General features: G+C 43.3%; 1 protein-coding gene across 1 annotated transcript; it reads left to right on the top strand.

Moving 5' to 3' along the window:
* The first annotated feature begins 18019 nt into the window (after window positions 1-18019).
* Window positions 18020-48328, top strand: LOC127566672 (NACHT, LRR and PYD domains-containing protein 10-like). Its single transcript, XM_052009195.1, has 7 exons — window positions 18020-18075; window positions 27576-27776; window positions 39189-39314; window positions 41786-43469; window positions 47025-47111; window positions 47544-47726; window positions 47928-48328. The coding sequence occupies exons 2-7, from the start codon at window positions 27593-27595 to the stop codon at window positions 48004-48006; spliced, it is 2343 nt and encodes a 780-aa protein (XP_051865155.1). The 5' UTR covers window positions 18020-18075; window positions 27576-27592; the 3' UTR covers window positions 48007-48328.
* Window positions 48329-72089: the final 23761 nt, after the last annotated feature.

The following is a 72089-nucleotide window of genomic DNA, read 5'->3' as shown; positions in this document are numbered from 1 at the left end:
AAAAAGCACAAGTGTGTGACCATCGAAAAATAAAATTAACAGAAAGGAAATATTTTCACGTTAACTTGGCTCGAAAACAATCTGTGAAGATATGATTTGTACTGCGACTCAAAAGGGAATGTTCTGCTGATGCTCTAAATGCTAGAATATGCAGATTATGATTAGGACAACGTACCATGAAGATGAACTCGTTGTTGGTTCCTCCATTCTGGCAGTGTGCACACTATCAAGGAGCCGATCACGAAATAGTCGCAAAAATATTCTCCGAGGTGTGCAGAAGGTTTAAAACAGTGGAGTAAAAGGAAAATTTAGGTTAATTGATTCTCTGACCAGGGTTTCTTGTGCTGCAACATGATCTAGTGACTCTTGAACTCAGTCCCCCGACTAGTGATGGCCAACACGCCATACCCCTTCTGAACAACCCTATCCACTTGCGCGGCAATTTCGATGGATCTATGGACTTGGACCCCAAGATCTCCCAATTCCTCCACACTGCGCAGAGTCCTGTATCCTGCCTTCAAATTCGACTTATGAAGTGAATCACTTCACACTTTTCCGGTTGAACTCCATCTGTCACTTATCATCCCATCTTTGCATCCTATTAATGTCCCGCAGTAACTCTCGACATCCTTCCACACTACCACAGTACAACCAACCTTGGTGTCATCTGCAACCTTACTAACTCACTCTTCCATTTTCCCATCCAAGTCATTTATAAAAATCACAAAGATTGGGCGTGCCAGAACAGATATCTGCGGAACACCACTGGTCACCGACCTCCAGGCAGAATACGCTCCATCTACAACCACCCTCTATCTTCTTTGGGAGGTCTATTCTACGTTTCCCGGTATCCCATGCCTCCAGATCTTCTGAATAAGCCTATCATGTGAAAACTTATCAAACGCCTTCCTACGTTCCATACACACCTCATCCGCTGTTCGACCCTCATCAATGTGCTTTGTCACATCCTCAAAAAATTCAATCAGGTTCTTGAGGCACGACCTCCCCATCACAAAGCCACGCTAACTATAACGAATTAAGACTATGCTCCTCTAAATACTCATAAATCTTTTCCCTAAAGATCTTTTCCAATGATTTGCCCACCATTGAAGTAAGACTCAATGGTCTATAATTCCCAGGGTTATCCCTACCTCCTTCATTGAACAAAGGAACAATATTTGCCACACTCCAATCATCTGTTACTGCTCCTTTGGCCAATGAGAACACAAAGATCATCGCCAAGGGTCAGCAATCTCTTCCCTCCCTTCCCGTAATATCCTGGGATATATCCCGTCCGGCCGGGGACTTAACCAATGCTACTGTTTTTCAAAAGTTCCAGCATGTCCTTCTTCTTAACTTCGACATTTGTAGCTTATAAACCTGCTTTACGCTGTCCTCACAAACGTAAAGATGTCTATAACAGGTGAATAATGAAGCAAACTATTCATTGTTACGACTCGAGGGACGTTTCCTCATCTATCCCTAATCTGTTCCATGTTCACTCCAGTCATCCTCCTGTTTTTGATAGACATGTAGAACGCCTTAGATGACAAGAATTCAGAGGGATATGGGCCAAATGTTGGTAAATGGGATCAGCTTGAATATACGTCTTGAACGGCATGGAGAGTTAATAGCCGAAGGGACATTTTCCGTGTTATACAACTCTATGACTCTCTCTCACCTTGCGTGTAGCCGTGTTTTACTCTCTCTGTCCCTGTGTGTGTCAGTGATTCTCTCCCTCATCGAATCAAAAAGCAATACGGTACGGATAAAAGACCTTCCGACTAAACAGTCCATGCCGAACACGGTGCCCATCCAGTTAATTCCAATTTCCTGCGTTCGGCATGTACTCACCACCCTCTGCGTGAAAAAAGTTTCCCCAGGTCCCAGTTAAATCGTTCCCCTTTCACTCTGAACCTGCGTACCCAAGGTTTGAACTACCCTACCCTGATAGACAGGCACATGCATGACAAGAGTTTCGAGGTATATAGGCCAAGTGCTGGGAAATGGGATCAGCTTAAATATACATCTTGTTCGGCATTGGCAAGTGTGGGACGAAGGGCAATTTCTCTGCTGTACAGCTCTATGAATGCCTTGGACAGGAACATCAGTGTTTATCCGGGTGGAAAATTTATTCGTTATTTGGAATCGAGCTTCTTTGCCAGAGAAGTTTCGGAATGCATTAATCTTTTGAAAGGAAATCATGGGTCTGGTTGAGCGAAACGGAAGACACGATTCTTCACAACTGCTTCTTGAATCTATGTTTGAGTCTGCACTTTGGGGGTGCAGAATAATGTGGAACACACTTGTTAACCCGGGAACAATGGATGAAAATCTGGTGACATTGTTTACACACGTAGTCGGACGAGGTGAGGTTGCGAAAAAACATGTGAACTAAATGTCACTTTATGAAATTAACTAAAATTAATATGATAAATAACTGTGCAATCTTATCGCTAACAGGTTCCAATGCACAGACAATATCAACGTTGAAAGATCTGAATTCAGTAGGAGCCAATCTGTTAGATGTTATGTGCCCAGATATGACGGTCAAATCATCGTCTCCGCAGTCGGCTTACGTACCTGCTGGAGAGTATATGCAGCCAGATTCAGTGTCTGTATAATTAAATTGATAGTCCACAAAGATGGAACAAAGGCGAGAAATAGATAATTATTCGGTTTTAGAAAAAAAAAACTCACAAAAATCTGAGAATGACTTTCTGAGGAAGATCAAAGCAAGCTTCAATTTCATACAAAAAAGAGTGGATGTCGGTTTTCGAATCGCGCTTACGTCAATACTTTATTCGCAGGGCATTCTCTCAGGATACAGTCTGATCAAATTGCCAACGATTAATGGCAAACTGACTCATGAATTGTTGATTATATTATTTAATTTCACGGTTTTGTTCTGGGATCGGTTCTGGTACCTCTACTTTCCGTGATATTTATTAATGACTTAGATGAGGGGTTGGAAGGGTGTGTTAGCAAGTTTTCAAATGACACAAAGATCGGTGATGTTGTGTATATTTTGGAGGGTTGTCCCAGCTTACAGAGGGACATTGATAGGATGCAGAGCTTGGCAGATAAATTGGCAAATGGAGTTCAATTCGGAGAAGTGTGAGGTGGTACACTTAGGAAGGACAAACTCCAAGGCGGAGTACAAGGTTAATGGCTGGATTCTGGCTAGTGTGGAGGAGCAGAGGGATCTGGGGATTCATATCCACAGATAACTGGAAGTTGCCTCACAGGTGGATAGGGTAGTTAAGAAAGCTTAAGGGATGTTAGTTTTCATAAGTCGTGGGATCGAGTTTAAGAGCCGTGAAGTAATGAAACAACTTTACAAAACTCTGGTTAGACCACACTCAGACTACTGGTCGCCTCATTTTAGGAAGGATGCGGATGGGGTTGAAAAGGGTGCAGAGGAGATTTACCAGGATGCTGCCTGGATCAGAGAGTATGGATTGTGAGGAGAGACTAGAGGAGCTCGGGTAAAGTGTAAAGTGTAAGGAGCTGCAAGGTGTAAAGGCATAGAGAGATTTCACTCTAGGATTGTACAACACAGAAAAGAAACACCTCGTCTCTGAACGTTACTGCCGACATATTTTATTTTCTTCGCTAATCCCACTTTACCACTTTCAGAATGTATCCTTCTATGCACTGGCCGTTTACGCAGCTGATTATTGCCTTCTGACTCCATAACCTTCCCTGCAGCTCCTTCTGCATACCAACCACTATCCATGTAGACAACAGCTTGCACTTCGTCTCCTTAAGAACTTACTCAACTTTTCTTAGATTTGTCCATGTTGTCTTTTTGACATGCATGCAAATATTGTGTCTATCGCTGCCATCTATGCCTCTCATAACCTTATCTACTTCTGTTAGGTAAATGCTCGTAAATAGTGCAGAGCCAAACATTGAGGAAAAAATTGTCTGGATGCCCGAAACAACCCTTGTTCTGCAGAAACTAATGCTCTGTGTACCTGGAATGGCCCTGTTCCATCCTCGGTTTGTGAGTTCATCCCGATTATGCTCCACAATGTTTTCTGTGGTGTTGTCAGTGTCGGATGCAATGTTTTTGTAACCTCTGCGAGGACAATTCCGCAGTATTCAACTGAATACCCTATAACATCCAGGAATCATTACCAATAAGAATCTAATCATGGCGAAAATAGGAGACAAAAATAACTTCCACTGTCCCATTGTTGCCATATCTGTGAATAGTGCAAAATGCAAAACAAAAATAACATTTTTAATGCTAGAATTGCGTCTCATAACGTGGAACAATACGATAACCTATCTCCCTGGATGTGCAATGCATCGATACGGACATCTCCGGTACTCATTTGTAACTACTGAGATCATTAGAACTTCGCATGACATGTCGCAAAGGAAGGGTTACTGGAGGATTTATACGCTTTGTTTCTTCAGTGCCCTGAGCAATTGATCGCAGCACACAAGGGAAGCACTCGATTTCACGTGCTTTCAAATCGATCATGTTCATTTGGTCTCGTAATATAGAATTCTTACACTGAAATTTGCATTCCGTGGATTGTCTTATGTTTTAGCGCGTCGTCAAACGATCGAGGTGATAGCTGCTCGGTTCCTCTGCTGAAAGATGTTGATTTATACAAGGAGATACATTTTCACGATTTACTTTCCAAGAGCAGTCAAGCAAGCTCTCAGAAAATGAATAAATTTGGCCCTGGTAAACCATTTCTTATAAAAATGCATTCTAGGGATTGTGTTATTTGATGACACAGCTGGAGATGGTCCTTAAATCGCTGATTTACAGCGGAACAAAAGTGTCAGCTGAAATATTTAATTACCGCGTCTCCTACTTCATTTGCACAGTATATTGTCAAGTTCTGGGAGTGTCCTTTTCTCGCATTTACTGGCAGACTCAAATTACTACAATTTTCCTCCAAAGATTAATTTCTCTTGCTTTTTTGCCAATTAATTAATGTCATACTTGCAAGCTGATAATGACATCATCCCTTCGACAATCCTACTCCGACATAGAAGCACAAAGTACTGCGGTGCGAGTTCAACTATTGAGTCCGCGGTCACCAACAACGACCCATGAATCATTAATCCTAGTAATCGCCGCACTTTCCTCTCAGTGTAAAATTCCAGAACCTGTCTGTGCTTTCTTATCAGATGAAATCTAAGTTTTCAGGGCACATCACATTCGTAAGTTTTCTTCTTATATCTCTCCCGTGTCCGAGAAATTTCCTGCCTCGTTTTCCATTGAACGAGTTCTGTCGGCTTTTAGAATAGAACGTGCACTTCATGATGTCGTCCCGATTCCTGCCAATTAATTCTCAATCCACTCCCACTCTGACCTCGCTGTCTTTGTGCCCCACCTTCTTGCAAAGAGACCCAATGACTCGGTGAATAATTTATGACAGTGAACGTTTTAGCCCTTGGGACTCAACACGTAATCCAACAAGTTCAGGAAGTTAGAATTTCCAGTTTGTCTCAGTCTGGCCACCTTTGGTAAAGAGTTCTTATTCAAATTGAACTTTTCGGATACTACCTTATCTTCTGTGTATTTCAAGCATTTTCTTTTTACTTTGCAGTATTTATCTTGTTTCAATATATTTATGTGTTGATTTCTGTCTCTGTCCGACCTTTAATTGGTATGCGTAAATGTTCACGTCGGGATAATCAAAGTCTTTATATTATAAACATTCTGTACTAATTATTATCTTGAACCTTGTCCACACCTAAATTTGTTGTTAGTTTGTTCATTTTCGGTTCAACTGTTAAGTTAAAATTTAGTTCAAGGACTATCAGGTGGGGCTTACTCTTACGACAATTTCGCAATTGATACCACTCGAAATAATTGAACATGTTACAGCACAGGAACAGGCCTTTCGGCCCACGACCATGATTCCAAACTCAATTAATTCCAGATGTGTACAAATGATCCACATCCCTCTATTCCCTGCCCGTTCATCTGCCTGACAAAATACATTTAAAATGCCAACATCATATGTGCTTCCAACAGCCCCACCCGGCAGCATCCCCTCCAATATATGACTGACTTTTCCGCCCGGTGAATGAGTCTCTGACGGTCGACCTTTTTTATGCTTTTCATCATTTTATATCCTTCTATTAGGTCGCCCCTCGCTCCTCTGAGCTGCCGTTTCCCACCACCTTCCCTCCTCTGAGTCCTCCACCCCACTCCCCATTATGAACTTGCTCCTGACCCCAGGTCCAAAACACGCCGTGGCTTTACGATATCCTCTGATCCTACCCACCCCCCTCGATGCAGATTTTCTCACCTTCCTACCTGTGCTCCAGCACCCCAACAAGTTCTGCCCGCCATGAGCACTTCTTCTGTTCTCTATGCCATTGTTAATATTTCTTTGGTAACGAATCCTTAATGACTTACACTGATGACCTTCTCCACTGTGCCAAACACCTCTCTTCATCTCAGGCAGCCTCTTCTGGCCGTTAACCCTCTCGGTGTCATTTGTAACCCACAGACGACATCAAACGTCTTGACTCGTCTTCTCCCCCAAAACTCCAAACAGACTTCCTCCGAACGCACTACCCTCCGCTCTCTCCGGACCAATCCCAATATCAGCATCAAACCCGTAGACAAGAGCGGTGCTGTTGTAGTCTGGCGGACTGACCTCTACCTTGAAGAGGCCAGACAGCAGACCTAGGACACTTCCTCATATCTGCCCCTGGACCAAGAAAGCACCGACAATATTCTGTTTCCCGGACATCAAATATCTCATCACCTCCGAGAATCTCGCCCAGCCTCCAACCTGATTGTTCTCCAGAGTCGCAATACCGGTTTCTCCCTCCTACCCATGATACAGGAACAAGATAGCCCTGGAAGGCGCAGTGTTTCTACCTGTTCCTGCCTCACGGAACTCGTCTACTCCGATCTCGAAACCATCTTTTCCGCACTGGTCCTGTCCCTTCCCACGTACATACCTGAGACCACACATGCTCTCCGCCACTTCGATAACTTTAAGTTCCCTGGCCCCTCCTCCTCATTTTCACCATGGACGGTTAATGCCTTTACATTTCTTTTCCCCAACCGGAAGGACTTATGGCTCTCCCCTTCTTCCTGTAACACAGATCCAACGAATCTCCCCTCCGCCACCACCGACCTCTGTCTGGTAGAGCTAGTGTTAACACTCAAAAACTATTTTGCCTCCTCCCAACTTCTGCATTTCAGAGGTGCAGTCAGCAGCACTTCAATTAGCACAAGTTTTGCCTGGTTGTTTTATGTTGGCGACGTGGAACAGTTCATGTTCCAAACCTACCCGGGAACCACTCGTCAACTTTTTCTCCGCTGCATTGACGACTGAATTGGTGCTGCATCCAGTGCCCTCGCGGAACGCGTGAATTTTATCAAGTTTGCTGCCAACTTCCACCCCGTCCTCAAATTCACTTAGTCCATCTACGACATCACTCTCCCCTTTCTTTATCTCCCTGCCTCCATCTCAGTGCAGATAAGGGGGTGAGATGCAGGATGGCTGCCGGTGAGGAGTGGAGTTCCACTGGGGTCTCAACTGAGAAACTGATGTCAGTGTGGCCACATTTGCAGACGATACCAAGTTAGGTGGAGGGACAGGTAGTGTTGCGAAGGCAGGAAATCTGCAGAAGGATCTGGACAGGTTAGAAGAGTGAGAGAGGATGTGTCAGATGCAATACAGCGCAGTGAAGTCTATGTTTATGCATTTCGTTAGGAAGTATAAAGCTGTTGATTTTATTATAAACGTGGAAAATTCATAAATAGGAGGGTCAAAGGGACTTGTTTGTCAAATTTCTGGATTCCTTTAAGGTCAATTTGCAGGTTCAGTTGGGAGTAGAGAAGTCAACTGTAATGTTAACATTCATTTCGAGAGGACTAAAACATAAAAGTAAGGATGGCCTGAGGAGTCTTTATAAGGTATTGGTCAGACGGCATTTGGAATGTTGTCTTTGCGAAGGAAATGAATAAAAGTGTTCCGCAGGCCCTGTAGAGTGCACAGAGAAGGGTTACAAGAACGATCCCAGCAATGAAAGGCTCAAACTATGAGGAGCGTTTGATGTCTCCGGCCTGTACTCGATGGAGTTCAGGAGGATGAGGGGGGATTGAAAGCTCAACCTTGCGATCTACCCTTCCGTCCAACCTACCATGCGGGGCCTTGTAAAAGGCCTTGCTGAAGTCCATACACACAACGCATAAAGCCTGTCCTTGTCAATCCGCTTGGTTGCATTTTATTTTTTAAAAAATCTAATTCATGAGACAAGAATTCCCACATACAAAATCATGCTGAAGATTCGGAATCAGTCGTTGCCTATCTGAATGTTAGTAAATCGTTTCCCTCAGATTTTCTTTCCATCACTGATGTAACTCTCACTGACCTATAGACCACTGATTTCTCCATGCATCCCTCTTATTTAATGTCACGGCATTAGCTGTCCTCCAGTCTTCCGGAAACTCTGGCGAATGAAGATAGAAAAGTATCAGCCAAGGGTCCAAAAATGTCCTCCGTTATTTCCCTTATCATTCTCGGATATTTTCTGGGTTATATTCCCTGTCCGTCTAATACTGAGAAATATCCATGACGACTTTATCCTCATGTGGTCCAACCGGCACCAACTTTCAACAATCCTTGGACCTGAATGCCAGGAAACCTCTGTTTCTCAGTCACCCCTGGGGATTTAGCATTCATTGTGTATGCAATATGCAATCCCATGTACCATTGCTCTGAACATCTTGTTCTGAATCACATACAGTCTTATTGTGATCAAATCGTTCCGGCAAGTTTGTTCGACGCAAAATAATTCATTGCATGTACGGTGAAAGAATAGTTAATTTTAAAATAGATACATGTTGTTTCATGGAGTGACCTTGATTTCATTGCATATTATTAACTGGAATGTGTTTGTGATCAGATACCGAAGGACAAAGGTCGCTGCGAGTCTATTGCGATCAAATAACACAATGATGGTCAAAGTACTTTTCCTAAGAAAACAGTTAAATGTGAGGACTATTATTTAATTCTGAAGTCTGTCTGCTTTTTATCTTATTTCCTAACACACCACATTTACATTCGTATTAGTTTCGGCATGGCACCTTTTAGAAAAGCAGTCTTGAACCCTTTCTCTCAGTTGGAGAATTTACTTTGCAGGGCTGGAATGAAGTGCTCTTGGATCACTCCCTAGTTAATGTTTAATGGCGGAGATAAGATTGTCTTCGATATGTCAGCAATGTTCTGAACCTTGAGCCTATAGCTCCTGTTTAACTTTCTGCTGGGGGGGGGGTAGATTAAGATATACTAGTTACTTAATCTTAACTCACCTTCCCAGATTTTGGCCCATGGCATTTCAGATCACTGGTCTTCTACGGGCCATATGGGGAGCATTTATGTGAGGATATGAGGATTTCTGCCTGCACTGACCTTCCGTGGTTTGAGTTCTAATCCTCCGCCGCTTGAGGGACAAGAGTTCAACTCCCCTCTCCATTTCTCTTGTCAATTAAAGTAAATCTATTCCCCCAGCTATCGAACTCTCTGCGTTTGTTCACCCGCTCAGAACTCCTGCCATATACTTAATCACGTCAGTTCAATCTCACCTGCCTCATTTGTGCCGAAGAAAACAGCCCAGACCTGCCAATCGCTCTGCATAATTATCGTCTGAGATTCAGATCTATACAACACAGCAGCGGGCATTCCGGCCCAGAACTTCCATGCCGAATATTTTCCTTCTCCGCATTAATCCGTTCTGCCCACATCAGGACCGTATCTGTCAATGCCTTGCCAATTTCAGTGTCTGTCTAAATGCTTCTTAGACATAATAATTGCATTTCATTCCACCATGTCCTGCGGCAGCGCGTTCCTGTCATGAACTACTCTCTGTGTAACAAAGAAACTATCCTCAGATACACTATACATTTGCTTCATCTCATCTTTAACAAATACGCTTTTGCTTTTCTAATAACCCTAACTTGTGGGGAAACAATTTTTGCCCTGTGCCCTGGTTCTGCCCTTCATAATATTCATGCGTTCTCCCGCAGCCTGGTCTGCTTGAACGAAAACAAGCCCAGCCTGTACAATCTCATAGAACCACGGAACAATGGAGCACAATACAGGACCATCGGCCCACAATGTCGTGCCGACCTTAATACCCCGCCTAAGACTATCTAAGCCCTTCCTACCACATACCTAAAATAGAGTGATTTAAAATAAATTCCTCCATATACTCATCCAGCAATGTCTTAAAATTGACCAATGTACCTGCCTCCAACACCGCCCCAGGCAGCGCATTCCACGCCCCAACCACAGCCTGGGTAAAATATCTTGGTCTGATATCTCCCTTGAGCTTTCCACCCATTATTTTAAAGCCATGTGCTCTTGTATTGAGCACTGGTACCCTGGGAAAGAGGCGCTGTCTGTCTACTCTATTTATTCATCTTAATATTTTGTACACCTTTGTCATGTCTCCTCTACTCCTTCTTCTCTCCAAAGAGGAAAGCCCCAGCTCCCTTAGTCTCTCCTCATAATGCATACTCTCTAAACCCGGCAGCATCCTGGTAAATCTCCTCATCACCCTTTCCAACGCTTTTATATCCTTCCTATAATGAAGCGACCAGAACTGGATACAGTGCTCGAAGTGTGGTCTAACCAGAATTTTGTAGAGTTGCATCATTACCTGGCGATTCTTAAACTCGATCTCACGATTTATGAATGAAAACATCCCCTAACATCCCATAAACATCCCATACACTGTCCACCTGTGAGGCGACTCTCAGGGATCTGCGGGTACGAACCCCGAGATCCATATGATCCTCCACACTGCCCAGAATCCTGCCATTAACTTTGTACTCCGCCTTGGAATTTGTCCTTCCAAAGTGTAACACCTCACACTTCTACGGATTGAACTCCATCTGCCACCTCTCAACTCAGCTCTGCATCCTATCAATGTCCCACTGCAATCTTCGACAATGCTCTACACTATCCACAACACTACCGATCTTTATGTCGTCTGCAAACTTGCTAACCAACCCATCTACTCCCTCATCTAAGTCATTAATAAAAATCACGAAAAGTAGAGGTCCCAGAACCGAACCTTTTCGACATCGCTAGTCACAACCCTCCAATATAAATCCACTCCCTCCACCACAACCCTCTACTTTCTGCAAGCAAGCCAATTCTGAATCCAGACGACCAAGCCTCCATGGATCCCTTGGCCTCTGATCTTCTGAAGAAGCCTGCCATGTCGAACCCTGTCAAATGCCTTTTTTAAAATCCATGTAGACCACATCTACTGCACTACCTTCATCAATCTGCTTGGTCACCTCCTCAAAGAACATTGTCAGGCTTGTGAGACACGATCTGCCATTCACAGAGTCATGTTGGCTGGCCCCTAACAGATCATGATTCTCTAAATGATCGTAGATCCTGTCTCTAAGAATCGTTTCCTACAGCTTGCCCTCCACAGCAGTAAGGCACACTGGTCCATCATTGCCTGGGCTATCCCTACTTCTTTTTCTGAATAAGGGAACAGCTTTATCACCCTCCAATCCTCAGCTACCATTCCCGTGGACAACGAGGACTCAAAGGTCCTAGCCAAAGGTTCAGCAATCTCCTCCCTCGCCTCTCGGAGCAACCTGGGGAATATTCTGTCAGGATATGAGGACCTATCTGTTCTAATATTTTCTAACAGCTCCAACACATCCTATCTCTTGATATCAACATGCTCTAGAACATTAACCTTTCCAACACTGTCCTCAGCGTCATCCAAACCCGTCTCCTCGGTGAATACTGAAGATAAGTATTCATTGAGGACTTCACCCACTTCCACAGCTTCCAGGCACATCTACCCTGCTTTGTCTGTAATAGGTCCTACCTTTACTCTCATCATCCTTCTGCTCCTCGCATGTGAAAAATGCCTTGGGGTTTCTCTTAACCCTACGCGCCAAGGCAGTTTCATGTCCCCTTCTTGCTCTCCCCAGCCCCTTCTTAAGTTCCTTCCTTGCTACCCTATATTCCTTAAGAGGCCTATCCGATTCTTGCTGCGAGCACCTTATGGATGCTGCCTTCTAAAACCCTCCTAACTAGATGTTCCACTTCTCTTGTCACCCGTGGTTCCATCAACCTATTATTCTTTCTCTGCCTCACCGGGACAAATTTATCCCTCACATCCTGCAAGAAATCCCTGAACTACGACCACATCTCCATCGTACATTTCTCTTCAAAAATGTGATCTCAGTTTACACTCGCAAGTTCTAGCCATATAGCCTGATAATTTGCCCTTCCCCAATTAAATATCTTCCCGTCCTTTTAGCTCCTATCCTTGTCCATGATAATGCTGAAGGCTAAGGAGCGGTGGTCACTGTCTCCCAAAGGGTCACCCACTGAGAGATCTGTCACCTGACCCGGTTCATTACCTCATACTAGATCTCAAATGGCATTCACTCTAGTTGCCCTGTCAATATACTGTGACAGGAATCTGTCCTTCACACAATTTACAAATTCTGTCCCCTCTGAAACTTTGGTACTAAGCAGGCGCCAATCAATATTTGGGAAGTTGAAATCTCCCATGAAAACAACCCTGTTATTTTTGCACCTTTCCAAATTCTGCCTCCCAATCTGCTCCTCAGTAACCTCGCTGCTACCAGGGGGCCTATAGAATACTTCCAGCAGAGTAACTTCTCCTTTCGTATTCCTAACCTCCATCCATAATGACTCTAGATAGGATACGGCTCCATTATCCGCTCGTTCTGCAGCTGTAATACTATCCCTAACCAGTAACGCCACCCCTCCTCCACTTCGCCTCCCCCATCCTTTTCAAAACACTGAAATACGGGAATATTCAGTATCCATTCCTGTCCTCGTGACAGGCAAGTCTCTGCAGCGCCACGATATATTTGTTCCATGTATTTATCCAAGCGCTCAGTATATCACCCTTATTCCTGATTCTTCTTGCATTTAAGTAAATGCACTTTAGCCCATCCACCTTTCTACTTTTATACTTTATACTCTGCTCCTCCTTCATCAAATCCTCTCTGTATGTTAGATCTTACTTTACTTCATGCACTTCTTCCTTTGGTTCCCCTCCCCCTCGAAAACTGGTTTAAACCCTACCGAACCACACTAGCAAACCTGCCTGCAAGGATATTGCCTCCCTCGAGTTCAGGTGTAACTCATCCACTTTACAGGCCCCACCTTCCCCAGAAGAGATCCCAATGATCCAAACATATCAACTCATCACTGAAGCCCTCCGGTGGAAGCAAAATCGAGTCCACAGGCAATTGCACTCTCTCGAGGGCAGTTGGCCAGCCATATAACGCCAGAATAAATAGAATTGTCAGCCAGCATCCCTGCATAATTGCACGCAATATTCTAGCTGTAATGCTGTTTTTGGGCTTATACAATTCTATCACTGCTATTTACTCCACTTCTCAGCCAATGCAAGCAAATGTACCGTTCGCTTCCTCACCTATTGTACATTACCCACTTGTTCTGCAGCATTCAGCCTTATTTGGTGTGCACACAGATACACAACTATCCAACTTCACTTATGGCTATCGTGCTATATACGAATTATTCTGTCACTTCATTTTTCACTGCAAATACACAATGTCAACACCTCCAGGTCTTATCCCATTTGTCAATCCATGTCCGTCTGATCTGATCATTACAACCGGATGTAATTTTGTACCTCGTCACAAATATATTCTTTTTTTTTTACTTTTATTGCGGTATATACTCAATCGTAAATCAGATTTGTTGTAGGTGGAACAATGTCTCAGATCTAACCACTGTTAAACCCAGCAGCAATGAAACCTTCATTTAGAGTTCATCTTTTTCGTGGAGGCTTCATTAGTGATATTTTATTCATATTATCATATCTTCCCTTGAATCTCTGTGACTTTTACATTCTAGATTCACCTGCTAGGTATCACATGACTCCTAGAAACCTAGAGTGTTGTACCGTAGGTAGAAGAGATTCTGCAGCTGATGCAATATGTAGAAACACGCAGGAAATGCGACAGAAAATCAGCAGTTCAGGCAGCATCTACTGAGGGACGTAAACAGTCAACGTTAAGGGTTCATCAGCACTGGAAAGGACGAGAGCAGAAGCCACAATAAGAGGGTCGGAAGAGGTGGAGGAGCACAAAATGGTAGGTGATAGGTGAGTCCAGGTGAGAGGGGGAAGGTAAGTGAGTGAGGGCCGGGGATGAACGATAGAATGGTAGGAAGCTGAGAGGTGATAGATAGAAGAGGCAAAAGAGTGAAGAAGAAGGAATCCGATAGGAGAGGAAGTAGACCATGAAATAAACGGAAGGAGGTTGGGAATAGATGGACAGAACATGCGGGCAGGGGGTTGGGTTGGAGAGAAGTAGTGAGTGGACCACAGGAATGAGGGGAAACAAAAGGGGGAAGAGAAAAGGAGGAAATCGTGAAGTGGTTCCAGGAAGTTAGAGGAATCGATGTTGTAGCCGTCAAGTTGGAGACTACCAAATATGAGGTGTTGCTCCTCCAAACTGCGTCTGGCCTTAAGCAGCAGTCAAGGAAGCAGTGGATGGATTTGTCAGTATGGGAATGGAAAGTGGAATTAAAGTGGCTGGACACAGCCGCGTTTTGCTTCAAGGAGTGAAAGCAAACAATGAGAACTCAGAGGGCATCGACAAATCTCCCCCAACCTGCCTTTCCTGGCGGAGTGAAACAAAATGGAGTGGGTTAATCCCATCCGGATCAAAGAGCACACGCGTGCGCGCGCACGCACACGCACGCACATATTCACACGCACACACATACACACACACACACACACACACACACACACACACACACACACACACACACACGGGTACACTCACATTTTGTGGCCTCGTTTTGCACGAAGCACTGTATTCGCGTACAGTGAAAGGCTTGTTAGGCAAGAAAAAATGTAGTCTACTTTTGTTCATAATCGATCGTATTCTGAGAGGAGGTCGGTGACCAGTGGTGTACCTCAGGGATCTGTACTGGGACACTTACTATTTTTGATTTTTTATAAATGAGCTGGATGAGGAAGTGGAGGGTGGGTTAGTAAGTTTGCTGATGCCACGAAGGTTGGGGATGTTGTGGATAGTTTGAAGGGCTGTCAGAGGTTACAGAGGGATATAGTTAGGATGCAACGTTGGGCTGAGAAGTGGCAAATGCAGTTGAACACAGAAAAGTGTGAAGTTTTTTTTATTTTGTAGATTAAATATGTTGGCGGAATATCGTCTTAATGGTAGGACCCCTGGCAGTGTGGAGGATCAGAGGGATCTTGGGGTCCGAGTCCATAGGACGGTCAAATTGGCTGCGCAGTTTGACTCTGTGGTTAAGAAGCCATATGGTGTATTGTCCTTCATCAATCGGGGAATTGAATGTAGGAGCCGTGAGGTACTGTTGCAGCTGTATAGGTCCCTGGACAGACCGCACTTGGAGGACTGTGCTCAGTTCTGGTCGCCTCACTACAGGAAAGATGTGGAAGCCATAGAGAGGGTGCAGAGGAGATCAACAATGATGCTGCCTGGGATGCGGAGAATGCCTTATGAAAGCAGGTTGAGGGAACTCGGCCTTTTCTCCTTGGAGCGACGGAGGATGAGGGGGGACCCGATAGTGGTGTATAAGATGATGAGAGGTATTGATAGGGTAGATAGTCAGAGGCTTTTCCCCATGGCTTTTTGGTGGCCACATAGGTTTAAGGTGCTGGGGAGTAGATTTAGAGGAGATGTCAGGGTAACTTTTTTACTCAGAGAGTGGTGAGTGAGTGGAATGGGCTGCCGGTAATGGTGGTGGAGGCTGACACGATAGGGTCTTTCATGAGGCTGTTATATCGGTATGTGGAGCTGAGTAAAATAGAGGGCTATGGGTCAGCCTAGTAATTTCTAGGGTAGGGACATGTTCGGCACAGCTTTGTGGGCCGAAAGGTCTGAATTGTGCCGTAATTATTCTATGTTCTGTGTTATAAGCAGTCAAAAGGAAATAGAATTCTACACTGCTGTCCGTGAGATTTCGCTTTAGAATGCTTTCTTTAAGTAACTGTCGAAATGGTTTATTTGGATTTCTTATTTCAGCGAACTTCAGCAAGTAAGCATTGTGCTTGCTCTCTGATTTTGAGCACACCCTATGTAAAGATCAATTCATATCACTGATGTAAATCTGGACTTTAGTTTCATTCACAAAGCTGCTCTACTCTTCTCTCCCTGGTGCAGAAGTCCACACACAGCTTAATAAAAAACAAGAAGTTCTTAAACATTGGTGGACATAAAATTATTAATTGTCTTTACGGTAAAAATTGCTCCATTTCACTCAGGGTATGAGTTACCGAAACGGCAAGGGGTCTGATTTCATCCAATCCTCGGTTTCCTTTTATTTCCAACATATGAACAGTTTATTATCAGAGTAGATCACCAGGACAGGGCGAGTGACGGAGATAGTTTGGGAGGAACCGGCAGGGGCAAGAGCACTATAAACACCCTGGGTGGAACGTAAACATTTGGAATATCCGCGACTTGGAAGATCGGTATTTGCAAAATCTCACCGCAGATGCGACCTTCAGCTGTATTCAAAATCGACATCTCTTATTTCATTAAGTAAACATGCGCAGTTTCGCAATTACGTGGAAGTTTGAAACTTTGCCGCGCGTCTAATTCCCACAAGAGGAAATCAAATATTTCTTTGTATCTGCAATTGTGTGTTCACCTTATGGAAAATCAGTACATCTTGGCGAAAAGCAACTGAAATCAACATCTCCGGGCTTATTAAATTTCTTCCTTTTCATGTTTCATCCTGTTGATTTCATCTTTGTTTCCCCAGTCTAGTTCAATAGCTTTCCTGAAGGGCTATATGTTGAAGCCGTCGCTCGTTCAGTTTGTCGGGACTAAGATACAAATTGTGTACCACTATGCCATTTTATAATATCATGGTTAATTCGACCACAGTATCAACACAGCTAACCCCCTTATCCCTGTAATATTTCACTCTCCTCAAGCTGGTTACTAGGCATCTTCCTGCCTCTGCTTTAAACATACACAAATATTCTCCGTCCATTGCCCACATATGTCCTTCATTTTTCTTCTTGACTAAATTCACCATTTCTCTGGACGCCCCTTTCGTTTCCCGGCTCTCGTTCCCCTTCATTCTTACTGGAACATACCTGTACTCCATGCAGTTGGTATTTAAACACCTTGCACATGTCAGATGTTGACTCCCAAAAATAGCTGTTCCCAATTAACTCTCCTGCCTAATACGGTTTGGTTTCCCTATCCCAATTCAGTATTCCCTGCAAGGTCCATGCTTAACCTTGCTCTTCGCTGTCTTAAAACTTCTGAAGTTGTGGTCACTGATTCCTAAAGTTTCTTCCACTGAAAGGTCAAACACCTGGCCATGATCATTTGGCAATACCAGGACCAGTATGGCAACTCCTCAAGTTGGACTACCTACATATTGATTTAAGAAACCCGCTTAGATGCATAAAACAAATTATTCTCCGTATAAAGCTCTTGCACTGAGGAGGTGCCAGTAAATATCGGGGAATTGCAGCAGGTCCAGCACCTGTCTGGTTCCATCACCGCCTGGTATGGAGGCTCCAATGCACAGAATTGCAAGAGGGTTGTAGATTCAGTCCATTCCAACACGGGCACAGCCCTCGACAGAAGTGAGGACATCTACAAGAGCAGGTACCTCAACAAAGAGTTATCCATCACTGAGGACCCGCACTAACCAGGTCATGCCTTGTTCTACTTACTACCATCAGGGAGGATGTCGAGGAGCCTGACGACCCACACTCAACAATTTAGAAAGAGCTTCTTTCCCTCCGCCATCAGATTTCCGAACTGCCCATGAACCCATGAATACTGCCTCATTATTCCTTCCTTTTACATTATTTACTTATTTTTGTGATTCATGGTCATTTTATTTCCTTGCACTGTACTGATGCCACAAAGCAACTGATACCATTGTGAGTTTGGTTAATGATTATCAAATAGAACTGACCTTTAACCGGCGTGTGTTTATTTGTCTTCAGAACCCACAACGCTCAGTCACAGGGAGTCGATAAGAACAGAAACAGGAGCCTCCGTACAAGGTAGGATCAAGCGAATTCGGAAAAAGAAAACTTCCGAGTTTTAATGTTGAAAAAGTTACTTCACGTTTTTATGTAACTGTTCAATTGTATTGAGAAATTACCGGATTATTGTATGAATAGTGTATCTGTTGCGTTAACTTTTGAATGGATCGCTATTTTCGGAGAAGGTTACTGCACCGATACCTGGAATGTGTGAACATTTTTACCGATCTTCCCTTGTATCCACTGGAGTTTAAAAGAAGGAGAGCGAGCTTGATTGCACTCGATGGCGTTTGGAGGAATTATTGGGAGAAGGAGAGTTGAGGCATGTTATTTTTATTATCTCACTGTGAGGTTAGTGGGTAATTGAAACTCTCTACTTGAAAAGAAATGGGAAGCAACCTTTCAATATGTTTCATGGCGATATGGAAAGGAAATTGACAAGCAAGGCGGTGAAATATTGCAGGCGGTGGGGTGGGGGTTCAGAAGCTGAGATCACAGTTAGATCTGCTGTGATCAGAGTGAATGGTGCAATAGACCTTAGGGGCCGAATGTCCCACTCCGATTTCCTAACCCATCGAGTTGTTCAATCTGCCCTCAGTAATCTTTGTCTGACAAACGATCTATTGGTGTCACAGTAACGTTCTCTTGATTCCAAAGAGACTGCCAATGAAACAGTTTTATCCATTATTTTCAGCTTCAATAGCAGGTCCAAAGCCTTGTGTGATGTTCAAATGTAGTTATGATTCATGTTTCATTGAGACGAAGTGTGACTTCGCAATTTTTATAATTGTTGTGATTGGTCATCGGTTCGTCATAAATTCCCCACTCCTGCTCCGCACCCCCTCCCCAATTCCTTATCGATAAATTCCTTTTGCTGGAAAGCTGGGATTCGAGCACGTTAAGGCACTACGTTCCAGCATTAAATATTTCCAAATCTCTCCCTTGTTTATAGCCGGGGGCTAGTTAAGAAATGGATTTGCACATTATTGCAAACAGTCAGTTCTATTAATCCCCCAAGTTTTATTTTATTTTTCTCCGCCAGAAATGCCTGATGCATTTGCAAATCCATTACCGTTCCAGTAATTTATCGGAACATTGAACTGCTTAGTAGAAATGCTGGCGTAACAATTTTGCTTCTAAAGCACCATAACGTTCCCCAGTTGAATCTGTGCCCTCGGCTTGAGCTGAGTTACTCATTCGGTTTTCGGAGAATACGAGTAAATTAACGTTATGGGTACTAACAGTGAGTGAACACTTCCTGGTTAAAGCTCAGTTTATAATATATTCATCAGCTTGGACTTGGGCCTCATCAGCACATAGCTCTACGCCGTGTTCGCTGATGCTTGCATTAAATCACACAACGTCTTATTGAAGTAAATAGCTCCAACGCCTTTTCCGAGCCGAAATCACGCCGGTCAGTGCATGATAAATTTATTATTATTTATTTATTTACCGCGTGGTAACAGGCCCTTCCGGCCCAACGGGTCCGCGCCGCCCGTTTTAAACCTAAATTAACCTGCCCGTACGTCTTTGCAATGTGGGAGGAAGCCGGAGCACCCGGAGGAAACCCACGCAGACGCGGGAGAAAGTACAAACTCCTTACAGACAGCGACCGGAATCGAACCCCGATCGCCGGCGCTGTAATAGAGTCGCGCCGACCGCTACACTACCGTGCCGCCTTTTATATTTCCCTCAGTAATTACGTCTGCTCCAGAGAGAAGTCACGATAAACTTCCTGGTTCTGCTCAGATGGTGTCGTCTTTTTCACATATTGTTCACCATGTAACCATTTTACTGGAGTCATGACGTGGAAACAGGCCCAAATACCCATGACATAAATGCGGCACACCCCTGCCCATAGGCCTCTACTCTAAAATAAATAGTCCACTACCAGCATTTAAGTCCAACCACCAAACAGATTTTGCAACCAAATGTCTGGCTCTTGTTGGGTCCCATGTGATCTAACCTTCCACGCCTGCTGACCATGGCTACAAATGTGCCTTATTGGCTTAGCAGTCCGAGTCAGAGGATGGGACTTCAGGGTCCTTCCTCAGATTGGGACTGCGGTGATCAGTGGTGTGTCACAGGGACCGCTACTGGTTCCAATATGGTTTGTCATCAACGTTAAAGATTTGGATGAGAATATGGATAGAATGATTAGTAAACGTACCAATGGCACTGAAATTGGTGGTATACTGTACAGTGAAGAAGGTTAACTACGAGTACGTCAGGATCTAGATCAGTTGGGAGAGTGGGCCAAAGATTGGCAGATGGAATTTAACTCAGACTTGCGAATTGATGCCCTTGACAAGTTAAAACATAGTCGGGCAAACACAGTAAATGGTAGGGCCCTGGAGTGCTGTTGTAGTGCAGAGAGACGGAGAAATCCAAGAACATAGCTCCATTAACGTGGCGACACAAGTAGACGGGTAGGGAGAAAGGCGTTTAGCACCCTTGACTAAATAGGCGAGGGTATTTGTTATAAGTGTTGGGACGTCATGTTATATCTGCACAACATGTCGGCAAGTATTGTGTTCGGCTCTAGTCGCCCAGCCATAGGGAGGATGCATTTTAAGCTGGAATAGGTGCAGAAAATATTCAGGAAGATGTTTCCTGGACTGGAGGGTTGCACTTACGAGGGGAGTCTGGATGAGCTGCAACTGTTTTCTCTGGAGCGTAGAAGGCGAGGAGTGACGTTGTACAGGTTTGTAGAACCATTAGGGGCGTAGGTAAAGTACATGCTCAGTGTTTGTCCACGGCTATTGGTCTAAACCTCGAGGGCACATGTTCCAGATGAGAGAGGAAACAGTCAAACGCACGTTTTTCACATAGAAGGTATATCAAAGGAAGGTGGTGGAGACGAGTATAATTACAACGTTTATAAAGTAGGCAAAGGTTTAGATGGAGATGGACGAAACACAGGCAAGTGGGATTAGCTTTGTTAGGCAACTTGGTCGACACTGACGAATTGGGCCAAAACACGTTTTTCCGTGCTGCATAAATCTATGACTCTCTGCGGAAAAACAATATTGTCAATATCGTGTTGACAACGCCCTGCCCTCGTTAATCGTCTTGATCAAGAATGTCGATCAATTTCGTGAGCCCCAATTTTCCACGCACAAAGGAATGCTGACTATCTCTAAGTAGTAATCGCCTTTCCAAGTGCAGGTATGTCCTATCCCTCAGAATTTCCTCTCGTAACTTTCCCACCACTGATGTTAGGCTCACCGGGCTGGAGTTTCCTGGATTGTCCTTGAAGCCATTCTTAGATAATTGCATAATATTAGCCACTTTGCAGTCTTCCGGTACCTAAAAGTCGTTAGTGATGATATGAATATTTGGGCCACGGCCCTGGCGTCGCTGGCTTCGCACAATGTCCAGTCATACAGGCTCCTGGTACTTTTTTTTCAATTGTATGCTCTTCAAGACGCCATAACCTCCTCCTTTGTAATATGGGCAGGCTTTTGGATATGTCCGTTCTTTTCCCTGTTTTCCCCAATTTTCCGAACTTCAGTGAAACTATTCTCCGCCTAGATAGTCTTTTTGTTTCAACATACTTACAGATTCTGTGAGGAATCTCCTTTACCATGTCACCAAGGACACCTAACATCCACTTTCGCCCACGCGATTTCCCCCTTAAGTGTGCTCCTACATCTCTCAGATTCCTCGAGGTATTCGCTTGATCACAGTTGCCTACACATGATATATACCTTCTTGTTTTATTTCCTGACAAGGGCCTTTATCTCCCTCTTCAATCAGGGTTCATTAAGCCTGACAACCTGGGTTTTCCCCCTTGCAGGAATATGTTGGCCCTGAAGTCTGCATACCTCACTTATAAGAAAAAAAACTCCCAATTGTTAGACAACCCTTTAGCTGTCAGCACGCTCTCTCAACCGAACTTCGCAAGCTATTGTCTAATGAGTTAACCTAATCCTTGTCCCAATTTATGGTTTTAACTTGTCGATTAGGCCCATCTTTTTCCACAACTAATTTAAAACTAATTCGAATTATGGTCATTTGTCCCAAAGATCTCCCCCTCTGAAGTTCAGCCACTTTTCCAGCCTCATCTTCCATCAGAATATCGAGCATTACCCTTTTTCGTTGTGTCATCACATCTGAGAAAACTTCCCTCAAAACACAACAAATTTTGTCGCATCCGATACCTCGCTTAAAATTGCAACCCTATTATTCCTTCGGCAACTTAAATACGCAACTCCCCCTCCACTCAGCTCCAACTCTGTCACACCCGACATTAGACCAGTCAAAGTAGAATGAGTAGACGATCAGCTCAATATTTCTGCATGTTCCCCAAATCACTTGATTCGTTCTCAGAACAAAACTGTGTCTAGCTCAGCTCTAAATATACCCAATAACAGCTCAGGGCAGGAGTGGGGATTGTGTTGGGAGGGATTCCAAATTATCACAATTTAGAGGAAGATACTCGTCTGCATGGCTGGAACAAATGCTATTCTGCAATGCTCCAGAGTCCAGCAATCGTCCATGAGAACGACAACAATGTGAATATCGTCACCACTAGGTCGAAGCAGTTTCAGTAATATTACTTCTTACTGGATACCTGAAGATAATTAAAAGTATTCTGATGGAGGTTTTCCCTGCGAATAGTTGCAGGGTAGTTTCAGGACCTAGACCCATCAATGATTTGGAGTCGGAGATATATTTCTAAATGGAGTGACACGTAACGTGGGGGGAATCTGTGTTAGCTGTTGCGCTTGAGGGCTGAAACCCTTGTTCCTCTTGATTAAAGCAGCCAGGAGTTTTAGAAGAGCCGCCCAAGTAACTGCAATGGATTTTGTGAATGTCTTGCACTGCAGTCACTTTGCGACTCTGACGGATGAAATAAATGTTTCGTGTGGTGCATGACGTGCCAGTCAGGTAGTCGGCGTTCCACTGAAGGGTGTCGAGCTACTCGACCGCAGTTGTGTTGCAGCAATCTAGGTACGTCGAGAGGATGTGATCACTCCGGTGACATGTGACCATGTAGATGACCGTGGCGACACGTGTGGGCTGCCCTCAGAACGCACGGCGCATTTCACTGTGTGTTTCGATGCACATGTGACTAATAAAGGCATCTTAACCTATGTTATCTTAAAAGGTAGATAGCTATCCGGAAAAATAGTCTTCTCCATCCCTGAATCAAATGCTTACTCCATTTTCTGAAGCAATGCCGTCAAATTCCGAGGGAAAATGTTCCATCAATATTTACAATCGAAGTCTCCATGCATTCGTAGGTGTTTTATTAAGGCCACTTCGGAATATAAGTGTGAAATTAATCACCTCAACCCGCTACAACCGTTCGGATGTAAGTTCTCCCAGAGTGATCTTGGGCATGGAATTCCAGTAGCTAGAGCCGACCAGGATGAGTGTCAGGAGACATCCTACTAAACTGTGAAGGCTTGCAACTGCAGGGCGAATTGCAAGTAGTGTAAACATTTTAGGGCTAAAGACCATGTCCTTTTTGCCGGTAAAGCTGGCGGCTTTAGAAAGTGCTGCTGGTGCAGCCTGAGCGAGTACCTACATGGCACTTTAAATAGAGGGCGCAATTCAGTCAGTATGTGATGGAGCGAATGGAGGTTAGGGTGCAGATGGGATGGTAATCAAGTCGGTACTTTTTTCGGATGTTGTCCATCTTCTTGAGAGTTGGCGTTGCATTCATACAGGCAAGTGAGGAGTATCCCATCACAATCCTGACTTGTGATTTGTAGAAAGCTATGAGGTGCGGGGATGGCAGGAGGTGAGTCAGCTGCCACAGGGATCCCTGTCTTTGACCTGTTATTGTAGTCGCATTATTGGACTTAACGTGATCAAATCTGAACTACCATTTCACAGCGATAGTTCACTTGCATAATCACTGTGCTATGTCGTCGAAATGACATATAAGTTCTTCATGTCATAGACCTAGAGAAAACAAAAGAAGTGATTTGCATTATCGTGCGCACATCTGCTCTATGATAAGTTTCTCATAGACCAGTTTCCCCAAATCTGTGTGAACCAAACAGATAACGAATTGGCTTTCAAATTTCTAATGGAAGCCACTTCGTCACTCTTCATGTTGTCGGTAATGAATCCAAACAAAAACGGTATATGTGGACAAAATACATGTGTTGATTTCCGTGCAGACCCTCAGCAGATTGTTGTCAAATTGTGTACTTAGTTTACTGTCTCACTTCACAGTATCTTTTTTTTCGTCCACCAGACGGTACAATATTCAATAATCTCTTCTGATTGTTCGACCTTCTTTGCTCCGGGATAAAGGATATCTGTTTGTTTGCTCCTAAAATGTAGGCTTCAGTAGGCTTTGATGTTGTAACGTTACAGTGATAAAAATCATTGGAAGAACACACTAACTCGCTTGGGAGGAGGAGCTAAGGTCACTTGAGTTTTGAAACTGTCGTCATAAATGTAATGAAATGTTAGCACATGAGAACGGAATTAATTGTTCAATGGGTTGTAAGTGTTTACATTTGGCTCTCTGGAAGTTTGAATGTTATCCCAGACAGGCTAGTAAGTTGTCAGAAAGAGATACAGCAGTTACAGCGCTCACCCATGGAGTGGTAAGTGGCAAATTCTGGGACCCATGTCCTAGACAAACATATGTTCAGGCATTATCACCGGCTGCAGGAGTCCTAGCACAGGGTGACCGAGTTGGAATTGATGTTGCGGCTACTGTTCTGCAGGGCGTGGCTGAGATAAACATGAATTAGACGGAGTGAGGGAATAAAATGACTCCCCTGTAGTTTTGGAACGGAAGGCGAGGTGGCAAAGGGTGATGCCCAGGCAGAGCAGGAGGACAAAGGAGATAATTCAGGAAGCCAGTACCCATCTTCTGCACGGGCCCGTATTGTGTGCTGAATATTGGAGGCGTGATTGTTCCTCCTGGGAGTCCAACAGATCAAGGTCCACAGAAGGTACAGCTGGACGGAGAGCGAATGGCGGTGGGGAGAGGAGAGGGAGAACGACTGTGGTGCGGCCATCAATGGTCAGGGGAGAGGACAAACGTTTCTCTGGTGACAGACCCCACAACCGTTTGGCTGAGCGAACTAAAAGTAATATTTTCCAGTCTGCTGATGATATGAAACGGTGGGAATTTGACGATTTTAAAGATGGTAAGATATCTTAAGCTATCTTTAGCGTTATATCTTTATTAGTCACATGTACATCGATACACACAGTGAAATTCATCTTTTTACGTAGAGTGTTCTTGGGGCAGCCCGCAAGTATCCCCACGCTTCCGGCGCCAACACAGCATGCCCACAGCTTCCTAACCTGTACCTCTTTGGAATGTGGGAGGAAGCCGGAGCACCCGGAGGAAACCATCGCAGACACGGGGAGAACGTATAAAATCCTTACAGACAGTGGCCGGATTTGAACCCGGGTCACTGGCGCTGTGAAGCGTTACGTAAACAGCTACACTACCGTGCCTGCCCAGACACAGTGGCTCAGATATTTTGCTGCATAATTTCAGTTACGCAGATTCAATCCTGACCTCCTGTGACAACTTTATTTCCAAAATTCCAAAGAGTCCTTGATAGATGCAGATTGCATGGGCTGGGTTTGTTCTCACTGGAGCGTCGGTTGCTGGAAGGTGGCCTGATGGAGATTTATGAGACGATGAGGCCCATAAATAAGAGTGGATAATCAGTCTTTTGCCAGGGTGTCGGAGTCTAAAAATAGGCCTGAGGTTTCGGGTGAGAGGAAAGAAATTTGAAGGAGATCTGAAGGGCACGATTTTCACGCAGAGGGAGGCATATAGAAGTACAGGACATAGACCACAAGACATGCGAGCAGAATTACGTCATTGGGCCCCAGAAGAGGTGGTGGCGGCGAATACAATTACAACGTTTAAAATACATTTGACATGTACTTCGGTAGGATGCGGGCCTCATGCACGCAGAAAGATGAGTGTAAATAGCTCACGGCCGGCATGGACGACTTGAGCCGAAATTCCCATTTCTTTGCCATGACGCTGTGATTCCATGTATATTGTTAGCCTGTGAGTACAAGGTGGGCCGGAAAAATTGGTTCCGTGATATGTGGCTCTAATTGGAAAAGAAAAGAGAGTGAAAGTGTGGAGCTGCAAAACTCGGTTTGGACAGATTAAATGCTGAAATGAATGGATATTGAATAGATATTGAAATGCTTGAATGATCTTACCTCGAAGAGGATGTGTGTGTGTGTTTGGGGGGGGGGGATGTCAGCGTATAGGAGACCAAAGGGCATTTTAATCTACTTTAACCCGGGCTGCAGCTCGGCAGTGACCCAGACCGAGTGCCGTCGGAAGGGATAGGAACCAGTGCCCGAAAGCTGCTTTTACTTTTCTCGCCCAGTCCCATTCCCTGGGATGAGTTTGTTCATGTTCCGCGGAGGGTGGTGGGGAGGGGGAGGGCTTAGTTTGTCTGCACGGGAGACTCCGAGCTCATTTCAGATACATAAGAGTCCCTGGAGAGAACGGGTCAAGAGCTTAATCCCCTAATGGTCTTACATGGAAAGTCCGTGGATGTGTTGATACAAGTCCCGGGAACAGTATTGGCCGGACGGTGCTGCTGAACCTGCAGCAAGAATAGAACGTAGTGCGTTTCGTTCGATAAATCGGGGATCTAAGACAGGTTGACATTGGTGGCGTGGAACTGACTGAAGGTATCGTCCACCAAAGTGAGATTGGACAGTATGTGACCCAGCGAGAATGGGTCCCGGTGTACAAATTTTGTATGACCCGGGGAGTGTGGCCCCAGGGTATCGGAACGTGTGTGACCCAAGGAGGGTGTGTCCTGGGGATCGGACAGTGAATGACTCCGGGACGTTGGGCTACGAGGGATTTGACCTGGTTACTGTATTGGTATTGGTTTAATGTCACTTGTACCGAGGTAGAGTGAAAGACGATGCGTTGCATACCCTTCGCACAGATCAATTCATTACACGGTGCAAATACATTGAGTTCGTACAGAGTGCATTGAGGTAGTTCAGGGTAAAAACAATAACAGAATACAGAGTAAAGTGTCACAGTACAGCGAAGTGCATCGCAGGTAGACAATAAGGCGCAAGGTCAAACAAGGTAGATTGTGTGGTGAAGAGTGCATGTCATCGCATCAGGGAACTGTTCAATGGTCATCACCGTGGGATAGAAGCTGTCCTTGAGCCTGATGGTATGTGCCTCAGGCTCCTGGATCTTATGCTTGATGGAAGAGGAGAGAGGAGAGAAGAGAGAATGACCCGTGTGGGTGGCGCCTGCTAATTTGCGTTGAACGTTCACCTTTGACCACGATATTGTAATTCATTTAAACTTTGAAACGGTACTGTGATCCCGCAGCTCTCTATTTAGTATGAGTCGCGTTTACTTGTAAATTGTGTAATCCTGTGTTGAAGTGGTTGCTGCACAGGTAATCCATAGAATAATCCTCTCATGTCTTGTTTTACAGTGACTTTATGTATCACCAATGTTGAATTAATCTGTTTTGTTCACTGATTACTTCTGTTCTTTACTCTGTAATTCCATTTTGCAGGTAGCAAGCCAAGTGAAATGGGGAGCCAATGCTGTAAAGGTAATTCCCGAAAATCATCGGTGACGGAAAATGCCGGATCCACTTCCAGTCCAAAAAGTAAATGTCCGATCCCTGCTCAAAGGGAAGGAAAGCAGTCCGCAGAGACCCGTCCTGTTGAAAAACATCCTTCTCCACGAATTTCATCGAAGGACGCTGAAAAAGGTTTGGCCATTGAAAGTCACTTCAAATTAAGTATTTTCCAATATGTCAGATATTACATCAGAACGCGGGCCCGTAACACATTTGTTTGTACGGAACGGTTAGCATACATGTTGACTTTCGACAGTGGTGTTTGAGTAACCTGTTGATGTTTGTTGAAGATGCATCGGGGAAAATAGATGAGGGGGAATAAGTATATTTTAAGAAAGATTCTCCTTAAGGTTCCACGTTGTAGGTCGGTGAACAAGGTCAGAGGACACGGAATCACGGGCAATATGAACATGAATTGAGAATTGCTTCGGTTGGCAAGCTGCCACCAGTCAGGTACTGTAGCGATCAGTGCTTCCCGCCGCCATTCATAAATATTTTCAACGATTTCCCTAAGGTGACCAAAGGTTACATTTTCAAGTTTGCAGATGGCACAAGACTGAGTGGGAATAGTGATGATCATGGAAAATTGAACACAGAACAGTACAGGACAGAAACGGGCCCTTCGGCCCACGATGTTGCGCCGAACTGATTAAACGAATAATGAAAGGCCTAACTAAACTCCTCCCTTCTGTCTAAACAATATCCATATCCGTCCATACTCAGCACATTCATGTACCTGTCTACCAGCCTCTATCTTATTTACCTCCAGTACCATCCACGGCAACGCATTACAGGCACACATCGCTCTCCATTTTGTTACGAACCAGCAACAAAAGAAACACACTGAGTCATGATTCAGTGTTAAAAACTATTTTATTAATCACTACTTACAATAACACGAAAAATAGAAGTAAAAATGTTAGTATGTTAGAATTAAAAATGGTGAACATTAACCCCAAAAACTAAACTCTTCGTTTGTGTGTGGTAAAGTCCCAAACTCCAAGTCCAGGAATGGTTCTTAAAGTTCACTTCAGCAAGCCATAAGGTGAAAAGTGAGCAAAGGCTTCTTCAACAACCACCGTTGTCTGAAGATAAGAAGAAGATGTAGAGAACATAGGGAGAGTAATGACAGAATCCAAATGTTCCACGATGGAACCCAAACGACACTTCAGTGTTGACTCGGTAGTGACTTCCTCACCCCGAAAAGCATCCGAATCGTGGTCGTCCACACACAAATACCTGTTTCCTTCTACAGGTCAGCAACAAAGTGAACTCCACCGGATTACTTCCAATTTCCAGCAATGGATGTCAATGGCAGACACAGTTATTGTTTCTCATCCATCGATAGAGAAAACTAGCAGGCTGGTGTCTCTCTCCTTTTTCTCTCTCTCTCTCTCTCCCTTCGACTTCGACTGACTTCTTCAGCAACGTCATTACGTCCGTTACCTTCTGTTGACGTAAGCACACCACACACACACACACACACACACACACACACACACACACACACACACACACACACACACACACACACACACACACTATCTTAAAGGGACATTCACTGAGTCCGCAACACCTCCCACCTAAAAAGAATTTTTCCCAAGAAAAATTTAACCGCGCATACCGTTAGTAATGTTAATAATTATCCTGCTACACAATTACGGAATATCAGATTAGTAAAGCTATATGTTTCCCATTTAACATCGGGGAAGGCAATAAGAAATCACGTTATATTTGCCTTTAATGTGAGTTATCATGAGATAAAACTCTTGCAAAATTAAACTCCAGTTTAACATCCTTCTGTTCTTGTTTTTGACTCGGCTCAGAAACACCAATGGGTTAAGATCTGTATACACAATCAATGGTTTCTGAGCGGTGCAAATATATACACTGAAATGTTACAAGGCTAAAGGAAGCGACAGTAATTCTTTCTCTATGGTGGAATTATTCTTTTGATGCTCATTAAATTTCTTTGAAAAGTAAGCTACAGGATGGTCAATATCATCAAGGTCACCCTTCTGAAACAACACAGCTCCTCCAGCTTCATCACTGGCATCGACTGCTGACGGAAATGGCTTTTCAGTCAGGTGATTGGAGCACAGGATGGTAGCATAAAATGGCTTTCAGCTTCTCAAATGCTTCTTGACAAGAATCTGTCCTAACAAACTTTACTCCCTTCTTCAGAAGATTAGTTAGAGGAAGAGCAATATCAGCAAAATTTTTACAAAATTTTCGATAATATCCAACCATCCCCAAAAGTCTTCTAACAGTCCTCGTACCTTTGGGAATAGGGAACTCAGATATTGCTTGAACTTCTTCCTGAACAGGAGCTTGCTTGCCTTGACCTACAACATATCCAAGATACGTCACAGTGACATGGCCAAATTCACTTTTAGCCAAGTTAGCTTCGGAAAGTCTTTCAAACAACCTTTCTAACGCAGATATGTGATCCTCCCATGTATCATTCCCTGTCACAAAGTCGTCAATGCAGCCATCTGTATGTTGTAACCCACGAATCACTGAATTAATCATTCTATGAAATGCTGCCGAAGCATTTTTCATTCCAAATGGCAAAACATTATATTCATACAATCCAGAATGGGTTACAAAGGCAGAAATCTCCCTTCCCTTATCTGTTAATGGAACACACCAGTACACTTTTAATAGGTCAATCTTTGTAAGAAATTTTGCCTTTCCCACTGTCTATGCAATGATCCACCCTAGGAATAGGGTAAGCATCTGACTTCGTTACAGAATTTACTTTCCTGTAATCTGTGCAAAATCTAACAGTTCCATCAGGTTTAGGCACAATAACACAGAGCGAACTCGAGTTTGAAGTAGAATGTCTAATAATATCATTTTCCAACATGTATTCAATCTCCCAGTCAACAAGTTTACTTTTTTCCATATTGATTCGATACGGGTATTCTTTGATTGGTTTTGAATCCTCAAAATCAACATCACGAATAATTATAGACGTTCTGTTTGGAACATCTGGGAACAGATTTTTAAATTTTAAAATTAATTCTCTCATCCGTTGTTTTTGCAAAACTTGTGAATGGTCCAACTTCGTGTCAACGTTCTCCAGGATATTTTGTTGTTTCAGTCTCGATGGAACAATCTTTGGTCTAAATTGGCCTTCCTCAATATCAATATGAGGCATTCTAGAAACAACCTTCATATCATCCATCATGGCCACAACTGAATCTTTCTCATAATAAGGCTTCAGCATGTCTGCATGACAGAGTTGTGTTTTTTTGCGTCTACCTGGTGTTTTAATTATATATGTCAAATAAGAAACTCGGGATTCAATAATATATGGTCCAGAAAAAAACGAGATTGCAATGGATTGTTCTGGCTAGGGAAAAATACCAACACCTTTTGTCCCACTGCAAATGTCCTAGGCCGAGCACATCTGTCAAAACATGTCTTCATTCTTATCTGGCTGGTTTTCAAATTCTCTCTCGCCAGCTGGCAAGCTCTCTCCAACCGAGTTTTAAATTTTTGGACATAGTCCGACAGACTCAAATGCACTTCTTCATTAACCTATTGTTCTCTTAACAATTCTAAAGGTCCTCTCACCCGACGTCCAAATACAAGCTCAGACGGACTAAATCCTAATGACTCCTGTATTGATTCTCAAACGTCAAACAAAAGTAAATGAACGCCTTCGTCCCAAGCCTTTGTGTTTTCAAAGCAATAAGTCTTCAGCATATTTTCGAGAGAAGAATGAAATGTCTCCAGAGCTCCCTGAGATTCTGGGTGTTATGCAGATGATACAATCTGCTTTGTCCCCAGCTCATAGACTAGTTGTTGGAATAAATTAGACATAAAATTACGGCCTTGATCAGATTGGATTTCTATTTTGCAAACCAACCAAAGTAAAACAAAAAATAGAAGGGCATTTGACACAGTCTTGGCCTGAATATTTCTAAGGGGTATTGCCTCTGGAAATCTAGAAGTTGCACACATGATGGTTAACAAATACTGATTTCCAGCCTTAGACTTTTGCAATGGGCCAACACAGTCCACAATCAACTTCGAAAAGGGTTCACCAAAAGCAGGAATTGGCTTCAACGGAGCCACAGGGGGTTTTTGATTTGGTTTACCTACCATCTGACATGTGTGACAGGTTCGACAAAACATCACCACATCCTTTCTCAGACCAGGCCAATAGAATTGTTTCAAGATCTCCCTTACAGTTTTATTCACACCAAAATGACCACCCAAAGGCATACTATGGGCCAGATTTAAAATATCATTCCTATAAACGTTTGGAACCACAACCTGCTGAAGAACTTCCCATTCCTCATTAACAGGAACATGAGGAGGTCTCCATTTTCTCATTAACACTCCATTTTTGACATAATATCCAGTTGGCACTTTTTCAATCTCATCACATGAGAGAGCTTTTTCTTTCAATTCTGTAAGCTCAGGGTCCTTCGTCTGTTCCAGCATAAATTCTTTCCTCGACAAAGACAAATCTTTAAATTCAGGTTCACTGCAAGGATTTTGATCCTCCAGTGAAGATAGAAAAGTATCAGACAAGTCATCATAATTTTCTTTCTGTTTATGACTGTCACAGGGAACCACATCAGGCTACACAGGACTGTCGGCCTTGGCTAATTCTTTAGCTCCAGCTCGAGTCCCCGCACAGGATGGGTGAACATCTGGATCATTCTCAGACTCATCAGTCCTTTGTTTGGTCGTTAACCGTACCGCAGGGACAAATTCTCCATACGCAAGGTCATTCCCCAATAACAACGAAACCCCTTCCACTGGTAAACTAGGTCTTATCCGTATCTCTGCAGGTCCTTCTACGAACTTTGACTTTAAAATCACCTTGTGCAAAGGGACAGACATGGTGTCACTTGTAACGCCTCGCCCCAGATTTAACTCACCAGTGTCAGTTTCTTCACCAAAATTTAAAACACTGTCCAGCAAGAGAGATTGACAAGCCCCCGTATCTATAAGGATTTTCACTGGCACTTGGGGTGACACATCATTCAGTGAAACAAAACCCTCGGATACATAAGAACGGAATTCATTTCTCACCTCCTCCAACTTTACAGCCTTTACCTCTGGCAAGGACTGATCTTTACCAACATCTCCTGAACCTTTTTGATTTTTAATCACCTGAAAGCCAGCATTGGGCACGGCTTCCTTCTTTTTCTTCAGAAGGTTACAGTTAGATATCACATGGCCAGATTTCTTCCAGTAATAACAAGTACGCTCAACAGGTTTCTCCAGCACTGGCTTCTTTTCATCCTTCCCTTTTTGATTATCTCCCAATTTAATCTCCGGTTTACCTGGATTGTCCTTATAACTCTTTTGAAAGGTTTTAGGTGGTCCCCATTTGGATTTATGGGTTAAAGCAGAATCATCTGCCAACCTAGCAGTTTCTTGTAAAGTTTCCACCTCCTTTTCATTTAAATATGTTGTTATTTCAGCTGGGGCACATCTTTTAAAGTCTTCCACTAACATCAATTATGCCAATTTATGATAACCCCCAACTACATTTTTAGCCATGCACCATCGTTCAAAACATATTCTCTTTCCATTGGTAAATTCCATGTACATCTGATCAGCAGATGTCTTCAAGTCTCTAAATATTTATCTATAAGCTTCAGGTGCCAATTCATAAGCCTTCAACACAGCTCGTTTTACCTTTGTATAATCAGCTGCATCCCCAACAGACAAAGCAGAATAAGCTTTTTGAGCTTTACATTTAATCACACTCTGTAACGTTAGAGCCCATCCTTCCTTTGGACAGTTTGAACTCATAGCAACCTTTTCAAAATGTTCGAAATACTGATCAACCGAATCGAACCTCCCTGCTGGCTAAAAAAAAAACCATCATCGGAATCAGATACCAAACTCTTCCGCTTCTTTTTTAACTCACCTACCTCTGTTTTTCCTTCTCCTCACTCTCCAGCTCCATCCTCCTCAATTCCATTTGAGCTTTCCTTTCCTCTGCCTTGGCCTCAAACTTCAACCGAATTAGTTCCCGTTCCCGTTCAGCCTCTAACTCTAGTTTCCTTCGTTCGGCCTCTATCTTTGCCAGCTGCACCTGTGCCTCAGAAATCGCTTGTTCACTTCGAGGAAACTGTTTTAACACCTCCTCAAACACCTTCGTCTCCACATAATGGCCAGCTGTCAGTCTCTGATACCTGCCTTTCTCATAATTCGTGTTACTGCCTCAAGATGTAGCTCTGCAGCAATTTTTACCAATTCAGGCTTCCTCATGCCCTGCAATCCTCAAGGAGTGTTTTTTTTTTCAAAAAGGTATCCATTGTTTCTGGTTTCCACACACACACACACAAGCCAACTAAAAATAATTTATCAGGCCGACCACAATCAGTCGTCCACTAAGATCTCAATTTGTTCAAACTCAGACCTCCCTCGTCAATCTTTGGATGGATCCCGGACGAATCTCGTTAACCTGGGGAACGATCCCGGATGAATCTCGTTAACCTGGGGAACGATCCCGGACGAGCCCTCAATTTTGTTATTAACCAGCAACAAACGAAAGACACTGAGTCATGATTCAGCGTTAAAAACTATTTTATTAATAACTACTTATGATAATAATAAAAATAAAAGTAAAAATTTTAGAATGTTAGGAGTAAAAATGTTAGACCTTGAAAATTAACCCGCAAAACTAAACTCTTCGTGTGTGTGTGGCAAAGTCCCAAACTCGAAGTCCAGGAATGATTCTTAAAGTTCCAGTCAACAAGCCATGAGGTGAAACATGAGCAAAGGCTTCTTAAACAACCACCGTTGTCTGAAGATAAGATGTAGATGTAGAGAGAAAATAGAGTAAGTACGAAGTCCAAATGTTCCACGATGGAACCCAATCGACACCCCAGTGTTTACTTGGTAGTGACTTCCTTACCCCGAAAAGCATCCGAATAGTGGTCGTCCACACAAATACATGTTTCCCTCGACAGGTCAGCAACAATGTGAACTCCACCGGATTACTCCCAGTTTCCATACGTGGATTGCAGTGACAGACACAGTTAGTGTTTCTCTTCCATCGATAGAGAAACCTTCAGTCTGGTGTCTCTCTCTTCTCTCTCTCTCTCTCTCTCTCTCTCTCTCTCTCTTCGACTGCCTTCGACTGCCTCTTCGACTACGTCATTACGTCCATTATCTTCTGTTGACGTAAGCACACACACACACACACACACACACACACACACACACACACACACACACACACACACACACACACACACACACACACACACACTACTAACTCTATCTTAGAGGGACATACACTGAGTCCGTAACAGCGGGAATTATGTATTTCAGCTGACACAAAGGTTGTTCCGCTATAAATCACCGATTTCACCACCAGCTCCAGCTGTGTCGTCAATTAACGCAATCTATTGAATGCATTTTAATAAGAACTGCATGTTCCGGGGCCAAATTTATGTTTTTTTCTGAGTGCTTGCCCGACTTCGCTTGGAAGGTAAATCGTGAAAATCGACCTTCTGGCATAAATCAACATCCTTCAGCAAAGGAAGCGAGCAGCTATTGCCAAGATCATTTGACGACGCGCTGAATCATGGGAAAATCCACAGAATGCAAATTTCAGTGGTAGAAATTCTATATTACGAGACCAAATGAACATGACCAATTTGAAAGCACGTAAAATAAAGTGCTTCCATTGTGTGCTTTGATCAGGGCACTGAAGAAACAAAGCGTATAAATCCTCCAGTAACCCCTCCTTTGCGACATGGCAGGCGAAGTTCCAACGATCACAGCAGTTACAATGAGTACCGGAGATATCAGAATCGATGCATTGCACATCCAGGAAGATACGGTATCGTATTGTTGCACGTTATGAGACTCAAGTCTAGCATTTAAGATGTTATTTCTGTTTTCAATTTTGTACTATTCACAGATATGGCAACAATGGGACATTGGAATGTATATACGCCTTTCATTGTCGCCTGGACTGCATTCTCATTGGGACTGGTTGCTGGAAATTATGGGCTACTCAAATGGATAATCCGGAAGTGTTGTCGCAGGGGATACGACAACGCCACATAAAACATCGTGGAGCATAATCGGGATGCACTTACAAACAGAGAATGGAAGAGGAGCATTCCAAGTACACAGCTTATTAGTTTCTGCAGGACAAGGGTGGTTTCGGGCATCGATACAATTTTGTCCTCAATGTTTTGCTCTGCATTATTAACAAGTATCTACCTGAAAGAAGTAGATACGATTATTAAAGGCATAGACGGGGACGATAGACAAAATATTTGCATGTGTATCAATAAACAAAAAAGCACAGATCTAAGCAAATTGTAAATAAGTTCTTAAGGGGACGAAGTGCAAGTTTTTGTCTACATGGATAGTGGTTGGTATACAGAAGGAGCTGCCAGGGAAGGTTATGGAGTCAAGTACAATCGTTACGTTCAGAAGGCAATAATAAGCTGCGTAAAAGGCCAATGCATAGAAGGATATATTCTCAAAATTGGAAAATGGGATTAACCAAGAAGATGAAATACGTCGGCAGTAAAGTTGTGCGACGTTTTTTTTTGTGTTGTACAATCCTACAGTGAAATATCTCTATGACTTTCCACCTTACAGAAATAAATGTAGTTATTTCTGTCAATAACACTTTTTTCGGAATAACATAAAACATAACTACTAATCGAATATCATCGCTGTCCCCCTTCTCTGAATTATTACTGAAAAAAAGCAAAGAGTTAACCGTAAGATGATTGGGAGGTTTATGAAAACTATATATCTAGTTCTAAGATATGCAACATATGAACGGCATGGTGATCAACGGATTTCTAATCTCACAATTTATGAAGAAAAAGATAAATGACCGGATTCTCGGCGGGTTCATCGGAAGTCCCTACATTTTGGAAGGAATTTATGGAGAAATAATTTCATACATCGTTTGAAGTTTCAGTGGATCCTGGTACAGAACGGAGATATTTCTCAGGATATTCACCGACAGACATCTTAAATACAACATCTATCTCAATATCACTGTGTCCCTGGTTTAAATTATGGTTGAACGGTGAAGGGTTACACAATTTTATTTTCATTGGATGCTGATTACCCTGGCTCAACTTACAACATAGCAGAACTAGACACATAACTTACTAATGTTACATAGGTTCTCTTCTAATTCGTGCATCTCTTCTTGTGATTTGCAGGGCCGATCAGAATTCGCTATATTTTCGATGCCGCTGGCACATTTGGTACTCGTCTTTTATATAGTACCTGACACAAAACCTACTTGATCTTAATCAACATCCTGTCTAAAATAAAACGTTTTCCTGTATCACTGTGAGATTCGCTGTGGATAATTTGGGTATGCACCGTTTCTTTGGTAGAATCTCAAGTAATTTCAGGAGGTTTCCAGCAGCATCTCCAGTCTATAGAGAGAAATGTTCAATTTCACATCCAATTGAGTAAAACACACTACCTGCTCTGTGGATTGCTAATTCAAAGAGTCCTTTAAGTTTTATATGAAGGCCAATCAACGATAGAAATAATTAATCTTTGTGGCAGCGTTGTGCAGATCCTAAATATGATATGATCATTTGAAACTTCGGGCAGAAGCACGGACAACAGCGGCACCCAAACATTTATATAAAGTCTTCCTGAGAATGAGGAATTCGTTCGCACTATTTGCCTTCCGTAGTTTCCAATTCCGTGGATTCAAAATTGACTGTCTGGGAGTAGTAGTGATGGAAGTGGATGATTGTGTCTCATACTGGAGGCCTGTGATTAGTGGTGTGCCTCAGGGATCTGTGCTGGGACCATTGTTGTTTGTTGTCTATATCAATGTCTAGATGATAATGTGGAAAATTGGATCAACAAGTTTGCTGATGACACTAAGATTGGAGGCGTTGTGAACAGCGAGGAAGGTTTTCAAAGCTTTCAGGAGCATCTGAACTAACTGGAAAAATGGGCCAGAGATGGCAGGTGGAATTTAATGCAGACAATTGTGAGGTGTTGCATTTTGGAAGGACAAATCAAGGTAGGACATACATAGTAAATGGTAGGGTACTGACGAGTGCGGAGGAACAAAGGGATCTGCGAGTTCAGAGACATAATTCCCTGAAAGTGGCGTCAGGTAGACAGGGTTGTAAAGAAGGCTTTTTGCATCCTGCATTCATAAATCAAAGTACTAAGTATAGGAGTTGGGATGTTATGGTGAGGTTGTATAAGACATTGATGAGGCCAAATTAGGAGTATTGTGTGCAGTTCTGGTCACCTAACTATAGGAAGGATATCAGTAAGATTGAAAGAGTGCAGAGGAGATTTACTGGAATGTTGCTGGGTCTTCAGAAGTTGAGTTACAGGGAAAGATTGAACAGGTTAAGACTTTATTCCTTGGAGCGCAGAAGAACTAGGGGGGATTTGATAGAGGTTTACGAGATTATGAAGGGAATAGACAGAGTAAATGTGTGTAGGCTCTTTCCACCTGGGTTAGAAGGGTTAAGTATGAGAGAACATGGCTTTAGGCTGAAAGGGGAAAGGTTCAGGGGGAGCATTAGGGGCAACTTCTTCACTCAGAGAGTGGTGGGAGTGTGGAACGGGCTGCCATCTGACGTGGTAAATGCGGGCTCACTGTTAAGTTTTAAGAATACATTGGATTGATACATGGAGGGGAGGTCTGCAGGGTTACGGACTGGGTGCAGGTCAATGGGACTATCGGAATGAAGTTTAGCACAGACTAGAGGGGCCGAATAGCGTGTTTTCTGTTCTGTAGTGTTCTATGGTTCTATTGTAGTTAATCAATGGCAATCCCTGTACGTGTACAAATCCCGTTGCCGAATTAACAGAGTAAAAGCCAATCCAACGTGAGAGAAAAATATGTTCGCATCAACAATTCCGCCCATAATACGTCGAGATTTCTGGGAAAACTCTCACCGTTGAAAAAATAATGAATAAAACGGGAAAAATTCCTTGTTTGGACTCAACATGTTTTTAAAGGGAAAACTGAAACGTTGAAATTGAGATGAATCGGAAGATCGTAAATCAATGTAGATTTCTGAGAATACCCAGGCTAATAACTGCATTTATATCAATGGTTTCGAAATCTTAGGAACATGCTCATATGAGTAAACATATGTCATCGGAATCTATGTGGCTCTTGTTGAAGTTGTCGACACAGAGTGGAAAACAGATTGACGAATAATTCAATGCGTTTATAAATTCCAGGCATTATGGAGTCCAATTTGAGAGCATGTCACGATGATAGCTTCAGCAATGTGCTGTCTCTGGTGGAAAGGCTTCTTCTGTCAATCTGCATTGCATATATGGCGTAAGACAGTCTGCAGTTATGTTCAAAACCTGCTTTCCGTTTTACTTGCCAGTAATTTAATCGGGGAACAGGATATGCAGGAGAAAATTCTGCAACCGTTTACTAAATGATGAGGCAAAAGTTGGAATTTATGGCACGTTCCTTCTAAGTGGTCCAAATAGGCAGAACCCTCCCGTCAATCCAGAGGTATTCTCGTCGGAATTTTTCTCACTCGTTCGTTTGACATTTATTTCAAATAGAACCTGAATCAGATATTGGACAACAATCTCGGGTCGATACTTCCGATGTGATTGTAAATATAGATGGTGGAGATCAACCGTTGACGTCCCAAGGAGAAAAGGCCGAATTTTTCGAAAGGACCACCGGTGAGTTCTTTGTTTAATTCTGCTCTATTGACATTTATGACGTGATTAATTATCATCCATTGAGCCCGGTTATTTCAGCCGTTTCTTTTAACTCTGGGATATGCGAAATGCTGCTGAAGAATACTGAGAAGAACACTGAGGTAGAATTACCCGAATTCGTCATTCTTCTGCTGGTAAATTGCGAACCATTTAGAACATAGAACAGGACAATACAGGCACATCGCCCCGGGATGTCTGTGCCAACCATGATCTCAAATCAAGTTAATTCCACCTGGAGGCACATGATCAATATCTCTCTGTGCCCTTCCTGTTTAGGTATCTGTCTAAATGCCTCTTAAACGTGTCTAGCATATCGGTTTCCTCTACTGCCACTGACTTCGCGTTTCACGTAGATAATGCTCTCGGTGTAATAGGTTTTCTCTTAAATCTCCTTTAAATGTCCTCCTCTCACCATAATGCTATGCTCTTTGGTATATGACACTTCTACTCTGGTTAAAGAAAAGTATCTGCTGCATCTACCCCATCAATATCTCACATAATTGATCGCCCCTCAGGCTTCGATGCTCCAGAGAAAACAATCCGAGGACTCACGTTTTATTATATTTAATATATTCCAATTCAGTCAACGTGATGATCACCGTATTCTGCAACCCCATCCAAAGGCTCACATTGTCCCTTCACTGCAACGATCAGGACTGCACACAACACTCCAGTTTCAATTATTAACAACGTTTTAAAGGTACTTGGGCAGGTGCATGGCTCATAAAGGTTGAGGAAGATTTGGGCCAAACCCAGGCAAATGGGGCAATATTAGATGGTAATCTTGGTTAGTAAGGCCAGTCATTTGAGTATCAGCTCTACGGAAAATTTGGTCAAACAACGATCGCTTTCCCTGCAGCAAATAAGGCTGACGGCCGGTAAGATAGAAGTATAAAATTGTGGGAGGCACAGACAGAATAATTATTCACAGTCTGTTTCCAGGGTGTAAAATTCAAACACTAGAGGGTGCAGGCTTAAGTAGAGAGGGAGAACGTCTAACGCAGATGTGCGAAGCAAGTTGTTTTACACAGCTGAAACTTCGCTTAATTCCCTCCGTCGCAAGAGCATCGTGCTTCAGATAAGGAGGACAGAACTGCGTGCAATACCCAATGCGCAGTCTCAACAAATCCCTGAATATTGCACCAAGACAGCACCAATCCCCAACGCCACTGCTCATATACTCGATTCCTCTCGTTGTTATTCTCAACGTAGAAGTTTGCTGCTTATTCACCTGCTGCACGTCAGTGCTTACCTTCACCGACTGCTGTACACGACAACACATTTCTCCTGGTACCCCTAAGCTTATCGCCATTTGGATAAATCATTCATTTTTCTTGTTGCTATCAAAGCGGATAACATTACATTTAGCCACTTTGACCGCATCCGACATGTATTTACTAAATCCTCCAACCTGTCGACAAACCTGCAGATATTAGATGTAATTCCCTCATCCAAATCATGTTTCGTTATTAGCTGGTATTGCAGCAGTGCTCTGTGCGGTATCCCGATGTCCAGTGCTCAGAAAACTGACTGTTTATTCCTGCCGTTTGTTTCTTGTCTGCCATCCAATTCTATATTCATATTCACAAATCTCCCTCGCTGACATTGTTATAATATTGCATGGTAAGCTCTTCAGTTGGACATTATCGAAAAGTTTCACGAAGTCTAAATACACTCACATCCACTGGTTCTCTCTCGTCTGTTAATCCACTGCCATTCTCAAAAATTCCCTGTGCATTTGCAAGCACGACTTCAATTTCATGAATACTTTCACTTTTGTCCGATCCAGTCACCCTTCTCGAAGTACTCTGCTATCATATCAAGACAACCCGTCTATAATTTACTATTTTGTCGCTACATGGTTTTGGATTATTGGCAACCTGCTTATCCATTGGAGATATTCCATTTTCCAGGGAAGGTAGTAAATGACAACCAATGCCAAAGTATGTCGGGATGCAGAGTACCTGGCGCTGAACATTTATTGCTCCTCATTCTCCTCAGCTTCCTAAACACCATTTCCACGCCAATACCGATATTAGTTTCTTCCCGTCAGTGGATCCAAAGTTTTCCAATATTCCAGGACGGTTACTGTATCTTTTGTGAAGACATGACCAAATAATGAAGTTAATTGGTTTTCATTTCTCTTCACCCTATTAAAAATTCCACCAGTCTGTGTATCAATGATCTGCGTTTGTGTTGAGTGTTTCCCTCTTCACATAAATGTTCCATATTGCATAGTAGTTTTTAATGTTTTCTCACACTCTGGTTTTCCCTAATGATCAATCATTTGCTTCTCCTTTGTTGAATTCTGAACTGTTCACCGTTGTCTATTCCCCTATCTGTTCACCAGTTATTAAATTGAAATAACTTTTCAGTTTTCTTCTGAAGAAAAACAGCAGAACTATTCAAATTGTGTGTTTTTCATATTCAAGAAGTGGATGAATACACTCTCCGAAATCAGAAAATGAACCTGGATATCATACGCACAGGAGGAAGCGAAGATACTGAGGCAAGATTATTTGACGCCTACACAGACCTAATGATTCATGTCACAACACCTATGTGGTTATTTGTCGAACACAATAAGATAGAGGGGCAAGATCACAAGCAAAACTTTGAAGTGGACTTCCAACAATTGTTCAGAAGCAGTAACTCTAACACAGACAGAACAACCATCACCGTGGTCTGTGGGTCTGCAGGGTCTGGGAAAAGCACCATGATACAGAAGATAGTCCGTGACTGGGCCAGGAATAAGAAATATGAACAGTTTAAATTTGTCTTTCATTTTAAGATTCAGAACTTAACTGCAATGAAAGACAAGACACATTTAAATAACTTGGTCCTTCACTCCTATCCTTACTCGAAGGATGAGCTGGATCATGTATGGAAAGAACCCAGAAATATATTGTTTATATTGGATAATTTCGACCATTTAGATGGAACAATTAATTTCTCCGATAATGAGAGAAACAGCGATCCACCTCACCAATGTTTCATTCCCGAGTCTTCCAGCGAAGTTTCAGACATCGTGCGCTGCCTCATGCAGGGAGACTTGCTGAAAGGGTGCTCAGTGCTGGTCACAACCCGGCCGTGGAAACTACGGACGCTGCGTCAGACAACGATAGATTTAACTTTCCAAATCATGGGATTCACCTCTGAAAGTGTAAAACAATATTTCCACAGTTATTTCCGAGATAAACAGTACGTGGGACGTGTTATGAATCTCATTGAGAGGAATGACATATTGCGCAGCATGTGTCGTAACCCTTTATTCTGCTCAGTCCTCGCCTCTTCACTGAAGTCACGCCAGGTGCATGGAGAGGAACAGAGAGCAAGGTTCAGCATCAACCTGACTCGTTTGTTCTCTGCCTACGTCACAGTACTTCTCAGGGATAGCGGATATGATGAAGAAACCTCCCGAAACGGTTTGCTTAAACTGGGTGAGCTGGCCCATAATGGAATTTCTCGTAATATCTTTTCGTTTGAAACCGATGTATTGAGTGACCAGAATTCCTTTCCCCCCAATCTTACCTCTGGGTTTATGAGTCAAGTTCCAGACAAGAATACGCGCGGTGTTGTTTTCAAATTCGCGCACTCTGCTGTGCAGGACTTTGTTGCTGCCCTAATGAAAAGAATGGGTACGCCAGGAAGAGCACTGAAAGGATTGTTGAATGAAACGTTCACGGCCGCTGATGACCGATTTAGTATGTTCACGCGTTTTCTTGTTGGCCTTTCTTCACCGAAGTCAACAGATCAGCTAGAGGGCAAACTGGGGAAATTTCCTTGTGAAGCCAGCTCGTCTATTTCCGATTGGCTCAAAGATAATGTCAAAAGCAGACTGCAGAACTTGGAACATGGGCACAACCAAACAATATTCTTAAACATGCTGCACTGTTTTCTTGAATATGAAGATAGAGAGCTGATGACGGCCGCATTGGCATCGATAAACAGAATAAAATTTAATCAATGTTCCCTTCAATATTCCGACTGCGTGGTTTTATCGACCACTTTAATAAACATGGAACTGATAGAAGAGCTCGATCTCAGTTCATGCGGGATCAAGGCGGAAGGATTACAGCTGTTGCAACCAATGATGCATAAATGTAAAGTACTCAGGTAATTCAGTGAATTCGGTGAAGAGTTCAAAGCAGTAAATGTCAGTAAAATGTTCATGCTGCGATGCGGAATTATCCTCCTGAATCCCAGTGCTAGAGAATAATGCAATATGTCCCGCGTCTGCATTTTGTTTCAAATCGTACTTGGAATTTATGTTTGTTTTCGTTATTAATATATATTCGCGAGGTATTTAAGCATTGGATTCCATTCGTGAAAACCCCTCATTTTTAACGCTTGCAGTTTACAACATAATCACGTCTTCTGTAATTCAGGTAATACAAATAACCGCAGTACGGGGCTTTCCTAGATGTTCCTTCCTTAAACCTGTGCATCAGATTTTGCGATCCAGTTGTTTCCATCTGTATAGTTAAATTAGCAACTTCTGAAAATCCAATATAAAGTATAGTTGGTTCACCAAATAATAATGACTTTAACTGTAGAACAGTTTGGCGTCAGTGAAATGCAGCACTGCGTCATCTAACCGCGTATTGCTAGCGTGGCATGCGTAGAATTTATTGTTCAGTAGGCGTTAATAAAACCATATAAGTTTTAAAAACATACACACAGCTTTCGGATCTCCATGTTGCATGAAAAGCAAATCACTATTGACATCCCTAATTGTCTTTGTGCTGGTGGCGACGAGCCGGGTTCTGACATGCTGCATTCATTCGGACGTCATAATTCCCACAATAAACGTGGGCAGGAGGTTCGACGGGACAATGAAGTGCTAGCGACGTCTTACCAACATAGGCAGTGATATGTCGAGGACTCCGCTGGTGACGGTGTTCCCCGGAATCCCTTGTCTTTGCTTTCCTGACTATCACTGGTTTAGAAGCTGCAGTCGGAGTGCCCAATTGAGCAATGGCTGTGAAATGTGTTGGATAAGCGTTTGAGGATGATCTGCTCGGTTGACTATATGCGTGCAGGTCGTATCAGTAGTTTACTCCAGATTATTTCCAGGAAATGGCCAGTTTGGTCGTGAATTTGAATCCTGTGCACGATTTAAGAAACAGTTTAAACGTATGGCCGGAATAGAAATGCGCCTCTTGCATCTTCGAGTAGACTCCTCTCAGGACGCGTTGATGGCGGGGGATAGGTGCACGTGAATATGGATTCTATGACCACCAAAATTTGTTCTATTAGCTTTCTAGCGGTCAGTTATCAGAAAATTTGCCAAGTTGTGCAATTTTAGAAAATTATGGACGAATTGCATTGATATCGAAAGGCATTTCCGCATTCGTCTCTCAGATCTGTTTTACAAATTCAGTTAGACACCTTTACACTAAATGGTGTCGTGATGCGGATACTGGCCTGTTCTGCAATTGGATAAAGGTGCGTCATCTTCACAGGTTAGCGGAGCAAAAGCAAAATGCGAAACCTTCTTTCATGTGTTGTAATACACGTTTTCCGAGTCAGTTTCACACCGCTATCAATGATTTTAACAGAACATGCTTTTAGCTGAAATGAAATAGTGTTGTGAATCTCAAAGCCAGAAAGTGCGGTGAGTGCACAGAAAACTGACAAGATGTTGCTTGGATTGGTGGCCTGAGTTACAAGGAGATGTTGTTTAGGCTAGGACTTTATTAGCTGAAATGTAGGAGATTAAGAGGGGAGACCTTATAGAAGAAGATAAAATCATAGGGAGCACAGACGGGGTGAAAGAACTTCGTCATTTTCCCAGGAAGGCAGTGCTGAAAACAAGAGGGCATAGGTTTATGCTCAGAGGCGACAGATATAAAGAGGACATCAGGGGAAGCGTCTTCACACAAAAGAGTGGCACGTATTTGCCATGAGCTGCCAGAAATAATTGAGGCGGACACATTAGCAACGTTTACAAGCTATCTAGATAAGTACGTGGCTAGGGGAGGTTTCGAGGGATATCGGCTAAACATCGGCAGATGGGATTGGTTCGATGGGCAGAACAGTCGGCATGAACATGTTGGGCCGAAGGGCTTGATTCTTTCCTGTAAGACTCTGCGAATCAAATTGCAATGGAGGCGCGATGATGTTCAGCTTCAACTGTAATTTTACGCAGCCGTTTGAATGAATCGAAGCTAATATTTGTGGAACTACTCTTCACACCAGATTACGGCAAAGTTCTCAAACTGCTTGCAGTTCTGCATCTTTGCTGCCGAGTGCGAACTGTTCTTCCCGAATTCCTGAATTTCTTGCATGCATTGCAGTGCAGAACTCAGGAACTAAACGGAAGTCCGACCGGCAAACTTGAGCTTCCCGTGCGTGAACTGGTATACAGCTACTTGCAGCCGGCAGCTTAGTTTCTGCACAGGCATGGCCACGCGCGGGTAGTGCGAGCATGTTTACTTAGTTTCGGTAATCGACGATGATTCACAAATGAAGGTGCAGTTAAGTGTCATTACTATTTTATTTGATCTTAATGAATTATCGGAATTAGGTTCATTATCAGTCACATATGTCGTGAAATTTGTTGTTTTGCGGCAGAAGTACAGTGCAAGGCATGAAGACATAAATTACTGTAAATTACAAAAATTAATAAACGATGCAAAAAATAAATAACGAGGTAGTGTTGATGGGTTCAGGGACAGTACAGAAATCTGATGACGGAGGGAAAGATGCTGTTCCTGAAATGCTGAGTGTGGGTCTTCAGGCTTCTGTAGCTCCACATCGATTGTATTAACTTTAAGAGGGCATGTCCAGGATGGTGAGGGTTCTTAAGGATGGATGCCGCCTTCATGAGCACAGCCTCTTGATGATGTCCTCGATGGCAGATAAGGTTGTTTTGTGCCTGTGATGGAGCTGGCTGAGCATAAAATTCTTTGAAGCTTCTTGCGACCCTGTGCATTGGAGGCTCCACACCAGGCTGATTCAACCATTCAGAATGCTTTCCAACTTGTATCTGCAAAAATTTGCAAGAGTCTTTGGTGACATACCAAATCTCCGCAAACTCCTAACAAAGTAGAGCTGTTGGCGTGAATTCGTTGTGATGGCATCAATATGTTGTGCCCAGGATAGATCCTCTGAGATGTTAACGCCCAGGAACTTGAAGCCGCTCACCCTTTCCACTGCTGACCTCTGATTGAAGACAGGGTTGTGTTCTCCTGTCTTCCCTTCGTGAAGTCCACAATCAATTCCTTCGTCTTGCTGACGTTGAGTGCGAGGTTGTTGTTCCGACACACTGGACCAGCCGATTGATCGCACTCCCGTTGGAGAGAGATGTACAGAGACCCAGGTGTTGAAGCATGTTGATTAGTACTGAAGGATTGATAGTGTTGACCGCCGAGCTATGATCGAGAAATGTATTATACAAAATATTAAAAAAATAATTAACCTTTAGTGTTTGTTCGGTGATTATGTTGACTGCAAGCAATAGGGTGCATAACAGGTTTAAAAATCTTGTTTCGGGGGGCCATTCATTGTTACATCGCGGTTGTACGAAGAAAAAGAGCGGCAATGATGTTTTTGAAGTTCCCCATCTGCACGGCACAATGTAAAAGTAAAGCGCGTTAATTGGCCACCAAAGTTTACGTGCTTTATCATCGACTCCGACTAATTATGGATGCATTTGTATATGTTTAGAGTCAGTGGAAATGACCTGCGAGATTCTGCAGTGAAGATTTTCTCGAGCGTTCTGAAGGGAAATGACTGTAAAGTACAAACTTTGGAGTGAGTAACAGTTTAAACCATCGACCTGCAGGAATGTCGAGGTCTTCTTGCGTCAGTTTCCTTATTACTCTGTTAATTTCAACCAAGATATGGGCAGAAACGATAAACGTGGTGTCTGATGGATGTTGGGTGGACCGGCTGGTAACATGAGAACAAGAGTGAAAACATTCGAATGCCAGTTGCTTGAAGGTCAAAGGGGGAAAATGTTAATATTTAAGTGGGTGCGTGCGTCTGCATATCCATATGTGTGCGTGCGTTGTGTGTATCTGTATGCGTGTGTGTGTGTGTGTGTGTGTGTGTGTGTGTGTGTGTGTGTGTGTGTGTGTGCGCGTTTGTGTTTGGGCGGGATTGCGCTCGCCAGCGCGAGAACAATTGTTTGTGCGAGTCTGTCCTCACACATGCGTTTTCTAACCCAGTCTACTTTCCATGCAGTTTGAAATCCACCCGGCTCACAGATGCTTGCTTAAGTAGTCTGTTCTCAGCTCTCAGTGAAAATTGTTCATTGACGGAGCTGGACCTGAGTAACACCGTTCAGCACTGGGAAAACGCCAATCGATTCACCGATCTTGTCCTGCGGGAAATTACAGGTTGCAAAACTCAGCGGAAGGAAATCAGGTACGTTGGCTTTTGCAATATTTAGTGGTTACCTGCTTATTGAAGACAAGTGATGTTTTCTAATTTACTTGAATAATAGCATGCCATTATTTATTTTCGTTGGACGAATAGTTGATAATTTGTAAGAAACTACCTCTGCACAATGAACCGCAAAGTCTGCACGTCGATACATTTTTTATTTGTTTAATGTGTTTTTATTAGATGGGTTCGCATTGGACGTGGACATGACATTTCAAATTATAACAGAGAATCGAAAGGTATAATTGTAAAAACAGATTGAAGATCTGTTCGTCAATGAGATTTATTTCATAAAACACCATCCATGGGGCAGCAGGGATATTCGATGGCTAACGAATAATATGTCGACTTCTCAAGAAATGGGATTATGAATGGCAACTCAGAAAATTAGCCTACGTATAATGTAGAAGTCATGACATTCTGTTTCATGTGCTGTTTTAGGTTTTCTCACATTGTTTATCAGCTTTATCTACAACTGTGATCCTATGTATTCACCGTAAAAATTTAGAGTGGATGCAATGCAATAGTAATACTCATTAATTAAATGGAGAAAGTTCCAAAGAAAGGGAAGCATGAACATTTATTACATTATTCTATCAGACTGATTTACTTTACTTTATTCTGTCGTACCTTACATTGTTTGAAGGTGTCTTCGGACCAAAAATGTTTTCTGCTATGTTTCTATGTCAACCAGCTGTAGATGATCGGTAAAGTACTCAGTAAACGATACAAAACAACTAAACGCGTTCAGCGGAGAGTCAGTTGCTGAGAGTCTCCGCTGCACATGCATAAAGCAAACTATCTCTGAAGAGAAGAAAGATATAATTTCCTGTTAACCTCACATACAGTTGTGATATGAGAGAGATCTTACGATCGGGAGCTTATGTAAGGTTCAGGAAGCTGAAATCAACCATGGACTTTGAGGAATGTAGAGAAAGACGGAAGAATTCAAGGAAGGAGTTAGGAGCGCCAAAATGGGTCAGGGAATGTGCGAGGTAAGTAGGATCAAACAGAATCCCAAAGTATTTTACTTACATCAGAACAATGGAGCAATTATCGAGAGGGAAGGACAGCACAAGCAATACTTTTGATCGGTATTCAGTAAGAGGAATGACATGGAGACAGTGAGAGCAGTGCAGGGTATTCTAATATGCTGGCGCATTTTGTGATCCAGAAGAAAATGGTGTTGGGTTTGTTCAAGAGCAATATTGTGAACAAATCCCTAGGACTTGATGGGATCCATTTCAGGTTACTGAGAGAGGCAAGAGAGGAGATTGTTAAACCACTTACGACGATCTCTGTATCGTCACAAGCCACACGTGAAGGCCCAGAGAACTGATAAGGAGCCAAAATTGATCCTTTGATTAAAGGGCAATTGGGAAAATCCTGCAAATTATTGGCAAGCAAGGCGCATATCTGTGGCGGGAAAGCTATTGAAGAGGATTTTAAGGGATAAGATTTGCTCACATTTGGAACATCATGGGGTAATTAAAACAGTCAGCATGCTTTGTCCGGGGCAATTCATGTCTGACAAACTTCACTGAGTATTTTGAGGAGGCAACCGAGGTGATTGATAAGGGTAGAGCATCGGTTGTTGCCAACATTGACTTTAGTCAGACGTTTGATAAGGTCCTTCATGGAAAGTTGATTAGGATGATTAATGTGCAGAGTGAAGGAGCAGTTTGTATTCACAATTGGCCAACGAATACAGAGGGTAGTGATGGCAGTGTGTTATACTGTCTGAAGATCTGTGACCATTGCTGTTCCGCAGGGATTAGTGTTGTTGTTTTTGATATATATATATGCACATATAAATGACTTGGAGACAAGGTATATGGTTTGTTCAGGAAGATTTACAGACGAAAGAAATATTGCTGGATTTGCGGAAAGTAAAGAATGCTGTCAAAATAGAGCGGGGTTTTGATCAGTTTAAATAAGATAAGATATCTTTATTACATGTACATCGAAACACACAGTGAAATACATCTTTTTGCGTAGAAGGTTCTGGCGGCAGCCCGCAACTGTCGCCATGCTTCCAGCGGCAACATAGCATGTCCACAATTTCCTAATCTGTATGTCTTTGGAATGTGGGAGGAAACCGGAGCACTCGGAGGAAACCCACGCTGACACGTGGAGAACGGACAACCTTATAACAAACAGTGTCCGGAATGGAACCTGGTCTCTGGCACCGTAATGGCGTAACGTTAACCGTTGCACGACATATATGGGAGGAGAAATGGCAGAAGGAGTTTAAACCGGGTAAGGATGAGGTGTTGCACTCTTTGAGAGGTCAAAATTGAAAGGACAGGCCACCGTTAATGGGACTGCCTTTAATAGCAGTGATGTACAGAGGGATCTTGCGAACCAAGTCTGTACTTCCCTGAAAGTGGTAATGCAAAGAGATAGGATGGTAAAGAAGGCGTATGGCATGCTTTGCTCTGGAGTATAAAAGTCAAGAAGTCATGTTGCAATGTGTCTAAAATGCTGGCTTTGCCGCACATGGAGTATTGCGTGCAGTTCTAGTCGCCCCATTAACGGGAGAATCGGGAGACTTTGAAGTGGCTTTGGAACAGGTTTACCCGGTTTCTGTCTGGAATAGAGGGTATTAGCAAAGAGGCGAGGTTGGACAAAATTCTGTTGTTTTCTCTGGAGAGTCGCAGACTGATGGGAAACCTGATAAAATTTTATAATATTATGAGAGGTCTACAGAGGATAGACAGTCAGAAGCTTTCTGCCGGGGTAGAAATGTCAAGAAGGAGAGGACATGCATTTAAGGGGAGAAGTGAGAACGTTTAAAGAGGATATGCAGAGCATTTCATTTTACCCAGAGAGCAGTAGATGTCTGCTGGTAGTGGAAGCAGACATGAAAGTGGTCTTCGTGAGGCTTTGGAGCAGCACATGCATATTCAGGGGAAAGAGAGGTATGGATCATGTGCAGGCAAAAGGTACTGGTTAAATTAGGCATCATGCTCGGCACAGTCATGGTGGGCCACATATCCTGTTCCCGTGCGGTACCGTTCTATGTTCTAACGGAGTTGAGGCTTGATCCACAGCTCACGGTCTGCAGCGATTCAAGACGGCAGCTCAGTAACACCTTCTCAAGGGAAGTTAGGGACGGGTAACTACTGGCTCTGCCTGAGAAGCACATCTCCCTTGAATTAATAAAGACAAATAAGTAAACTGATAATTTGTTCAGGTTTCTTTATTTTCCTCTCTCCGCACAACAACGTAGAAACAATCTGGAATTTTTAACATACCAAGTCATGTTGACCTGAGTGTTCCCCAATATAGACGTCCATGTGCACGGTTTAAATTCGCAGATTAGACGCAATTCGTCCGTAGAATGCCATCTTTCTAATTGCTCCAGAATCCATAATTTATTCGATATCATTGGGCCGAGTCTTATTAGACATGTTCCCCGCACAGTGTCTCCAAATACAATCACACACCCTACCACCAGTCATTTGAATCTGGCTAAGAGTTGTGTCCACTGATTGAATCTGCGGCAGGGAACACGGTACTGACACCGTTAAGTCTGTCATTTTGTTTGAGAGAAAACAAAGCTGAATGCTGGGATTCGTTCTTTGTGAAACTGGCATGACTCTGACATTCAAAGAGGTCTAAAAACCAAAATCTAATGAACTGCAAGGAAGAATTGGTGGAAAGGTTGCATTTTTAAAGCTAATCAACACATGAAAATTCACATGGCAATCGTTACGAGATTTACAGGAAATAAAATCCTGTGCAACCGCTCTCTCAGCACCTTGACTTATTAAACAGCCCGATTTCGGTAAACTCTATCTCAGTTAAAGCCCTTCTACGACTCTATTGATGCCATTGGTAAGCGCATTTGTTCCGGCGCAATTCAGGTAACTTTCAGCCTGGGGGAGCTGCTCTCTCCTTCCCCAGTAGAAGTATTCGCTGGTATCAGCGTCCTATGAACCGGATATCGTTATTACCACAACATGCTTTGAGCCACGATGTCAATTGGCCCGTGGCTCAGGTAATAATCCAGATACACAGACACACTCGCCAACATGGACAAAAGTACACACACGAACATGCGCGTGCGCGCCCACGAACTTGGACGTCCATTGAGATTCACCCATGATATAAGTAGCCGTCTAGAGCCTCCGAATCCAGCCACATTATAGGTACCAGGCCTACCGCATTGTACAGCAAACCTATCATAGTTTTACCTCCAGAAGCGAACAAATAAAGAATTGTGAGTTGGCAGTTAACGTCGTACTGTGTGCAGTTTTGGTCACCTTGTTATAGGAAAGACGCAGTTAAACTGAGAAAGAGAGTAGAAAAGATTTACGAGGATATTGCCAGGTTTAGATGAGCTGAGTTATAGTTGGTCATGCTGGGAACGTAGGAGAATGAGGGGCGACCTTATAAAAGTATTTGCAATTATGAGAAGCAGAGTTAAGGTAGATGACAACAGTCTGTTCCCCAGGGTAGGGGAGTCCAAAGCTCGGCAGCGTAGGCTGATGATGAGAGGGGAATTGTTTAAACGGGACCTTAACCGCAACATTTACACGCAGAGGTGTTGAGTGTATGGGAATAACTGCCAGAGGAAATGGTTGAGGCAGGTAAAATAATATCATTTAAGGTGTATTTGGATGGTGCATGGATGGGTCATCCTTAGAGCGATAGGGGGTGAACGCAGTAAAATGGGGGCGAGCTGGCTGGGTAACGTAGTTGGCATGGATTGGTTCGGCCGAAAGGCCTGTATCCGCGCTGCATTGCTCTGTGACTTTATGAGAGCTTACTCGAAAACATATGGACGAATATCACTCCAGCCTTTTCACGTTGCAATTATCACTCTCCAGAACTAAAGCGAGACGTTTCATCCCAGAATCTGGCAGGACATTCTCATTGAGTCTAACAATGAACAGCCACAACCAGAAATTAACAGAGGCCGATGAAGACAACACATTTTCTCAAAATTTGTCACTATGTTGAACTTTCCCCTCCACGATGAAACAAGGAAAGCTATTCACGTCCGACTATCAATCATCATATGTTAATAAGAGAATGAAACTGTTGTCTATTTGGATCTCAATTGCTTAATTTATTCCAATATTTGTAAAGTGTCAATAAAGAAATTAGTTTAATTGCAGTAATAAATGCATTTAACAGTGTTAATATTTCTGTGTCAAAATCAACGAAAGTTGATTAGTTGGACAGGACGTTGGCGAGGCCGCACCTGGAGTATCGTAAAAGGCCGTGGTCGTCCTGTTATAAGAAATCCTTCATTAAGAAATGGCAGGTGGAGTTTCGTCCGGCCAAATGTGAAGTGTGGCACTTCGGGAGATCAAATGTGAATAGACAGTGCACAGCTAAAGAACCGTTAAAGAGGCTCTTATATAGGGATATATCGCATCTGTGAGCCGGTTAGAATTCAAACTGCATTGAAAGTAGACTGGGCTAGAACACGCAAATGTGAGGACAGACTCACACAAACAATCGTTCTCGCGCTGTCGCGTGCAATCCCTCCCAGACACACAAACGTACACACACACACACACACACACACACACACACACACACACACACACACACACACACACACACACAACGCACGCACACACAGACACAACGCACGCACACATATAGATAGGCAGACGCACGCACCCACTTAAATATTAACATTTTCCCCCTTTGACCTTCAAGCCACCGGCATCCGAATGTTTTCACCCTTGTGCTCATGTCACCAGCCGGTCCACCCAACATCCATCAGACACCTCGTTTATTGTTTCTTCCAAAATCTTGGTTGAAATTAACAGAGTAATAAGGAAACTGACGCAAGAATGCCTCGACATTCGTGCAGATCGATGGCTTAAACTGTTACTCACTCCAAAGTTTTTATTTTACAGTCACTTGCCTTCAGAACGCTCGAGAAAATCTCCACTCCAGAATCTCGCAGGTCATTTCCACTGACTCTAAACATACACAAATGCATCCATAATTAATTGGAGTCGATGATAAAGCACATAAACTTTGGTGACCAATTAACGTGCTTTACTTTTACGTTGTGCCGTGCAGATGGGGAACTTCAAAAACATCATTGCCGCTCTTTTTCTTCGTACAACCGCGATGTAACATGAATGGCCCCCGAGAGATTTTTAAACCTGATATCCACCCTATTTCTTGCAGTCAAGGTAATCAGCGAACAAGCACAAAAGTTTAATTAATATTTAATATAATAAATTTCACGATCATCGCTCGGCGGTCAACACCATCAACCCTTCAGTACTAAGCAACAAGCTTCAAAACCTGGGCCTCTGTACATCTCTCTCCAACTGGAGTGAGATCGATTGGCTGGTCCCGTGTAACGCAACAACAACCTTGCTCTCAGCGTCAGCAAGCCGAAGGAATTGATTGTGGACTTCACGAAGGGAAGACAGGAGAACACAACCCTGTCTTCAATCAGAGGTCAGCAGTGGAAAGGGTAAGAGGCTTCAAGTTCCTGGGCGTTAACAGCTCAGAGGATCTATTCTGGGTACAACACATTGATGCAATCAGAACGAAGTCACGACAGCGGCTCTACTTTGTTAGGAGTTTGCGGAGATTTGGTATGTCACCAAAGACACTTGCAAATTTCTGCAGATGCTCGGTGGAGAGCATTCTGACTGGCTGAATCACAGCCTGGTGTGGAGCCTCCAATGCACAGGGTCACAAGAGGCTTCAGAGAGTTATAGACTCAGCCAGCTCCATCACAGACACAAAACAACCTTACCCGCCATCGAGGACATCTTCAAGATCTGTGCTCATGAAGGCGGCATCCGTCACTAAGGACCCTCACCATCCAGGACGTGCCCTCTCCAGGTTAATACAACCGATGAGGAGGTACAGGAGCCTGAAGACCCACACTCAACATTACATAAACAGCTTCTACCGCTCCGCCATCAGATTTCTGTACGGTCCATGAACCAATCAACACTACATCGCGTTTCTCTTTTGTATGTCTTATTAGTTTTTTTAACTTACCGTAATTTTATGTCTTTATGCCTTGCACTGTACTGCTGCCGGAAAACAACACATTTCACGACATACAGTATGTGACTGTTAATGAACCTTATTCTGATAATTCATTAAGATCAAATGAAATAGTAATGATACTTAACTGCACCCTCATTTGCGAAACATCGTCGATTACCGAAACTAAGTAAACGTGCTTGCTCTACATGCGTGTGGCCATGCCTGGGCAGAAACTGAACTGCCGGCTGCAAGCAGCTGCATACCAGTTCACGTACGTGAAGCTCGGGTGTGCCGGTCGGACTTCCGTTTCGTTCCTGAGTTCAGTAGTGCAATGCACTGGAATAAATTCAGGAATTCGGGGCAAACAGTTCGCACTCGGCAACAAAGGTGCAGAATTGCAATCAGCTTGAGAACTTCGCCGTAGTCTTGTGTGAAGAGTGGTTCCTCAAATATTAGCTTCGATTCATTCAAACGGCTGCGTAAAATTAAATTTGAAGCTGAACATCATCGCGCCTCCATTGCAATTAGATTCGCAGAGTCTTACAGCAAGGAATCAAGACCTTCGACCCAACATGTTCATGCCTACTGCGTGGCCCAGTGAACTGGTCCCATCTGCCGGCGTTTAGCCCATAGCTCTCTAAACCTCCCCTATCCACGTACTTATCTAGATGGCTTTTAAACGTTGCTAATGTGTCTGCCTCAACTATTTCGAGCAGCTCATCTCAAATACGTGCCACTCTTTTGCTAGAAGAAGATGCCCCTGATGTCCTCTTTAAATCTCTCGCCTCTGAGCATAACAGCGCTGCGCTCTCTTCTCTAAACCACCTTGTTAATTATTTTACCTTTTTTGAACTGATTACCGTTCTTTTTAACTGATGGAAACCTGGCGACATTTCATTATCTGTGTTTGACCTGCCGCTCATTCTCTGGATCTCCATGGAGCTCTTCATGTTCCACTACATGATCGATTTACTTGGACACATTCTGTCATGGGGCAAAGATATACGCCAGTTCGTATTATCGGTGTCCTGGTTTCGATTGCTTCAAGTGAATGGCTTTAATGTGTGCCCTGAAAAAAAAACCAAACACACACATTGAACAAAACCTATAAAGAAATGCTGGGTTGTTTTCTCTTGCGACGCGGCGGCTGAGGGGAGACTTGATAGAAGTTCATAAGATTAAAAGAGGCTTAGATAGAGTCGAGCCTGGTCTTTTTACCAGGGTCGAAATGTCCAGGATTGGAGGGCATGCATTTAAGGTGACGGAAGATGACTTCAAGGGAGATTTGCGGGACAAGGATTTTACACACAGAGTGGTGGGTGCCTGGATTGTGCTGCGGCCAGGGATAGTGGTGGAGGCAGATACAATAAATGGAGTACCAAGTGTATCTCTTGGCGTTTAAGAGATTTTGGAAAGACACATGAATATGCAGAGAATAGAAAAAAAGTTGAACCACGATCAGGCAGAAGGGACTGGTTTAATTAGTCGTCTTTAGCTCAGTTAGTTCTGCACAACATCGTGGGCCAGAGGCCCTGATCCTGTGATGCACTCCTATGTTCCATGAAACCCACTCTCCAAGTCCACCTGAAAGTGTCTTAGGCACATGAATGTGCAGAGTATGAAGGGCATTAGACATTGATCTGGTAGAAGCTAATAGTTTGGTTAGGCATTTAATTGCTAGTTTAATTAGTTAAGCACAACATACTGAGCCGAAAGTCCTGTTCCTGTGCTGTACTGTTCTACTTTGTACGTTTGACTTCTTGCAAGGAAAAATGAACGATCAAATAGAGCATGTCAATGGACCTCAGGTCCTTAATGCTTTATAGTCAGCCTGCAAGAAACAATTTTGTTTCAACCCCCCCCCCCCCCGGCAGAAATGTATTGTCAGAGAATTGGAGTAATGCAAACTAATGTTTTTTCACATTGGGAGGAAGTGATGAACCAAGTTATTACAGACTAGTTAGTTTGACTTTGATGGTTGGTAAATTATTACAAGTCAATGCAATGGAGTGCATGAACTTTCGTGCAAGAAGTCAACGCGGATTGTTTGGTGGGATGTCTTACCACACAACTTAATGGCAGGACCCCCAGCAGCATTAATGTACAGCGGGATCTTGGTGACCAAGTGCACCCCTGCCCGAAAGTGTTAACGGAAGTGTATAGGTTGGTAAAGAAGTCATATGGCATTCTTGCCTTCATTGGTCAAGGCATTGTTTAGGAGAGCAAGCAAGTAATATTGGAGCTATATCGGACCTCACTTGAAGTATTGTGTGCAGTTCTGTTCGCCCCATTCCAAGAAGCATACGGAGGCTTTCAAGAAGAGATTTACAAGGATGCTGCCTGGATTAGGGAGTTTGAGCTATGAAGAGAGGTTGGACAAAATGGATTTTTTGCTCTGAAGTGCCGGAGGCTGAGGGGAGACATGATGGAGCTTTATAAAATCATGAGAGGGAAAGGCAGGGTAGAGAGGTAGAATCTTAACCCACGGTATAAATGTCAAGTACTAGAGGACATACATTCAAGGTGAGAGGGGTAACGTTTAAAGCAGATGTGCGGGACAACCTTTTTTACACAGACAGTGTGGGTGCTTGCAGCCGGCTGCCAGGGGTGGTGGTGGAAGCATATACGATAGCCGCGTTTAGGAAGCTGTTGGATGGACTCATAAGTATGCAAGGAATGGAGGGATATGGATCATTTATAGGCAAAAGAGATTCAGTTTAATTCGGCATCGTGTTCAGATATCGTGGGACGAAGGGCCTGTTCTTGTGCTCACTGTTCCATGTTCTACGTACTGGATTGCACTGGTGAAAGTTCAGTAACGAGGCTCGACGGGAGATGTGCGTTTATACCTACTACATGTTTATTTTAGCTGGAATTTTCACAAAGTCCACCAGATGCTTAGAAATGTAAAGGCACTCGAGTGTCAGGGGATAGTGGAAAATTGGATCTGAAGTTGGCTCAGAGACAGGGAAAAATAAAACTGACAATTGGGATGATTTGGACTCCATTACATTAACATTTATTAACTTACCGACCATCAAGGAGGAAACTTAACAACTACATATTTTTCTTTCCCTGGGGGAAGTACATTGTCGGAGATTAAGTGTGTGCAAACTTTCTGCCATTGTCCAAATTGAGAGGGGTTGATTAACCATTTATTACAGTCTAGTTAGTATGACTTTGGTGGTCGGTAACTTATTAGAAGCGAACTTAAGGGAGCGCATCCAGTTTCGTTCAAGAAGGCAGCGTGAATCTGCGTACGGAATGCATTATATGAGTACCTGATGCATTGTTGAGGGTCGATTTGTCGATTGACTTAAAAAATTCAACCTTCTGTCAATTCTCTTTTTCCAGTTCATTATGAAACAAAATTAGAATTACACTGACTTATAGTTGGTGAAATTTGTTGTTTTGGAGCAGCAGTTTGTAGCAATTGCAATTGCAACATACCATATCGGATTGGGTTTTAAATGGACGTATAATTCCCACCCACCCCCCCCCCCGTTGAATTATACTTTTGAAATTGCTATGTTTATTCAAATAAAGACCGCTGAACCTTCTATTTTAATTTCTATTAACATTCGATCTGTTTTGTGTCGCATACAGTTCTTTACATTCTCTCCACCAGCCTGTCAACTTTACACTCATTGACCTGTGCGACTGCTCTCTCAGTAGCTTGACCTATTAAACAGCCCGATTTCGGAGAACCCTATCTAGTTTAAAGCCCTGTCTACCACACACTTTATCCCATTCGTCAGCGCACTTGTCCCAGTACGATTCAGGTAAGCCTTGTCCTGATCATTGACCAAACCCAGGGCTTTATCAGTTAATGTCTCAATGTCGTGCTGCAGGACTGGTTTTGAATCAGGCACTGTCCTCTGCAAATCGAATTGCTGAAGCAAGTTGCTGTTTTCACGCTGTTATTAAGTCTATATCTGGTAACTGTCCTGATGAAGCGCCTCGGCCCGAAACCTCGACTATTCATTTCCCTCCAGAGATTCTGCCTGACCTGCTGAGTTCCTCCGTGATTTTATGTGCGTTACTCCATATTTTCAGCATCTACAGGCTCTCCTGTGTCTCTGCTAACCGTGATTATGGTTCCATCAGTACCTCCATCTGCGCTTCAGAAGAAACACCGTCAGGTTTGGCCCGACGCAAGACATGAGATTCTGTGGCGGAAGAAGAGACGCCAGGATGGTATGTTACCTCCCGGGCTCCAGAGTCAGGGACGTATCAGAGCGTCTGCAGAACATTCTTGACAGGGATATATGTTCAGCCAGAAGTCGTGGTGCATATTGGTACCGATGACTTGGGTATAAAGAGGTATGAGTTCCTGCTCAGTGAACATAGGGAGTTAGGAGAGAACCTGAAAAGCAGGACCGCAAAGGTAGTAATAGCTGCATTGCTCCCATTGCCACGTGCTAGTGAGGTGAGAAATAGAAAGCGAGCTGAGATGAATTAATTGCTGAGGAGCTGGTGCAGGGGTGATTGATTCAGTATCTTGGATCATTGGGATCTCTTCTAGTGTAGGGGTGACCTGCACAAGAGAAACGGATTGCACCCGAACAATACGAGGACGAATAACCTGGCTGTGATATGTTCTGGTGCTACTCTGGAGGGTTTAAACTACAGTAACTGGGGTGGGACCCTAAACAGGAGAGTGGCTGATGAGAAATCAGGGGATAAGGTAGCCAATGAGAGCATCGTCAGAATATACAGGAGCACAGTAAAAGGAGATGAAAGACCATTGGTTTAAACGACATTTATTTCAATACAAGAGGATTTACAGGTAAAACTGATGAACTCAGCGCATGGGTTGGTTCTGGGGACTGGGATATCATAGCCATAACATAAACATGGCTGAGGGAAGGGCAGGACTAAAAACGGAGCGTTCCAGGACATAGATGTTACAGACGTGAGAGAGGTGCAGCTGACAGAGGAGAGGGAGTTGCCTTCTTGGTGAAAGAGGACATAACAACTGTCCTTCGGGTGGATATTCTTCGGGGACTATCCAGTGAGATCATATGGGTAGAACTTAGAAACAAGAAGGGGATGGTTACTCTGATGGGATTTTACAATTAGCCCCCAATGGTCAGCGTGAATTGGAGGAGCAGATATGTAGAGGGTTTGCAGCTTGTTGTAAATATCATAGGGAAATATTGGTGGGAGATTTAGATCTCCCTAATATTTACTGTGCGAACGACAGTGTAAAAGGCTCGGACGAAGTGTAATTTGTGAAACGTGTCTAAGACAGCTTCCTTTATCGATATATAGAGGGACCTACCAGAGAGAGTGCAACACGAGTTCTCCTCCTGGGGAATGAGGTTGGGCGTGGCAGAAGTGTCTGCCGGTCAGCATTTTAGGTCCAGTGACCATAATTCTATTCGCTTCAAAACAGTTATGGGGTTGGATATGGCCAGTTCACAGGTTAGGGTCTTGAACTGGGGCAGAGCAAAGTTTGGGCAGGATATCGCAGAGGTTGATTGGGTGAGATTGTTTGCAGGAAAAGGAGCGTCTGCCACGTGGGAGGCCTTTAAAAGTGCGATGTTAAGTGTTCAGGGCCTGAACGTTCCTGTTAGGGTGAAGGGCAAGGCTGGCATGTTACGGGAACCCTAGTTGATGAGAGATATTGGGGTGCCGGAAAAACGAAAAGAAGGAGGCATACTCTGCGCGTAAGCAATTGTGAACAAGCGAATATGTCGATGACAACAAGAAGCGTCGGAATGCACTTAAGAAAGAAGTTAGTATAGCAAAAAAGGATCTGAAGGAAAGGTGAGGCAAACTCCCAAAATATTCTACAAATATAGTAAGAGTAAAAGGATGAATAGGAAGAGAATAGCTCCCCTTTGAAATCAGCATGGTCGCCAGTGTGTAGAACCAAAGGACATGGGTGAACTTTTTAATGAACACGTGTTTTCAATCTTTTTACTGTGGACAAACGATGGAAGCGAAGAAAATGGGAGAAGTGAGTGGTGGTGTATTGACCACATATGAATTGGCAGGGAAGAGGCATTGGAGTCATTAAAATGCATTATGGGGATTAATTCCCAGGTTCTGACCTCAGACGCAGCAGGAAGCTGGAGAAAAAATTGCGGAGGACCTTTCAAAGATTTTTTGCTTCGTCACTGGCCACAAGTGAGGTTGCGGAGGACTGGGGAGTGGCTAATGTGGTACCATTGTTTAAATAGTGCAGCAAAAATAAGCCAGGAAACTACAGGCCGGTGAGTCTGACATCGTTATTTGGTAAATTGCTGGACGAGTTTCTGAGGAACATGATCTAGCAACATTCGGAGAGACAGGGTCTGATTCGGGACAGGGGGCACGGCTTTGTTGGTGGAAAGTCGTGTCTCACAAATCACTTGGAGGTTTACAAGAATGTAACCAAGAGGACAGAATAGGGTTGGGCAGTGGCTGTTGTCTGTATGGACTTCAGCAAGGCCTTTGATGACGTCCCTCATGGTTGGCTGGTCTGGAAGATTAGTTCGCATGGGATCCAGGAGAATACAGCAGATTGATTTCATAATTGGCTCAGTGGCAGGAAGCAGATGGTGATGGCCGAGGGTTGTTTCGCGGACTGTAGGAGTGTCTCCAGTGGTGTTCCACAGGGGTCGGTGCTGGGACCATTCTTGTTGTAATTTAAATAAACGATTTGAATGTAAATGTACAAAGCATGTTTTGTATGTTTGCAGTGTTTTCTTAAATAGATGTATTGGACAGTGCAGAAGGATACGGACATTTTCAAGGATGTCTTCCTCAGTTCAACAAGTGGGCTGAGGATTGGCAAATGGTTTTCAATCCAGATGAATGTGATACATTGCATTTTGGGAGATCAAATCATAGTAGATCTTATACAGTGAAAGGTAGGAACCTTGAGGGTCTTGTGGAAAAGAGGGACGTCGGAATGCACGTGCACAGTTCAATGAAAGTAGCGTCTCAGGTCGATAGCGTGGTAAAGAAGGCTTTTGGCATGCTGGCCTTCATCAGTCAGGGCATCTAGTTTAGGAGTTGGGAAGTTATGTTTCAGTTATACAAGATGCTGTTGAGGCCGCTCTTTGGGTATTATGTAGAGTTTTGGTCACTGTTATAAAAGAGATTATTAAACGAGAAAGAGTGCAGAAAAGAATAACCCTCATGTTTTCTAGACCTGGGGGTCTGAGTTAGGAGAGGTTGTGCTGAAAAGGGCTTTATTCCCTCGAACGGAGGAGATTCAGGGGTGACCTGATTTGATATCATGAGGGGCATAGACAAAGTGAAGACACACTGTCTTTTCCCCAGGGAGATCGTGCTCAAAACAATGGGGCATAGATCAGAGGCGAGAGATTTAAAAGGGTCATCAGAGGCAGGTTCTTCACCCAATGGATTGCGTGTATTTGCTGTGAACTGCCAGAAATAGTTGTTGAGGCAGACATATTAGCAAAGTTTTAAAGGCATCCAGATGATTAGATGGATAGGAGAGGTTTAGAGGACTATAGGCCAAACGCAGTGAGATGGGACTAGTTCCCTGGGAAACACAGTCGACATGGACGAGTTAGACCGAAAGGCTTCTTTTGCATGCTGTAAGACACTATAACTCTGTGACTCCATGACCTCAAGCGTTCAGATTGATTATATTGTTCACCAGTTTGTTACCCGGCTGTAAATTGCAGGGGCAGGTAGCCGGTGGAGAGGATTGTCTGTTGGTCAGAGATAACTGTGACGTCATTGGATTACAGGAACAGACGAAGGCCACAGTTGGCGCGGTGATGCGCCCTTCTCCGCCCGCAGGCGAACCAGAGGTATTCCAGGAAATCTTTGCTCTTGCATGCTGGCTGTTACTTTCTCCGGATTGACACCTGTACGGAGCAACAGCTCTTCAACAATCGGTTCAACGGTCAGAGAATGCAGAGCTGGAGAAGTGTTGCATCAAAATGTCCAGCAATGTTCCTTGACATCCATGAAACCAGTTGCATGTACTTAAGGAGCCGGTACAGAGGATTTCCCAGCGAATCATTTTTACAATGGGAACATACAGTTACTTTAAAAACGTGTTTCTGGAGAACATACATTCTCGGTTGAGGACAGTATGTGGGCATGAAGTTACTCGTGCTAACTCAAGTTTCTGCCACGGGATGGAACTGGCGCGCAAGGGGGGGGGGGGGGGGGGGGAGACACTAAAAATCTGAGTCACATGAATATATTGCAAATAACCTTGAGACGTTCTTTGGAAGCTATGCCAATGGAAGGCGATAGGGAATTGGGTGCAGGAGGTCAATAATGCTGAAGTTTCCGATCTGAGATCGCTGGGGTAAATCTTGCACTCATCCGGCTGCGTTAAAACTACGTTTGATGCGTTAGCGAACAATCTGGACAAACTTTTCTCTGTTGCTCAGGTTCCTGGAACAATCCAAAAATCGGGCTTGTTCCTTAAACAAATTAGAAAGGTGTTGAGGTTGCAGTGACGCTGTTCCTGAGATTGCAGGGCTTATTTTAATTTATCGATTAACTTTTAAATTGTCAACCTTTCCTTTGTTCCAGTGTGTGTGTGTGTGCGTGCGTGCGCGGGTGGAGGGGAGTGTGCATAAGGACCACACGAAATGTTGGATTAATTTCAAGACTTACAATTCAGAACGTATCACAAAATTCACCTTTGCTTTCTCTGAATCAGAATCAGAGGCATGTTCTCAGGGTGGCTTCCCCAGAATAGATTCTTGTCCCTCACCCTCAGATGGATTGGAATGAGTGGTGATCGTGAGAATGCACATAACATTTAAAAAATGATTTCGGGGATATTCAGCATGCAGACAGGTTCCGATATTTGGTCAATGTCCTTGGCTGAGGTGCCAATGGTACATCTGCGGGATTATGACTGATTGTCTATGAATAAGAATCCCTCCCAACGTGTAAAGCAGATTATTAATTTAGCTTCTCAATTGTTAGGTTTGAAACGATTTGCTCTTAGCTTCTCCGCTGTAGACGAAATTATGTTTGGAATGGAACAAGAGACATAAAAGCGGACGATTCACCAACCAGAACGTTGCACATTGTCGAGATTTTCATCTGTGAGGGCGGGGGAAATGTTAAATCAAGGGATCATCCAGCTTGTGTCTCTAGTGAAACATCAGGAGGACTCGCCATATTTTGAAGCCTGCTGCGCACAGTAATGGCAGAACTTTGCGAAAAGAAACTGCCAACCGGACTTTTACATCTGATGTGATGAAAAATGCAAAGATTTGTGTTCATTTTCTTCAATCAAAATGCGCTGCCGATTACGGTGATGAGTCCTGACATATCCAGGATTAGTGCGCATGTCACAATTGCCTATTATGTCTCCTGTGTAGCGAAATGATTGACCAAACACCAGTATCATTGACTTGTTTCTAATTAAAAATGCAATCAAGAAACCATCTTCGGGTATTTGATTGACCGTACATTATATGGAATCATACCAAGGAGGACTCAACCAAACGATGTCAAACGCTTGCAGAAAATTTGGAATTTATTTTAATTAAAGTCTTTTTTTGTTAGTTAGATGTGGAAACAGAGCAGAAACCGTTTCGTACCTAAAGATGACTTCGGAGAAGGAAACACACAGTAAAATAACTTGCGGTATCTCGATGAACAATAAGATAAATATATCATCTCCTCTTTCTTGGATAATATTCTCAACCTGTTGTCGTCTTATATACTGAATTAATTACATATTTTTCAGTTTGATTATTTGTAACCACGGAATAATTTGATCAATATTGTACAAAGTTGAAAAGCGTGGTTCGAAACGAACCGAGAGCATCTTAGAAGCAGTAAATCTTGTTGTACTATTGCAGGTGCGTTTGAAGGTGCTTCAAACGAGTTTTCTAATGTTATCCCACATTGTGCTGTTTTGCACGAAATTCAATAAATTGTCTCTTACACGCCGAATTGCCTGATTGATAATCCGTCCTTCATTCTGTTATTACTGTTAAAAGATTCAGTGCAGTGTCAGGCTTTGAAATGTTCTGTTGAATATCTTGATAGCGTATCAATCTGTAGAGAATATATCAAACTAATTAACAGGTATAAGTTCCAGAGCAATGTGCATAGATATTGCTGCATTGAATATCCGTTTAACATTTAGGTATGCAAATTTTGAATATGACAATTTAGTTTTCGTGACTCAAGAAGATGCAGAGAAATATTTCTGTGTTCAAGGAACATGATATTGACACGTATTACAAAACGGAACTTACCTGATTTCCTTCTTCTGAGCGATACTTTGTCTGATATTCTGCAGTTTTTCGTCGCTGAATCGGTTGGCATGTTCCCCATCCTGATTGCAATTGCTCAGGTCCAACTCCGTCAGTGAACGATTTGTCCTGAGGGCGGAGAACAGACTTTCCAGACAATCATCCGTGAGCTGGTTGGATTTAAGCCTGAAAAGGAAGTGAAGGATTACGAAACGTTCCGATACACAAGACAAAAACATCACAAGTAAATGTGAGCAGAAGTAGGCTACATGGGCCATCAAACATGCTCCGCCGTTCAAAATGACCAAGGCTGGTCTATGCTGGCCGAAAAAGCACCTCCACGCCTTTTCTCCATGACCTTGAATTCCTCGATTTACCTGCGTCCACCTTAGACATTTCCAACGATTGTGGTTTCCACGATGCCGCGGCAGAGAATTCCAGAGATTTGCTGCACTCTGAAGGAATGGATTTCTATGAACCTCAGTTTTAAATGACCCGCCCCTTACTTTGCTGTTCTGACCCATTGTTGGTCGCTCTCCCACGAGGGGAAACATCTCCACATCTACGCCGTCGCGTCCAGCCAAAACCTTACGTGAATACGATTGCCCCTCGTTCTACCGATCCCCAAATAATACGGACCCAAAATAAATAGGATCACCTGAATCCCTCTGTACTTTTCGTATTTACTCTCTCTCTACATCTAGATAACAGCTCGCCTGTCGATTCCTTTCACCGAAGTGCATAATCTCGCCCTTCCCATATTAAACACAATTTGACAGGTTGTCGCCCATTCACAGTCTGGCTATATCCTTTTGCAGAATCGCAATGTTCTCATCGCAACACGCCCTTCCAACTATTTTCGTATCATCGTCAAAACTGGAAGTCTTACACTTTGGTCTCTCCTTTCCAGGTCAATAATATAAATTGTAAACAATTGAAGGCCAAGAATCGATCCCTGGGGCACTCCACTAGCGACATCCTCCATCCTGAAAAGGACCCGTTTTTTCCAACTGGCTGTTTTTTTTTAATGTGCAGGCAGTTTTATATGCATGTTAACACACTGCTTCCAATTCCTTGAGATCATGATTTATGCAACTGCCTCGTATGTGGCACCTTTCCAAATTTCCTTTTGGAAATCTAAATGCACGGCAAACTATATGTTCCCCTCTGGCAACTATCCCTGTCAAAAAATATGAACAAATTTTTCAAGTATGATTTACCTTCCATATTGACTTAATTTGACTATATTCACATGCTCTAAATGATTATTTCTTTCTTTGATGATAGACCATTCACTATTCACTCCGTTCATGATTGACCGAGAGAAGATGTTGAACTCACCGGCCTACGTTTCCCCTCCTTCTGACTTCCTCCCTGTCTAAACAAGGGAATCACTTTGGCTGTTTAGTAATCTTATGGAACCCACAGGGAGTTTGCGAGTTCTAAACATCTTCAACAAAGTGTATCCACTGTCTCTGAGGTCCTTTGAAACCCTAAGATGCAAGCCACCGGTTGTCGGTGATTTGTCCACTTAGAGTCACGCGACTTTCCCCAATATTTTATCCACTGTGATTTGATTTTCGACAAGTTCCTCCCAGTCATTTGAAATGAGCCCATCTGTTATCTTTGAGATGTTTTGCAGGGTCTTCCACTGTAAATACTGATGCAAAAATGATTGCAACTAACTGCCATTACTTTGTTTCTTGTTATTAAGCAACTAGTTTTTTCTCTGGAGTTTCCACACCTATCTGGGGTGCCTTCTTCCTATTTACATATTCATAGAAACTCTGTGTTTCTTTTGATATTACATACTTTTTTTTCCTCAATATTATTTTACTGATTTCTTATGAGCCTTTTAGTCTTTGCTTATGGATGCTGAAATCTTCCCGATTACCTGACACACTACCAGCCTTCCATTTTGTAGATTTAACATTAAACTAGACTCCCTTATTACCCACCCATTGTGCACATTTCTGATGGAATCAATCCCTCTAATTGGGATACATTCCTGTTTGCTATGATGGACCAGCTGTTTGAATCACTGCCTGTTACGGACTCAGTGAAAGTCCCTTTAAGATAGAGTGTGTGTGTGTGTATGTGTGTGTGGGGCGTGCTTACGTCAATGGAAGATAAAGGACGTAATGACGTTGAAGAAGAAGGGAGAGAGAGAGAGAGAGAGAGAGAAGGGAGAGAGACACCAGCCTGCTAGTTTTCTCTATTGATGGATGAGAAACAATAACTGTGTCTGCCACTGAAATCCATGTATGGAAGTTGGAAGTAATCCGGTGGAATTCACTTTGTTGCTGACCTGGAGAAGGAAACAGGTATTTATGTGTGGACGACCACGATTCGGATGCTTTTCGGGGTGAGGAAGTCACTACCGAGTAAACACTGAAGTGTCGCTTGGGTTCCATCGTGGAACATTTGGATTTCGTATTTACTCTCTCTATTTCTCTACATCTACGTCTTACCTTCAGACAACGGTGGTTGTTGAAGAAGCCCTTGCTCATGTTTCACCTTATGGCTTGCGGAACTGAACTTTAAGAACCATTCCTGAACTTGGAGTTTTGGACTTTGTCACACACACACACGAAGAGTTTAGTTTTGGGGTTAACGTTCAAGGTTTAACATTTTTGAATTCTAACATACTAACATTTTTACTTTTATTTTACGTATTATCATAAGTAGTGATTAATAATATAGTTTTTAACACTAAATCATGCTCAGTGTGTTTATGTTGTTGCTGGTTCGTGACACTGCCCCTCTTCATCGACTGACATGTATCTTAGCTTATTCTCCCAGCCCACCTTCGACAACACCTCCTTCATTCCATTATTATTATCCTTTTTAAGATGGAAACAATGGATATGTCCTGAAGCATTAACCCTAAACCTGCAGATGCAATTTTGTCACTACTCCTTGGGGATTATCAACCATTATTCCTGCTTCCTGATCAAATCTAAAACAGCATCTTCATGTGTAGGTGCCACAATATACTGTCCTAAGAAGAAAGTTTTCAAGTACCCCACATGTTTATCTTTTACAATACTCTTGTCAGTGTCGTTCGTCGAATGTGTGGATTAAAATTTCCTATATAAAGTGCATGCTCGAGAGTTTTCCCGATATGTGCCCCGCCCTTTAGGGAGGTCACATTCTGATGGCCTATAGACTATCCACACAATCGTCTTCCTTCGCCTGCTATTCGTCATTCCAACACGAGCAGATTCTACGTTACTATCCATTGCCTATATCACGACTGAACACGGTTATGTTGCCTTTCATGATGAAGAAGGCGACCCCGTCTCCTTTCCTTTTTGACCTGTTTATTTGGAACGTGGTATAACCTGGAATATTGAGCACCCAGTACTGGCCACCCTGTCCCCACGGCTCTGCAATAACCTCAGATCACGCTCATACGTTGCTATTTGTGCTGTCAGTTGAATTCTATATTTTGCAAGAGCTTTGTTTATTCAAATGAAGACAACGGAAATTTCTGTTTCCACTGACTGTCGATTTGTTCTGTGTTGCATACTGTTCTTTATATTTTCTGCCCCAGCCTCTCAAGTTTCCACTCACTATCCGTTGCTGATGCTCTGTCCATTTGGCTTGATTTATTAAACTGCCCTGTCTACAACTGTATTCATGCTATTCACCAGTGCACTGGTCACAGAACGATTCAGGCGAACCTCTTTCTAAGGAAGCAGCTTTCTCCTTCCCCACTGTTAGTATACACTGGTATCAGTGTCCTCTAAATCGGAACTCGTTTCTACCTTAACACGCTTTAAGCAACCATGGCAATTTGCTGGTGGTCATGTAATCATACAGATACGCAAACTCGCCAACACGGACAAGTGCACACACTCGAAAGCACACACACGAACGCTTGCGTGCGACCCCACGAACTTGGATGTCTATTAAGATTCACCCACGCTTTGAGTAGCCGTATAGAGCCTCCCAAACTGGGCAGGTTGATAATACAAGGTTTACCCCTTTGGACAGTACCTTTCTTATTTATTTGCATCTAACCGAGGACAAATAAAGAGCTTGAAAGATGGGAGCTGACTTGGAGTACTGTGTGCAGTTTTGGTCAACCTGTCATAAGAAAGACGTGGTTAAACTGGAAAGAGTGCCGACAACGTCCACAAGGATGTTGCCGGCACTAGAGGGCCTGAGTTAGAGGCAGAGCTTGTCCAGGCTACGTCTTTATTCCTTGTGCGTAGCAGAATGAACGGTGACCTTGTAGAATTGTTTAAGATTCTGTGAAACATAGATAAGGCAGACGGTAACACCCTTTTCCCCAAAGCGAGGGGGCAGAGATTTAGGGCCAAAGGTATAATATTTAAAAGGGACACCAGGAGAAACATCTACACTCAGAGCGTGGTGAGTATATGGAATGAGCTGCCAAAGGAATTGGTTGAGGCAGGTGCAATGGTATAAATTAAGAAGCACGGATGGGTGCATTGGAGGGACAGGGCTTGGAGGGTTGGAACATAGAATATAGAAAAACTACGGCACAATTCAGACCCTTCGGCCCACAAAGCTGTGCCGAACATGTCCCTACCCTAGAAATTACTAGGATTACCCATAACCCTTTGTTTTACTCAGCTTCATATACCTATCTAACAGTCTCTTGAAAGACCCTATCTTATCTGCCTCCACCACCGTTTCCGGCAGCGCATTCCACGCACTCACCACTCTCTGAGTAAAGCCTTACCTCTGACATCTCCTCTATATCTACTCCCCAGCGCCTAAAACCTGTGTCCTCTTGTGGCCACCATTTCAGCCCTCGGAAAAAGCTTCTGACTATCTACCCTGTCAATACCCCTCATCACCTTATACACCTCTATCAGGTCCCCCCTCATCCTCCGTCTCTCAGTTTTCTACGAAGGTTGTGGGCCTAATTCTGTAAACCTAGGTGTACAAAGTGACCAGCACGGAGTCGTTTGGCCGTAGGGCCTGTCTCTGTGCTCTGTGACTCCATGATTCTATGATAGTTTACTGAGAAGCATCTGGAAGAATACTCACTCCAGCCTTTGTACGTAGCAATTATCACTTTCCAGAACTGAAGCGATTCGTTTCACTCCAGAATCACGCAGGTCATTCTCATTGAGTCTGCCAATGCACAAACACAATCAGTGATCAATGGAGGCCGAAGAAGACAAAACAAATTTTAACAATTTGTCACTGTGTTCAACCTTCCACTCAGCGATGATGCATGGAAATTATTTCAAAATCGGCCCTGTTATGTCGATTATTCCGTCATATTATTACATGAAACTCGACCTCTTGTTGTCTATTTCGAACTTAATTGCTTAATTTATTCAAATGTTTGCAAAGAGCAAATAAATAATTTACTTTAAGTAAAATAATAAATACAGTTAATAGTATTGATCTTTCTGTATCATGAGAGACGCTGAGAGGGTAGCCAGTCTATATCTTTCTCTCAGGGTCGAAGTGTTTAATATTTGATGGCATACATTTAAGTTGAGAGGGGAAAAGTTCCAAGGAGATGTGTGGGACATGTTTTTCACAAAGAAGGTAGTGGGTGTCTGGAATGTGCTGCCTGGGCTGTTGCTGGATGCAAATACGATAGTGGTGATTGAGAGGCCCTCAGTTAGGCAAGCGAATATGCAGAGAATTAAGCGATATGGACATTGTTTAGGTAGAAGAGATAGTATAATTTGACATTTAATCACGAGTTTAATTAGTTCGGCTGTGGGCGTAAAGCTTCTACTCCACTGTTGTAATGTCCTATGTTCCAAGATGAAAAGAGTGTAACGAAGATCTACGGGAATGTTGCCAGGTCTGAGGACCCGAGTTATAGTGATAGTTTGAGCAGGCCAATGCTTTATTCCTTTGAGCGTAGGGGAGTGAGCGAGATCTTGCAGAAGTGTAGAGATTCACGAAGGTCATTGGTAGGGTAAATGCACGTCGTCTTTTCCCTGAGGACAGTGAACAAAAAACTAAAGTGTACAGGTTTAAGGTGAGAGGAGAAATATTTAAAAGGGACCTGAGGAACAACGTCTTCATGCAGAGGGTGCTGGGTAAACAGAACGTGCTGCCAGAGGAAGTGGTTCAGGCAGATACAACAACACCTTTTGAAAGGTATATGGACAGGTACATAGATGGGAAAATGTTTAGAGGGAGGTGGGCCGAACGCGGTCAAATGGGATCAGTTTAGATGGTCATATTTGTCGGCATGGACCAGCTGGGCCGAAGGATCTGTTTCCTTACTGTATTCCTCCCTGACTCTCCGACTCTATGAATGCATTCACAAGTGGATGGGCGTGCGTTGCCTACGTAGAACTTACAATGGAGGGTGGCCGGGGACCCTTTAGGTCCGAGGTCAACCGGCACTGAGATGAACCGGAGCGGCAGCGGTACCCTTAGTTAGTTCTTAAGTTCTGAGTTACAGACAGGAAATCAGAAAGCGGAAACAAAAGTCCCCTGAAATTGTCAGTGGTCTGTAGTGAAAAGGGAGTCCTCAGATATAAGGCTCGCTTCCTTCCTATGGTGGCTCCGAAACGGAATCAGTATTTTTTTTTTCTTGATGCTTTCCTTGATAAGGAGAGAGATGGTTAAATATACTGCTGTACTTGACTGAGGACACGCCTTTCTCAATGTCACCTCATTATAACTCGTGCTTTAATTGTCCTTTATGTCTTCACGAAAGTCTACCAGGCTGATATAGCCGATAACATCAAATGAATCTCAGGCATTGATTTAACAGTCGAACTTGGTATTCCATTTGGTATGAGATACATCTTGGCAAACTGTTTGATGCAAAGCTATTGGTATGTCGGCACACGCAGATCTAAATTAAGGGCAATAAGATTAGGGGTAGCGATTATTTATGGTAATGACCTGAATTCGTCAACAGTAATGCTACTGCAGAGCCCAGTAATATTATTCAATTATTTTTTGAAGCCATGAGGCGGGATCTCGCAGAGGTTGATATGGTGAGATTGTTAGTTGGGAAATGAGCCTCTGCCAAGATCGAGGCAGTAAAAGCGTGATGACAGGAGTTCAGGACCTGCAAACTCCTGTTAAGCTGAGTGACAATGCTGGCAGGTTTCGGGAACCATGGTTGACGAGAAACATTGAGGCCCTTGTTAAGAAATGGAGAGAGCAAACCCTAAGCATAAACAATTGGAAA

Source organism: Pristis pectinata, chromosome 44, assembly GCF_009764475.1.
Source record: "Pristis pectinata isolate sPriPec2 chromosome 44, sPriPec2.1.pri, whole genome shotgun sequence".
Lineage (NCBI taxonomy): Eukaryota > Metazoa > Chordata > Chondrichthyes > Rhinopristiformes > Pristidae > Pristis > Pristis pectinata.
This window is presented reverse-complemented; position numbering and strand designations above follow the sequence as displayed.

What these genes read in the sequence shown, in the direction of transcription:
- LOC127566672 (XM_052009195.1), top strand. Translation starts at nt 27,593, where the DNA reads ATGGGGAGCCAATGCTGTAAAGGTAATTCCCGAAAATCATCGGTGACG. An exon ending in ATTTTTCGAAAGGACCACCG is followed by an intron (nt 39,315 to 41,785) that starts GTGAGTTCTTTG and finishes TTCATATTCAAG; the next exon opens with AAGTGGATGAATACACTCTC. An exon ending in CATAAATGTAAAGTACTCAG is followed by an intron (nt 43,470 to 47,024) that starts GTAATTCAGTGA and finishes GTATATGTTTAG; the next exon opens with AGTCAGTGGAAATGACCTGC.